The sequence below is a fragment of the Scyliorhinus torazame genome, chromosome 21 (genome assembly GCF_047496885.1).
Source record: "Scyliorhinus torazame isolate Kashiwa2021f chromosome 21, sScyTor2.1, whole genome shotgun sequence".
NCBI classification, from domain to species: Eukaryota; Metazoa; Chordata; class Chondrichthyes; order Carcharhiniformes; family Scyliorhinidae; genus Scyliorhinus; species Scyliorhinus torazame.
The window spans coordinates 131,090,394-131,161,425 of NC_092727.1; the positions used below are offsets into that span (position 1 = coordinate 131,090,394).

Below are 71,032 nucleotides of genomic sequence, written 5' to 3' on the forward strand. Positions count from 1 at the left end.
TCCTGCCATGCAACACCCAGAATTGAACACAGTTACTCCAGACGCAGCCCAGCTAGAGTTTTATATAACTGTTGCATAACATCCACTGCTTCCTACTCCAAGCCCCCTGCTGCAAAGAGCAAATTTCTGCAAATATTTTCAATCATTTTTGAACACCTGACCACACTCACTTTTTGTGATTTCTGTGTCTGAACCCCAGACGTTGCGGATCTGGATGAATTCCCAATTGTTCACCAAACATTAAACACTTGGATCAAGACTGAGAAATAGACCAATCAGGTAGAACCTGCTGTTTAAAGAACTTTGAACCCACCTGGTTTATGTGAGCGGCAGAGATTTCACCTGATGTTTTCATTCTTTCAGATTTTATTGATTTAATTGAGAGCTGAATTAATAAATGATGTGGAGGAAGAAGAACAGAAATTACTGGAAATAATCAGGAGGTTAGGCAGCATCTGTGGATTGAAATACAGAGGAGATGTGGGCAGCACGATAGCACAGTGGTTAGCACTGCTGCTTCACAGCGCCAGGGTCCCAGGTTCGATTCCCGGCTTGGGTCACTGTCTGTGCGGAGTCTGCACGTTCTCCCCGTGTCTGCGTGGGTTTCCTCCGGGTGCTCCGGTTTCCTCCCACAAGTCCTGAAAGACGTGCTGTTAGATGAATCGGACATTCTGAATTCTCCCTCAGTGTACCCGAACAGGCGCCGGAGTGTGGCGACTAGGGGCTTTTCACAGTAACTTCATTGCGGTGTTAATGTAAACCTACTTGTGACAATAAAGATTATTATATTATTATGTTAAATGTCATTGACCTTTCATCAGAACTGGAAAGGGTTTGAGATACAAAAGGCTTGAAACAAGGATGGGGCAGTGATGGGGAGGAAGGAATGAGGAAGGTCTGTGTGAGGATGGAAGGTGGGAGAGATTAAATAACAAAAGAGATGAGGAGATGGTAATGGAACAAGTAAAGAAAGAAAGATTTAGAGAAGATGTAATGAAATATCAGAATCATTACTGACAGTTCCTGTCTGTAATTATAGGGGCAGAGATTATTACACTGGATTACAAGGCGTACACAGTACAGAAACAGACCATTCAGCCCAACCAGTCCATGCTGGTGTTGACTCAATGCTCAAACCTCCTCCCACCTTACCTTATCTAAATCTGCCAGTTTAACCCTCTATTCCCTCTCCCTCATATGTTTGTCTAGTTTCCTCTTAAATAGGTCTAAACTATTCACCTCAATCACTCCCTGCGCTAGAGAATCCCACATTCTCACCACTCCCTGGGCAACACAGTAGCACAGTGGTTAGCACAGTTGTTTTACAGCTCCAGAGTCCCAGGTTCGATTCCCCGCTGGGTCACTGTCTATGCAGAGTCTGCACGTTCTCCCCATGTGTGCGTGGGTTTCCTCCGGGTGCTCCGGTTTCCTCCCACAGTCCAAAGGCGTGCAGGTTAGGTGGATTGGCCATGATAAATTGCCCTTAGTGTCCAAAAAGGTTGGGCGGGGGTTACTGTGTTATGGGGATAAGGAGGAGGTGCGGGCTTGGGTAGGGTGCTCTTTCCAAGGGCCGGTGCAGTCTCGATGGGCCGAATGGCCTCCTTCTGCACTGTAAATTCTATGATTCTATGACAGGAGTTTCTCCGGAATTCCCGGCTGGATTTCTGGGTGACTACCTGAAATTAACGACCTCTTCCCCGCATGAGGAAACATTCTCTCTGTATCCTGTCAAGACCTTCCATCATTTTAACAACCTCTAATAGGTCACCCACTCTGCCCTCCTTTTGAAGAGAAAGTGACCCAGCTTGCCAATCCTTTCCTGATATGTGAACCCACACATTTCTGCTTTCATACTTGGAAATTTTCTCTGCATCTCTCCAGTGTCTTTTTATAAAATGGTGACTAGAATTAAACACAAGAGTCTAGGTGTGATCCAACCAAGGTTTGATACAGGTTCAGCATAACCTCCCCATTTTTCAATTCTATCCCTCCGGATATAAAGGTGGCGGGTTTGTTTTTTAAGGTCTTGTTAAACTGTGACATAAGCTTTAGTGATTGGTGTATTTATGTCACAAGATGATCTTGTTTCTCTATCCCAGCCAGACTCAGACCTTCCCCAGTAATAGGTGACCTTCTTACTCTTCCGACCAAAATACACCACCTCGCGTTTACCTGTGTTTAAATTCATTTCTCAATTACTTGCCAATTCTGAAAGTTTATTAATGTCCTCCTCAGTATTGACTATCCCCATGTCGTGTTGGGTGTCCTGGTCTACAAACAGGTCAACACGGCTGGAGATGGTGTAACTCTATTTTATTATCAACTCAGCTGTAATAACATACTGTAAGCTTGGGTACGTGCATTACCAGCTTATCTGTGGACCCTGTCCTATCACTATCTAGGTGAGGCACTCAGCACATGGTGAATGTCTGTGTTGCAGGCTGTGAGCTCTGTGCTCTGAGCTGGCTGCTGCTAGAATGAGCGGGAACTCACCTGTCCCTTGTCTTTATAGTGCATGTGCTCTCACTGGTGATTGGCTGCGATGTTGTGTATGCTGGTTGGTCCTACTGTATGTCCATCAGTGTGTGTGTGATTGCACCAAGATATGCTGATGCATATCATGACACCCCAGCCCCTCTATCCCCCAGTTTTGTATCATCAGCAGATTTGGAAATGATGAAGATTATGATCAGATGTTGTTGACCTCAATGTTCAGTCTGGAAGTGTGTAAAATATCTGATCACAAGATGAGACTGTTCCTAAAGGTTGTATTGAACATTACACGAGAACGTGGACACAGATGTTGGGTGGCAGTAATTTGCAGAGTTAAAATGATGGACACAAGGAAATCCAGCATCATGCTTGTTGACTAAATGAGGGCAGCACGGTGGCACAGTGGGTTAATCCTGATGCCTCACAGCACCGAGGTCCCAGGTTCAATCCCGGCCCCGGGTCACTGTCCGTGTGGAGTTTGCACATTCAAAGAACAAGGAAGAACAAAGAAAAGTACAGCACAGGAATAGGCCCTTTGGCCCTCCAAGCCCGTGCCGGCAATGCAGCCCGTCTAAACTAAAATCTTCCTGGGTCCGTATCCCTCTATTCCCATCCTATTCATGTATTTGTCAAGATGCCCCTTAAATGTCACTATCGTCCCTGCTTCCACCACCTCCTCCGATAGCGAGTTCCAGGCACCCACTACCCTCTGTGTAAAAGACTTGCCTCGTACATCTCCTCTAAACCTTGCCCCTCGCACCTTAAACCTATGCCCCCTAGTAATTGACCCCTCTACCCCGGGGAAAAGCCTCTGACTATCCACTCTGTCTATGCCCCTCATAATTTTGTAGACCTCTATCAGGTCGCCCCTCAACCTCCTTCATTCCAGTGAGAACAAACCGAGTTTATTCAAACGCTCCTCATAGCTAATGCCCTCCATACCAGGCAACATCCTGGTAAATGTCTTCTGCACCCTCTCTAAAGCCTCCACATACTTCTGGTAGTGTTGCGGCCAGAATTGAACACTAATTCACCATTTTCCCCGTGTTTGCGTGGGTTTCACCCCCACAACCCAAAGCTGTGCAGGGTAGGTGGATTGGCCATGCTAAATTGCCCCTTAATTGGAAAAAATTAATTTGGTACTCTAAATTTAAAAAAAAAATGCTTGTTGACTCAATGGTGGTGTTCCACAAAATATGACCCAGATTTTCTCACATTGTGGTCTCATTGTAGAGGAGTTTGCATTGTGAGCAGAGATTACAGCTCACAGAACCAATAGTAGCTCGAGAGAATCACTGCATTGCCTGGGAGGAGTGTTTGGGCCCTGGATGTTAAAAGGGAAGGTGTTGCGTCCCCTGTGTTTACATGGGAAGGGGCTGTAGGAAAGGGCCATGGGTGTGATTGAAGAGTGGACCAGGCAATCATAGAGGGAACAGTTCCTTAAGAATCATGTTATACGAGGCAACATGGTGATCTTGGATGATTTGATTGTAAAGCCAGTGGAATCCATCCTGTGCTGTAAAACTCTATGATCTATGACTCTATGACTCAATGTGAGGCCAGTTTAATTCTCAAAGACCATTCCCAAGCTGTAGGTGTTAATTCATCGTGAAAAGTCACCCTGGGATTTCAGTGAAAGCAGCAGAATGATGGGAGGCGACATATTCCCAACCAGTGTGGTTGTAATAACACATCTGCCCTAACCTAGGTCAGAAACTGTAGTCAACCTACCGAAACTAGTCCAAGCCAACTCAGAAACCACACGGCCTGTGGAAGGAAATGTGCTAAATGAGATAACTCCAGGTTTGCATCCAGCCGCTGTGATACCTGCACTCTGGAGTCAGTCTACTGTGGGTTCCGATAGGGAGAAGCAAGGATGAGAATTTTAAAATCAAGGTGTTGATTGGTCAGCGAGCACAGGGGTGATGAGGGAATGAGACTTGGGGTTGGTTGACCTTCCCTGATCTGCAGATCATTGGACTAATTAACTGAGCTGGACTCGAACAGTTGAGGGATAGATATGAAGGCAGGACCTCACAATGGCATTTGCTTTTTGAGAATCTGTTCAGGAAACATTATTCATGGTTAAATTATCTTCTTTGAGGAAGTGCCAGTTTGGTTGTTGAGGTTTACAAATAGCTCTGTTGAGCAATTCACCATTGGCATTAAAATAGTGCAGGTCCCCGCCAGGAACACAGCCCTTGCTTTGCGACATTGTACAGGTCAGCCAGCTCAAGTCAAACCCTCAACCAACCCTCATCACAAACTGCAGCATTTCAACAATACCCATCACCACCTTCTCAAGGGCACTTACAGATAGGCACAAAGTGTTGCCCTTGCCAATAATGCCCACGTTATGGGAATGAATTACACAAGATGTGTAAAGTTTAGTGCAGTCACTGGAAGTCACTAACTGGGAGTCAGATGCATGTTTCTGTTTCGCCAAGACCTCTGTTCTTTGGCATAGAAGTATATATGGAGGGACCGGAACTGATGTCCTAGGGGGAGTATTTGCTGGAGTGGTTGGGGAGGGTATAAACTAAAATGTCAGGGGATGGGAACCTGTGCAAGGCGTCAGAGGAGGAAACAAGGATCTGGGCAGCACGGTAGCACAGTGGTTAGCACAGTTGCTTCACAGCTCCAGGGTCACAGGTTCGATTCCCAGCTTGGGTCACTGTCTGTGCGGAGTCTGCACGTTCTCCCCATGTCTGCATGGGTTTCCTCCGGGTGCTCCGGTTTCCTCCCACAGTCCAAAGATGTGCAGGTTAGGTGGATTGGCCATGATAAATTGCCCTTAGTGTCCAAAAAGGTTAGGTGGCGTTATTGGGTTACGGGGATAGGGTGGCGGTGTGGGCTTAAGTGGGGTGCTCTTTCAAGGGCCGGTGCAGACTCGATGGGCCGACTGGCCTCCTTCTGCACTGTAAATTCCATGATAAACAAAAGACAGAAAGGGGAATAAGAACAGTGAGAGGCAGAGAAACCAAGGGTCAGATCCAAACAGCGCCACAGTGAAAAATATTGGGAATGAGACAAGTAATGTTAAAAAGGCTTTATGCCTTAATGCACAGGGCATTCACAAAAAAGTGGATGAACTAATCGCACAAATAAACATGAACGGGTATGATATAATCTGGATTACGGAGACATGGCTGCAGGGTGACCAGGGAGGGGAAGTATGCATCTAGGGGTATTCAGTATTTTGCAAGGACAGACAAAAAGGAAAAGGCTGTGGAGTTGCATTGCTGATTAAAGAGGAAATTAACACAATAGTGAGGAAGGATATTAGCTCCGACAATGTGGAATCTGTATGGGTAGAGCTCAGAAACACCAAGGGACAAAAAACATTAGTGAAGTCGTATATAGACCCCCAAACTGCGTGGTGATGTTGGGAAAGGCATTAAGCAGGTAATTAGACACATGCGCTAAAGTAATTATGGGTGATTTTAATTTGCATATAGATTGGGCAAATCAAATTAGCCACATTACTGTAGAGGAGGTAATCATGGAGTGTTTACGGGATGGTTTTCTGGACCAATACATTGAGGAACCAACTAGAGAACAGGCCATTCTAAATTGGGTACTGTGTTATGAGACTGGAATCATTGGCAATCTAGTTGTGCGAGACCCCTTGGGGATGAGCGACCATAATATGATAGAATTTTTCATCAAGATAGAGAGTGAAGTAGTTGATTCTGAGACTAGGGTCCTGAATCTTAACAAAGGAAACTACAATGATATGAGATGTGACTTGCTTTGATAGATTGAGGAACGTTAGTTAAAGGGATGACGGTGGATAGGCAATGGCAAACATTCAAGGAACGCATGGAGGAACTGCAACAATTGTTTATTCCTGTCTGGCAAAAAAGTAAAATGGGAAAGATGGCCAATCCTTGGCTTACAAAGGAAGAAGCATACAAATTGGCCAAGAAAAACACCAAGTCTGAGGATTGGGAGCAGTTTAGGATTCAGAAAAGGAGGACCAATGATTGATTAAGAAGGGAAAATAGAGTACGAGAGTAAGCTTGCAGGGAACATAAAAACTGACTGTAAAAGTTTCTATCGGTATGTGAAGAGAAAAAGATGGTGAAGACATATGTAGGTCCCTTATACTCAGAAACAGGGGCATGTATAATAGGGGACAAAGAAATGGTTGAGCCACTAACCACATACTTTGGTTCTGTCTTCACAAATGAGGACACAAATCAGATACCAGAAATGTTGGGGAATGTAGGGTTTAGTGAGAGGGAGGAACTGAGGGAGATCAACATTAATAGAGAAATGCTGTTGGGGAAACTGACGGTATTGACGGCGGATAAATCCCCAGGGCCTGAAAATCTACATCCTGAGTGCTTAAGGAAGTGGCTCTAGAAATAGTGGACGCATTGGAGGTCATCTTCCAGAATTCTATAGACTGGAACAGTCCCTGCAGATTGGAGGGTAGCTAATGTAACTCCATTATTTAGAAAGGGAGGTAGAGAGAAAACAAGGAATTATAGACCAGTAAGCCTGACGTCAGTAGTGGGGAAAAATTCTAGAATCCACTATCAAAGATTTTATCGCGGGGCACTTAGAAAACAGTGGCAGGATCGGACAGTCAGCATGGATTTATGAAGGAGGAATCATGCTTGCCAAATCGACTGGAATTCTTCAAGAATGTAACTGGTAGAATTGATGAAGGGGAAGCCAGTGGATGTGGTTTATTTGGATTTTCAGAAGGCTTTTGACAAAGTCATGCATGAGAGTATAGTGTGTAAAATGAAAGCACATGGGATTGGGAATGTGTATTGAGATGGATAGAAAACTGATCGGCAGACAGGAAACAAAGAGTAGGAATTAATGGGTATTTTTCAAATTGGCAGGCAGTGACTAGTGGGGTACCGCAGGGATCGGTGCTGGGACCCCAGCTATTCACAATATATATTAATGATTTAGATGTGGGAACAAAATGTCACATCTCCAAATTTGCAGATGACACCAGGTTGGGTGGGAGGGTGAGCTGTGAGGAGGATGCAGCGATCCTTCAGTGTGATTTGGACAAGTTGAGTGAGTGGGCAAATGAATGGCAGATGCAGGATAATTTGGAGAAATGAAAGGTTATCCACTTTGGTAGCAGAATCGAGAAGGCAGATTATTGTCTGTGATGCGCAATCAATTACTCTCAAGACAAAGTGATTCATAACTGAAGGCTTTAGTCTGCTAGAACTCTTCCCCAGCAGCTTCGATACAGAAAGTGAAGGCTGCTGGGATGGCACCGGTTCTTATACTCCACCTGTCAGGGCGGAGCTATGTACAACAGCCAATGGTAGACTCCTGGGTCTAACCAATGGTCATCCACCTCTCAGGTACCGCAATACCTGGTATTACCACAATCTGAATGGCCAGAAATTAGGAGAGGGGAATGTGCAACGAGACCTTGGTGTCCTCGTACACCATTCGCTGAAGGTAAGCATGCAGGTGCAGCAGGCGGCTAGGAAGGCAAATGGTATGTCGGCCTTCATAGCGAGAGGATTCGAGTGCAGGAGCAGGGATGTGTTGCTGCAATTATACAGGAGCCTTGGTGAGGCCACACCTGGAATATTTTGTGCAGTTTTGGTCTTATCTGAGGAAAGATATTTTTGCTCTAGAGGGAATGCAGCGATAGTTTACCAGACTGTTTCCTGGGATGGCGGCACTGACGTACGAGGAGCGATTGAATCGGTTAGGATTGTATTGGCTGGAGTTCAGAAGAATGAGGGGGGGATTTCATAGAAACCTATAAAATTCTAACAGGGCTGGACAGGGTGGATGCAGGAAGGATGTTCCCGATGGTGGGTGTGTTCAGAACCAGGGGTCACAGTCTGAGGATATGGGGTAGACCATTTAGGACAGAGATGAGGAGAAATTCTTTCACCCAGAGAGTGGTGAACCTGTGGGATTCGTTACCACGGAAAGTAGTTGAGGCCAAAACATTGTGGGCGGGCTTCTCCCCGGGGGGGGGGGGGGGGGGGGGGGGGGAATCCTCCACTTCGCCAGCAGCTCACTCACGGCCGGGGATTTCCCAATGGCGTGGTCACAATGGGAGGCCCCATTGGCCAGCTGCCACGACGGAGGATCCCACTGCCGGTGGGGGGGGTGCCCCCACCAGGAAATGGGTCTGGCGGGACGGAGAATCCAGCCAGTGTGCTTTCAACAGTTAGGGATAACACTTCGGGAGAAGGGGAATCACAGGATATGGGGGGAAAGCGGAATTAGGCTATTGAGTTGAATGATCAGCCATGACCATAATGAATGGCAGAATGGGCTTGAAGGGCCGAATGGCCTCCTCCTGCTCCTATTTTCTAGGTTTCTATTTCTATAGCAGTCTACAGACATAGACTGGTCTGATTTGGAAATTGCAGACTCATTTTATACTCTCCAAAAGTTAAACCAATGTAAAACTCCCTCTCTGGTAAAGTTCTAACACTCATTAAATTCCTGGTGATGAAAAAGTCCCAGAAATTCTGTATGACCCAGGCTAGAGAAGTTTGGACTGTCCCTCATGTCCAATCGACCTCAGTGAACATCAGAAATCACGTTGCCTTTCTCATCGGCTAAGCGGGAAGTCCCTGAATATCCCACCTCCCTCACCAGCTCTGCCTCATTTTATTAACCTACAGCTTGTCAGAGGATGACGATATTCAACAGTTCACTCCTGTGGTGAAACAGCACGCTAGCAATCAGAGAGCGCCAACCCTGACAGAACAGCAGGAGCACAATTTCACAGCCCTCACAAAAAGTTACAGATTTGAAGAGTGAGAGGGAGAAAGTCAGGATTCTTAGGGTTGCCAGAGGTCCCAGGATCTCAGAACAGTCATTCCTCCGTGTGCCTAAAGACTTCACTGACACCCTGCAGCTTTTACTGAAAGAACGATGACTGCACCCAGTGGTAAGTACAATTGTTTTCTACTCCTGAATGTGAACAGATATCTGATACATCTCTGTCAGGAAACGTTACTCGAAAATAATTTAACATCCTCGAGCACTGAATCTAGATATCAGCAGGAGTGCGAGCAAAGTAGTCGGGGAGATTGAGACGTGATTTTGTAATTGTTACATTTGTGGGCGGGTGTGATTGCAGCATTACATGTTTACATGGGAAATCACATTGTAAATGTAGACATAGGAATTTATAAAAGGGAAATATTGACAGCAAATCTGTGCAGAGATTAATATCATTATATATTATGTAGGGGAATATTAAACTTGATATGCATCACTAAAATGGGAATGCTAAGTGAATTTCCTCACCTGGTCTTAACTCCCTACCCAGCCGAATGTTATAATTGTTCCGAATGCTCGGTGTTTAGCAACATCAGTGAATAATGGCAAACCTTCCTTCTTTGTAAGAGGGATGTGGGTGTCACTTGCTGGCCCAGTATTCATCGCCCATCCCTAATTGCCCTTGAGAAGGTGCTGGTGAGGTCCCTCCCTGAGCCGTTGCAGTCTGTGTGATGTAGGTACACCCACTGTGCTGTTAGAGAAGGACTTCCAGGATTGTCACGCAGCGACGGTGAAGGAACGGCTGGATACATTTACAAGCCAGGATAGTGAGTGACTTGGAGGTGAACTTCCAGGTGGCGAGGTTCCCAGGTATCTGCTGCGCCTCTCCTTCTTGTTGGTAAGACACGTGGGTTTGGTTGGTGCTGCCTAAGGAGCCTTGGTGAGTTGCTGCAGTGCGTCTCGTGTATGGTACACAGGGCTGCCATTGTGTACAAGTGGTGGAGGGTTTGAATGTTTGGGGAATGGGTGCCAATCAAGCAGGCTGCCTTGTCCTGGATGATGTCGAGCTTCTTGAGTGTTGCTGGAGCTGCGCCTGTCCAGGCAAGTGGAGAGTGTTCCATCACACTCCCGACTTGTCTTGTAGATGATGGACAGGCTTTGGAGAGTCAGGAGGTGAGTTACTCACTGCAGAAGCCGCAGGGCAGGACTTCAGTGGATTGTGGAAGATACTGCAGACAATAAAAACAACAAATGGGATCTGGATGCAGTAGTCCAGACCCCATTCCCAATAGATTCCATTTTTCCAACAAGTGGAAGAGGGTAGTAGACTGAAACCTAAACTTGACAGGGTCATGTTGGAAAAGACCGATGGTGGGTGGCTCAGCCACAGATTGCAGCACTTTGAAAATAAGCCATGCCTCGCCCGACGTGTCTCTAGTGAGCCGGACTCTGATTCGCCTGCCCCACCAGCAAATCAGATGAAGATCCAGGTGCCATGTTTGAAGGCTGTCCCAGTGACCAGTGCACAGGGGCAGAAAATCCTGGCCTTGAGTTTCAACAGACCGTAGTTTCACTGTTTCAATTGTCCTAACCTGTAGTGTTGGAGTCATGAATTGAAAGAGTAGGTGTAAATGTTTCTGAAGGATGGAGCTGAAGTTTTTTAAATCCCTGCTCTTTAAACCTTGAAAAAACAGGCTTGTTAGTAAGTGCTGAAAAAAAACCACTTGTTGGATTGCTTTGATTGACAGACCATCTGGTGTAGGTTAGAAAAACCATGACACACCTGTTCAACAGTTGCAATAGAAATCTATGTTGAGATTTCCCATGGGCTGTTATTATGTTGTTATAAATTCTTGGTCGAGTTTCAAAATATACAATTATCTCAGCAGGGGGTTCTGAGTTCACAGTTTCATTCACAGTTTAAAGAGGCTATTAAAGGATTATCTTTGTTGTAGCTACTGAAGAGAAGATTGATTGTTTTTATAACAGTTTAACCATGTGAAGAGATTTAAAAGATGTAAATGGGTCATGGATGGGAGGTTTTTAATATTAGTTCTCTGTGAATGAGATCCGTATTAATTTGTTACAAGAATAGATTTTTCATTTCCATATAGCCCCTGAAGTCTTCCCATAGTGGATCCTGGGTGAGTGTTTCTGGAGGTGCCCACTGGTTATAAGGCAGCATGGGCGTGGGCTGCGGAGGGTTGAGGGGGTGAGAGATTGAGTGCCTAACAGCTACTAAGACAACCGGAATGAAGTCCTTGAGAACCAAGGTGGTCTTTTACCGAGCCCACCTCAACTCCGGCCTGCCCCTGTGGCTGCCTACAATCAGCTTTCAGGTCAACAGGCCCAACTCTATCTCATCCTCACTGCCCTCCCCACCCCCAATGTGAAAACCCTTTAAAGCACGGTAAGATTCTCTCTTGTAGGAGATGGTCATTGCCTGGCACTTGTGTGGCGCGAACGTAACTTGTCACTTGTCAGCCCCGAGCCTGGATGTTGTCCAGGTCTTGCTGCATTTGGACAGGGACTGCTTCATTATCTGAGGTGTGGCGAATGGTGCTGAACATTGTGCTGTCACCCGCAAACATCCCCACTTCTGACCTTATGATGAAGCAGCTGAAGATGGTTGGACCGAGGACACTGCCCTGAGGTACTCCTGGAGCTGAGATGATTGACCTTCAACAACCACCGTCACCTATTTTGTGTTACAGCATCAAACTTGATTTGTTGTTAAATGAAAACTTTAGTTAATTCAGAGGTAAATTCAGCGATATTCAGGCCCCAGCCTTAGGGTGAGTTATTTTATCTCTTTATACCTTTTTCTTCAAGGTGTGATGTGAATGGTTGAGTGCGCAATTCAAATCACTTAGAGAAGTGGGATGGACAGAAAGTGTTCACTAGATATTCCAGTGATCATCCTAGATGGCTGAAAGTTAGCAGGAATGTTTTTAAAAATGTTTTATTACTTTATCAGAGTTACAAAGCCAGAGTGTGGGTCAGGGGCAAACCCCGAATCCAGCTCCTTGCCTGCTCCAAAAACCAATTCAAATTGAATCCAATTCATGGTCCCCACAAAGGAGACATACCAAATCCAGGCATTACTCCTGACCTCACGCTCACCTTAGCAAAAAAACAGAGAAGCGACAGCAGGAATGTTTAACTGACTGGGATAGACTAAAGTTTGCGTGAATTAACCAGCTATTTATTGTAACCCAGTGTCATTGTTCTTTTCAGAAGTGTCTGGCAGATAGCGAAATCACAGAAATGCCCACGCAATAGTAATGAGACTTTATTTATGCTTCCTCAGCATTGAGAATTTAATTGAAAGCAATATTCAGTTTGAAGCAGGTATTCACAGATTGACAAGATGTCCCAGCCCCAGTGAATAAGCCTGGATCTTCCACTAACTTTTCTTGGACACTGGGGAATTTGTGTGTGACATCTGCTCCCGGCCCCTGGTCCAGGAGCAATCACTCACTCCAATTCTCACACCGAGTGCACGCGATTAGGAAGCTACTGTCACCCCCTTTCTGTGCTTCCAGTTGGTGATGTTTCCAGGCCTCACTCCCCTTGTACCCCGTTCCCTGCACAGACTGAGCTGATTATGAAGTGTAGGTTGTGGTTAGACAGTTTGCATGTCTGTATACACAGCAGGAAGTAAGCAGCATGAATCACTAACGCCCGTGGTTACTCTCAGCATCTTACCTGATCTTCACTGACAAATGGTGTTGGCTGGTGAAAAGTGAGAGCACGGCGAGACTCTCAAAGTTCATGACATTTATCTGATAAATTCTTATAAATCTTCAACTGGGAGAGTCCCAGAAACACAACGGCAACTGTGAATAATAACAAGACTCTCTTTACACGAGCTTATAGCAACGGTCTCAACCTCCAGCCCCAATCCTCTAAACAAACCCCCAGGCCCCCCGCCCCCCCCCCCCCCCCAAGCCCCAGTTCCAGTTCTCCAGCCTCAATCTCAAACTTTAATCCCGATTCACTGTCCCAGCTACTGTTCAACCTCTAATCTGACCAATAAAGAGCTCTAGCTGTTAATTTTCAATTGTGTCTAGCTGAGCGTCTCCTTCTGTCAGCTCCCTCCAATGTCACTCCTCCAGTTTGAATTTGAAGAGAACAGTTCTCTGGGTCCCACAATTCAATGGCAGCCACAGCGACAGTTGTAATGGCTTCACTTCCATTACTGAACCATTACCGCTGTATAATTACTCATAAGGAAGCTGCCATTACCGAGGGCAGTGAGGTGAGGGAGTGTGAGGGACCGAGGTGAGGGAGTGTGAGGCAGTGAGGTGAGGGAGTGTGAGGCAGTGAGGTGAGGCAGTGAGGTGAGGGAGTGTGAGGCAGTGAGGTGAGGCAGTGAGGTGAGGGAGTGTAGGACAGCGAGGTGAGGCAGTGAGGTGAGGGAGTGTGAGGCATTGAGGTGAGAGAGTGTGAGGCAATGAGGTAAGGCAGTGAGGTGAGGGGGTGTGAGGGCAGTGAGGTGAGGAAGTGTGAGGCAATGAGGTGAGGCAGTGAGGTGAGGGAGTGTAGGACAGCGAGGTGAGGCAGTGAGGTGAGGGAGTGTGAGGCATTGAGGTGAGGGAGTGTGAGGCAATGAGGTAAGGCAGTGAGGTGATGGGGTGTGAGGGCAGTGAGGTGAGGCAGTGAGGTGAGGGATTGTGAGGCAGTGAGGTGAGGCAGTGAGGTGAGAGATTGTGAGGCAATGAGGTGAGGCAGTGAGGTGAGGGAGTGTAGGACAGCGAGGTGAGGCAGTGAGGTGAGGGAGTGTGAGGCATTGAGGTGAGGGAGTGTGAGGCAATGAGGTAAGGCAGTGAGGTGGTGGGGTGTGAGGGCAGTGAGGTGAGGCAGTGAGGTGAGGGATTGTGAGGCAGTGAGGTGAGGCAGTGAGGTGAGAGATTGTGAGGCAATGAGGTGAGGCAGTGAGGTGAGGGAGTGTAGGACAGCGAGGTGAGGCAGTGAGGTGAGGGAGTGTGAGGAGGTGAGGCAGTGAGGTGAGGGAGTGTGAGGCATTGAGGTGAGGGAGTGTAGGACAGCGAGGTGAGGCAGTGAGGTGAGGGAGTGTGAGGAGGTAAGGCAGTGAGGTGAGGGGGTGTGAGGGCAGTGAGGTGAGGCAGTGAGGTGAGGGAGTGTGGGATAGTGAGGTGAGGCATTGAGGGGAGGGAGTGTGAGGAAATGAGGTGAGGCAGTGAGGTGAGGGAGTGTAGGACAGCGAGGTGAGGCAGTGAGGTGAAGGAGTGTGAGGCAGCGAGGTGAGGCAGCGAGGTGAGGGAGTGTGAGGCAGCGAGGTGAGGCAGTGAGGTGAGGGAGTGTAGGACAGCGAGGTGAGGGAGTGTGAGGCAGCGAGGTGAGGCAGCGAGGTGAGGGAGTGTAGGACAGCGAGGTGAGGGAGTGTGAGGCAGCGAGGTGAGGCAGCGAGGTGAGGGAGTGTAGGACAGCGAGGGCAGCCTGTGAGGGTAAGGCAGTGAGGATTGAGTAGGTAATGTCTGACATTCATTCGCAGGCTGTGGAGGAACTGAAGCCATGTGTTTAGTTACAGTAACACTCTCCACTCCCTCACCACCAAAGCCATATCTCTCCTCAGCCACTGCCTGAGACAGGGCCACACCGTGTGTGGCCTTAACGTCCTCTTTGTTCTGAGTTCAGATTCAATCCCATATTTGTCAGGTGAATTGGACATTCTGAATTCTCCCTCAGTGTACCCGAACAGGCGCCGGAATGTGGCAACTAGGGGCTTTTCACATTCACAGAAACTTCATTGCAGTGTTAATGTAAGCCTACATGTGACAATAATAAAGATTATTATTATAATATCTACTTGCAAGATCCCCTCCTCCATGCCTGTAACGTTGCCTGTCCCTACTCCATGTTTGTAACGTTGCCTGTCCCTACGCCACATCTGTAACATTGCCTGTCTCTACTCCATGTTTGTAACGTTGCCTGTCTCTACTCCATGTTTGTAACGTTGCCTGTCCCTATGCCACATCTGTTACATTGCCTGTATCTACTCCATGTTTGTAACGTTGCCTGTCCCTATGCCACATCTGTTACATTGCCTGTATCTACCCCATGTCTGTAACATTGTCTGTCTCTACTCCATGTCTGTAACATTGTCTGTCTCTACTCCATGTTTGTAACGTTGCCTGTCCCTATGCCACATCTGTTACATTGCCTGTATCTACTCCATGTTTGTAACGTTGCCTGTCCCTATGCCACATCTGTTACATTGCCTGTATCTACTCCATGTTTGTAACATTGCCTGTCTCTACTCCATGTCTGTAACATTGCCTGTCCATACTCCACATCTGTAGCATTGCCTGTATCTACTCCATGTCCGTAACATTGCCTGTCTCTACTCCATGTTTGTAACGTTGCCTGTCCCTATGCCACATCTGTTACATTGCCTGTATCTACTCCATGTTTGTAACATTGCCTGTCTCTACTCCATGTCTGTAACATTGCCTGTCCATACTCCACATCTGTAGCATTGCCTGTATCTACTCCATGTCCGTAACATTGCCTGTCTCTTCTCCATGTCCGTAACGTTGCCTATATCTATGACAGTAATGTTGCCTGTCTCTACTCTATGTCAGTAACGTTGTCTGTCTCTACTCCATGTGTGTAATGTTGCATTTCTTTACTCCACATCTGTAATGTTGCCTTTCTCCACTCCATGGCTGTAACATTGTTTGTCTCTACTCCACACCTGTAACATTGCCTGTCTCTACTCCACACCTGTAATGTTGCCTGTCTCTACTCCACACCTGTAATGTTGCCTGACTCTACTCCACACCTGTAACGTTGCCTGTCTCTACTCCACGTCTGTAACATTGCCTGTCTCTACTCCACGTCTGTAACATTGCCTGTCTCTACTCCATGTCTGTAACATTGCTTGTCTCCATTCCACGTCTGTACTGTTGACTGTATCTACTCCACGTCTGTAACATTGCCTGTTCCTCCCCCTCATCTGCTGCTGAAACTCTCACCCAATCTTAATCTAAATGGTCTGCCAGGCAGGATCCATATTCCACTCCAGGCTCGTCTAAAACTCTACTGCCACTGTTTCTAAAACATCTAAAACTCTACTGCCACTGTCTCTCATTTTGTCTTCTTTAATTCAGACTTTCTCTCAACTCTTGTTTCTTTCTCAATGTCTCACTCAATCTTTATTTCTATCTGTGATTGATTCTCTCATTCTCTCTTCTCCCTGCTGCCCTCTATCTCAATGTCAGTTTGACACGCTCTCTCTCATCTGCTGCCGCTCCCACGCCCTCTTGTCTATCTCATTTTCCATTTTTCGATCATTCACATTTTCTATTTCAGCCTCAGTGTTTGATGTTTCATGATCTGTCTCTGATTCTCTCTTTGACTCATTCTCATTATGTCTCCATTTCTCATTTTTCATTTCTCTCATTATTCTTGCTCAATCTGTTTTTCTCTTTTCTTCTGTTTGAATCTTTCATTCCCTTTGCAGAATCACAAAACCACAGAATTATTATGGTGCAGAAGGGGGCCATTCGGCCCATCATGTGCACAGTGCCTCTCCCGAAGAGCAGCATGACTCAGTGGCGTTCCCCTGCCTTTTCCCCATACGCCTGCACATTGGTTCTATTCAAGTAATCAGCCAATGTCCTCTATATTGCCGTGATTCTTGCTGTCTCTCCATCACCCCCTCTCATTGTTTCTCTGCTATCTCCTTCATTCCCTCTCTCTCTTTGTTTTTCCTTCTCTCTATCACTTTCTCCCTCCTTTTCTTTGCCGTAGCACCCACCACATTTTGTTTAACCAGGAAGCTTTCTGGGTGAAAAGATGCCCAATCTGATTCAGACACAAGTTCCTGCCTTCCCTCTGGCACAGCAGTCTCCCAATCCTAATCCCTATCCCAATCTCTATCCCAATCCCTATCCCAATCCCAATCCCTATCCCTATCCCAATCCCAATCCCTATCCCTATCCCTATCCCTATCCCTATCCCAATCCCTATCCCAATCCATATCCCAATCCCAATCCCAATCCCAATCCCCATCCCAATCCCTATCCCAATCCCAATCCCTATTTTAATCCCTATTCCTATGGCTATCACAATCCCTATCCCAATCCCTATCCCTATCACAATCCCTATCCCAATCCCAATCCCAATCCCAATCCCTATCCCTATTTTGATCCCTATTCCTATCGCTATCCCAATCCCTATCCCAATCCCTATCCTAATCCCTATTCCTATCGCTATCCCTATCCCTATCCCAATCTCTCTATCACTCCCTCAGCAAAGTCAAAGGGTTCTGCCTGGCTAAACCGGGAATTTTGCCTGAATTTACACAAATCCCAAATAAAGGCCAAGGACATTCCGGAGTAAATGATTCAGAGTGTCATACGGATAAATATTGCAAAATCAGGAAGAAGGCAGTCACAGAATATGTGACGGGTGCTTAGAGTTTCAAAGCTTCCAGAATATAGAACATTACAGCGCAGTACAGGCCCTTCGGCCCTCGATGTTGCGCCGACCTGTGAAACCACTCTAAAGCCCATCTACACTATTCCCTTATCATCCATATGTCTATCCGGTGGCCATTTAAATGCCCTTAGTGTTGGCGAGTCCACTACTGTTGCAGGCAGGGCATTCCACACCCTTACTACTCTCTGAGTAAAGAACCTACCTCTAAAATCTGTCCTTTATCTATCTCCCCTCAATTTAAAGCTATGTCCCCTCGTGCTACCCATCACCATCCGAGGAAAAAGGATCTCACTGTCCAGCCTATCCAATCCTCTGATCATCTTGTATGCCTCAATTAAGTCACCTCTTAACCTTCTTATCTCTAATGAAAACAGCAAGATCTTCTCTCCATACCAGGCAACATCCTGGTAAGTCTCCTCTGCACCCTTTCCAATGCTTCCACATCCTTCCTATAATGCGGCGACCAGAACTGCACGCAATACTCCAAATGCGGCCGCACCAGACTTTTGTACAGCTGCAACAAGACCTCATGGCTCCGAAACTCAATCCCTCTACCAATAAAAGCTAACACACTGAACGCCTTCTTAACAACCCTATCAACCTGGGTGGCAACTTTCAGGGATCTATGTACATGGACACCGAGATCTCTCTGCTCATCCACACTACCAAGAATCTTACCATTAGCCCAGTACTCTGTCTTCCTGTTATTCCTTCCAAAATGAATCACCTCACATTTTTCTGCATTAAACTCCATTTGCCACCTCTCAGCCCAGCGCTGCAGCTTATCTATGTCCCTCTGTAACCTGCAACATCCTTCCGCACTGTCCACAACTCCACCGACTAAAATGTCATCTGCAAATTTACTCACCCATCCTTCTACGCCCTCCTCCAGGTCATTTATAAAAATGACAAACAGCAGTGGCCCCAAAACAGATCCTTGTGGTACACCACTAGTAACTGGACTCCAGTCTGAACATTTCCCATCAACCACCATCCTTTGTCTTCTTCCAGCTAGCCAATTTCTGATCCAAACTGCTAAATCACCCTGAATCCCATGCCTCCGTATTTTCTGCAGTAGCCTACCATGGGGAACCTTATCAAACGCTTTACTGAAACCCATATACACCACATCAACTGCTTTACCCTCGTCCACCTGTTTGGTCACCTTCTCCAAGAACTCAATAAGGTTTGTGAGGCACGACCTACCCTCCACAAAACCGTGTTGACTATTCCTAATCAAATTATTCCTTTCTAGATGATTATACATCCTATCTCTTATAAACCTTTCCAAGACTTTGCCCACAACAGAAGTAAGGCTCACTGGTCTATAGTTACCGGGGTTGTCTCTACTCCCCTTCTTGAACAAGGGGACATTTGCTATCCTTCTGTCTTCTGGCACTATTCCTGTAGACAATGACGACGTAAAGATCAAAGCCAAAGGCTCAGCAATCTCCTCCCTAGCTTCCCAGAGAATCCTAGGATATATCCCATCCGGCCCAGGGGACTTATCTATTTTCACACTTTCCAGAATTGCTAACACCTCCTCCTTATGAACCTCAAGCCCGTCTAGTCTAGTAGCCTGTATCTCAGTATTCTCCTCGACAACATTGTCTTTTTCCTGTGTGAATACTGATGAAAGATATTCATTTAGCACCTTTCCTATCTCCTCGGACTCCATGCACAACTTCCTACTACTGTCCTTGACTGGCCTTACTCTTACCCTAGTCATTCTTTTATTCCTGACATATCTATAGAAAGCTTTAGGGTTATCCTTGATCCTACCTGCCAAAGTCCCCTCCTGGCTCTTCTTAGCTCTCTTTAGGTCCTTCCTAGCTAACTTGTAACTCTCGAGCACCCTAACTGAACCTTCACGTCTCATCTTTACATAAGCCTCCTTCTTCCTGTTGACATGTGAGTCAACTACTTTAGTAAACCACGGTTCCCTCGCTCGACCACTTCCTCCCTGCCTGACAGGTACATACTTATCAAGGACACGCAGTAGCTGCTCCTTGAACAAGCTCCACATTTCCATTGTGCCTATCCCCTGCAGTTTACTTCCCCATCCTATGCATCCTAAGTCTTGCCTCATCGCTTCATAATTGCCTTTCCCCCAGATATAACTCTTGCCCTGCGGTATATACCTATCCCTTTCCATCGCTAAAGTAAATGTAACTGAATAGTGGTCACTATCACCAAAGTGCTCACCTACCTCCAAATCTAACACCTGGCCTGGTTCATTACCCAGTACCAAATCCAATATGGCCTCGCCTCTCGTTGGCCTATCTACATACTGTGTCAGGAAACCCTCCTGCACACATTGAACAAAAATGGACCCATCTAAAGTACTCAAACTATAGTGTTTCCAGTCAATATTTGGTAAGTTAAAGTCTTACTTTTGCATCTGTCCAGAATCATCTTTGCAATCCTTTCCTCTACACCTCTGGAACTTTTCGGAGGCCTATAGAAAACTCCCAACAGGGTGACCTCTCCTTACCTGTTTCTAACCTCAGCCCATACTACCTCAGTAGACGAGTCCTCATCAAACGTCCTTTCTGCCACCGTAATACTGTCCTTGACTAACAATGCCACCCCTTGCCCTCATTTTCCACCTTCCCTGAGCTTACTGAAATATCTAAACCCCGGCACCTGCAACAACCATTCCTGTCCCTGCTCTATCCATGTCTCCGAAATGGCCACAATATCAAAGTTCCAGGTACCAACCCATGCTGCAAGTTCACCCACCTTATTCCGGATGCTCCTGGCGTTGAAGTAGACACACTTTAAACCACCTTCCTGCCTGCCGGTACACTCCTGCAACCTTGAAACCTTACTCATGACCTCACTACTCTCAACCCCCTGTATACTGGAGCTACAATTCAGGTTCCCAAGCCCCTGCTGAATTAGTTTAAACCTTCCCGAAGAGCATTAGCAAATTTGCCCCCCCCCAGGATATTGGTACCCCTCTGGTCCTGGTGTAGACCATCCCGTTTGTAGAGGTCCCACCGACCCCAGAATGAGCACCAATTATTCAGGTAACTGAAACTCTCCCTTCTGCACCATCCCTGTAGCCACGTGTTCAACTCCTCTCTCTCCCTATTCCTCATCTCGCTCGCACGTGGCACGGGTAACAACCCAGTGATAATAACTCTGTTTGTTCTAGCTCTAAGTTTCCACCCTAGCTCCCTGAATTCCTGCCTTACATCCCTATCCCTTTTCCTACCTATGTCGTTGGTGCCTTTGTGTACCACGACTTGGGGCTGCTCCCCCTCCCCCTTAAGGATCCCGAAAACACGATCCGAGTTTGATAAAATCACCAGCATCCCAAAGTTTTCAGAGCTACCACGTGTCTGCTGAGTTGCACCAAAGGACTCTCAATATTGCCCTTGTTGCTAACCATGGAACCCCTACAGTACATCCCTTTTGGCCCATCAGGTCTGTACCAACGCTGTGAAAGAGCACCCCCCCCCCCCCCCCCCCCCCGACTGCCCTATCCCCACTTAACCTACACATCTTTGGACTGTGGGAGGACACTGAAGCACCCGGAGGAAACCCACGCAGACACGGGGAGAAAGTGCAAACTCCACACAGACAGTGACCCAATGCCGGGAATCGAACCCAGGTGAGGCAGCTGTATCATCCTGCCATGTCACCCAGGTTCGATTCCCGGCTTGGGTCACTGTCTGTGCGGAGTCTGCACGTCCTCCCCGTGTGTGCGTGGGTTTCCTCCGGGTACTCCGGTTTCCTCCCACAGTCCAAAGATGTGCAGGTTAGGTGGATTGGCTGTGATAAATTGCCCTTAGTGTCCAAAATTGCCCTTAGTGTTGGGTGGGGGTACTGGGTTATGGGGATGGGGTGGAGGTGTTGACCTTGGGTAAGGTGCTCTTTCCAAGAGCCGGTGCAGACTCGATGGGCCGAATGGCTTCCTTCTGCACTGTAAATTCTATAATAATCTATGATGTCAGTATGAGTTTTCTAAGCTTCTCAGTTTCAGCAGTGATCCAACTCCATCGGGGGGAAGGGCGATTAGCTCTGACCGGCCAACATTTTGCTCATTCTAAGGAGACCGGCTGTAATTCTCAAAACCATGGGCTGGATTCTCCGCAGTACCCGGCGCTGTAATCGGCCCGACCTGTGATTCTCTGGACTACCCCGTGGCCGGAGCCGATTGCCAGTGCCCTGCCCAGCAAACCTCCGCTCCCGACCAGCCGAGTTTCCGCCGGCGTGGAACTAACCAATTATTGCCGTCGGGATGCTTGGGCGCTCGGCTGATTGGGGGTTTATTTTTTTTGATTGGCGCTGTGGTCCGAGTCTGCCATGGAGCACGGCGCAGCCGCTAGAGGCCACCGGCTTGCACACGCGCGGATTCCGACCCGGATACGCGGGGCCCATATCTGCAGCAAAAACTGCGAGATTTACTCCGGGGCCCTGCTCACTCCCTGGGAATTGAATTCGTTCAACTTTTTGGAAGGAATTTCTGGAGGAAAACGCCACCGTTTTTACGCTGGCATGGGGACAGAGTCTCATTTTGGGAGAATCCAGCCCCATATGTTCTAATCTTCTGATGGTGCCAACCCCACTGTGCGGCCATGCATTGATCTTAATAGATGTTATTCATAGCTTTGCCCCTGCAATTGATCTCACAGTGACCTTGTGTCAAGCTGGTGAGAACACTGGGGTTACTGGACCCAATCACAATCCAGCAAAACATGCAGGGAAGTGGCAGGCAGCCTGTGCGGTTAGACTCAGCTGTGATGCTTCCACAGTTAAACATCCAGCTAATACTCACCACCTGCGCTCATGTATAAAGAGGGATTGCTGGGTTATGTGAGTCAGCTCTCTGTCAAAGAGGGAGAGCAGCTTATGGTTCTGGGGGGGGGGTGGCAGCTTTCCCCTGGGGGAGTGTGCTGGGGGTGCTGTCACAGGTACCCCCTGTGGGTGAACATTTAAACTGAGGCTCTCTGGGCTCTCGAATGTGTGTAAAAGGCCCAATGGCTTGACCTTGATGAGCAAGGCCATTCTTCCCGCTGTCTTGGGGCCAATATTTATCCCTCAACCATCATCGGTAAACAAATAACCTAGTCATTTATTTAATCGTTGTTTGTGGGAGTCCTGTTTCTAATCTTTCAACACATCAGAAACCCTTCATTGGCTGCCAGGCACCTACTTTAGGATGGGAAAGATGCTATATGAATGCAAAATCTTTTACTTCCTCTTTACTCTGTCTCTCATGGAAAGTTTCCTCAGGACATCTTGAACAAAAGTTATGACAGTCGATCAGAATAGGACCAGAGGGACCTTGGGTGCCATAGGGGAGGTAGATAAGATGGTTCAGAAGGCATATGGGATACTTGCCTTTATTAACTGAGGCATAGAATATAGGAGCGGGGAGGTTATGATGTAGAAAAGACTGGTTAGGCCCCAGCTGGAGTACTGTGTGCAGTTCTCGTCGCCACTCTATAGGAAGGATGTGATTGGACTGGAGAGGGTGCAGAGGAGATTCACCAGGATGTTGCCTGGTCTGGAGTGTCTCAGCTATGGGGAGAGGCTGGTTAGGCCGGGGTTCTCCTTGGAGCAGAGAAGGCTGAGGGGGGACCTGATTGAGGTGTACAGAAGTATGAGGGACATAGATAGGGTAGATAGAAGAACCTTTTTCGCTCAGGGGTCAATCACGAGGGGGCATAGATTGAAGGTAAGGGGGCAGGAGATTCAGAGGGGATTGGAGGTAAACCTTTTTCATCCAGAGGGTGTTGGGAATCTGTAACCCGCTGCCTGAGAGGGCGGGAGAGGCGGGAACCCTCACAACATTGAAGAAGTATTTAGATGAGCATTTGAAATGCCAGAGCAGACAAGGCCACACACCAATGACTGGAAAATGGGATTAGAATAGACAGGTGCTTGATGTTTGGCACAGACACCATGCCCTCTTTCTGTGCTGTAAATCTCTTTGACTCTATTCCTCGCGTTAGCCCCACTCGCTTCCTCTCTTTCTAACTTTCCTCTTTCTCTCTATTATTATTAATCTTATTTTCCCCCAGAGAAATAATTAATGCTTTGTTATCACTGCAACTATATTTTGAGTTATTTTGAGGCATTTTGTTTGAGCCTATTTACAGAAAAAGAGGGCTTTGGCCTTGCTGAACCTCCAGATTAAACCTTTGCTGTGACATATCGTGGAAAATGCTGAACTGAGTTGTTGTTTAACTCTTGTTGCCAATCACACAAACCAGTTATTCTGTTACAGCATCTGTGACTTGAGGTGTTTCCCCTCCACAGAGAATATCTGAATAACTGGGCCCAGTGGAACAGGAGATAATTTCTGGTAAAACCATGATCAGAGCAGTTAGACGATTCTCAATAACAAGAACATGACATGTTTGAGACTTTCTCTGGATGACTGTCAGAAAACGCCAAGTGTTTTGGTCTCAGTTTCTGGAATCTGTACTGACACGCACTGAAGAAGGCCGCCCTTGTGTTTGTGCTGACTTCGGTTAGTCCCACTCTCCTGCTCTTTCCTGAAAACCCCACAAATCTTTCCTTTTGAATATTTTCCCAATTCTCTTTTGAAAGTTGCTACTGAATTTGTTCCCAGGTCTTACATTTACAATTGTAACATCTCCCTACCTGATACACTGGGCAGAATGGCGGGAATGGAGATCTAGGCCTGCTGGGAGATGGGAAGTTTGGTAAAACGCTGGGGAAGATGTTAGAAGGAAAGCTCGGTGTCCTTCTGCCTCCTGGGGAAACTCACAGAAGCAGGAACAACCCACCGCCCACAGACAGATTGCCAATTTCTTTTAGCGAACTGGCTATTATACAATGAGGCCAGGATGTTAGTGCCATTGACACACGTTCCCAATGTGTGGATAAAGATAAACTGTGGTGGCCACTCAGTGCGTTCCCAGGGGAGGGGGGTCTCCTTTCCAGCTACTCCACCAAGCCCCCACCCTGCCCCAGCAGCAATGGCCACCAAACCCTGGAGACTCCGCAGCTAGAGGGGTCACCCTTCAGTCGCTAGCCACGACCTACCTGGACATGGCACCCTCTCTGCAGCCACAGAAAGTGCCCACCTTTGCGGGTGATGTTGTCAAAGGTGCTGCACAGTCGACCCTCTGATTGGGCGGGCAGTTTGGAGAGGCAGACCACCAATCAGATATCAACAGCGCCCAGGCCCTCATGGGATTGGGGCCCACTTTTGATGATGCCAACAGTGGAGTTTCCTGATCTAAGGTAAAATTCTTCAATATCACCTCTTGTTCTTTTCCCAATTGCCTTAAATCCGTGTCCTTTGGTTAATAACCTTCCTGCCCCCATTTGTCCATATCTATTCCATGGCCAGGATTCTGTGCCCCCCGCCACCTCCCACCCCCACCCTGCACCGTGCCTCTCCCCACCCTCATGCAGACGGTTATTTCAATCTCCATTCAGTTCAATGGGAGTGAAGAGAAAATGTTTACTGCCTTTGTCCCAAAGGCATTTCAAGGAAATAGTGCATTTGGACTCAAACAATAAAGTTTCTTAAAAAAAACTAAATGATCAGATCAATATCAGCACTACATTAATGGAGAGAAACTTATCCTGTCTTCACTGATAGGCATCTCCCCGTCAGTAACAATGTTAGATCAGTGCAGTGTGATTACTCGACACACTCTGGGACTTTGTTCCGCACCCCTGTCTGCACCGCTGATATCTGCTGTTGATCAGATAAGCAGCCAACAGGATGCAGCAGGAAGCATCTGATTCTGAACGCATCTCTGCACATACACCTGCACATTTCTCCTCACCTCGTCAATTCACTTGTGGAGCAGCCAAGGGAACATTTTAACTCTTTACATCAAGCGTACAAAATTATGAGGGGAAGAGATAGAGTGGACAGGATTGAAGATAAGAGGCAGAAGGTATAGAGGGGACACGAGGAAGAACTTTTTTACGCAGAGGGTACTGGGAGCTTGGAATTCGCTGCCCGAGTTGGTGGTGGAGGCAGAGACCCTAAACTCTTTTATAAAGTACCTGGATCTGCAGCTTAAATATTGGAAGCTACAGGGCTATGGAGCAGGTGCAGGAAGGTGGGATTAGAAAAGGCACCTCAGTGTCCTAGGGCTGGCAAGGACAAGCTGGGCCGAATGGCCTCCTTTCGTGCTGTAAAATTTCTATAGTTCTATGGTTCGAAGGACAGTGTGGATCAGGCACAAGTGAAATAGTCCCAGGGCAGTGTGTGGACAGATGATCTGCCTGATTTGTATCTTCGCTGCATCAACCCACCTTGGTTCCAGAATCTCTTTGCCCAACAAAAGTCCATCAATCTCAGTTCTACAGTTTTCAGGATGCCACCCTGTAGCGCAGGGAACAGACACGCTTAATAAATTGTAGCGCACAAAGACTCCGTGAGACGAATAGAGTGAAGTCGATGAGGCTTTATTAAGCGTGTCTGTTCCCCCGCAGCTCGATAGTAGAATGGCCTGCGGGGGAGGACTCCGGCTTCTTATACTCCACCTTCAGGGCGGAGCTAGAGGTCAACGGCCAACCAGGACCCGGGATCTGTCAGCCAATGACATTAGGTGCTTCCAGTCCCACATGACCCCTAATACATACTACCACACACCCTCAACAGCTTTTTGGGGATTTCCAATCCCCTTTGAGTGAGGAAATGCTTCCGAACATCACCCTGAACGACCTGGCTCCAATTTGAAGGTTCTGCCCCTTGTTCTGCACCCCCCTCTGTCCCCCGGCAGAAACAGTTTCTCTCGGCTGAACTCCTGAATCATCTTGAACGCACATCATGTCATCCTGGTCTACATTCAGGGGAACAGCGTCAATGCAACCACACCTCACCAAATAGAAGAGACACGAGTTAACTCTCGTTGGGTCCAAAGTGAACTCCATTTGAGATAATTTGGTCCACTTTTTAACACATTATTTATTTGCCTGCGTGCAGACTGAGGCAGAGAGCGATGAAATAAAACCCACAGGAATGGATACAGCACACCAGCTGGGAACTGAGTTAAGGCTGCACAGGGGAATCAACACAATATTTATTTCTGTGTATTTCAGACAAGGTAGAGAAGTCCTCGACCTTTTGTTCTCTCAAATACTAAAGGGAAGAGGGACTGCACTGCAGCCCAATAATCCCGGGACCTCAGGGCCAGGAACAATTTGATCAGATCAGTGAAAAAGATCAGGCTCACTCTTTCTCACTTGCTTTCTCTCTCGGCAGGTTCTGTTTTGCAAGTCTTCCTCAGTCTGGGCATAATGTCTCAGGTAAGTGACATATTTCTTCTGGTTATCAACAGTGACGGACATGAGATAGTGGCTAATCCTAGTTTGAGTATGCACTGTGATACAGGGAGCTTTACTCTGTATCTAACCCGTGCTGTACCTGTCCTGGGAGTGTTTGATGGGGACAGTGTAGAGGGAGCTTTACTCTGTATCTAACCCCGTGCTGCACCTGGCCTGGGAGTGTTTGTTGGGGACAGTGTAGAGGAAGCTTTACTCTGTATCTAACCCCGTGCTGTACCTGTCCTGGGAGTGTTTGATGGGGACAGTGTAGAGGGAGCATTACTCTGTATCTAACCCCGTGCTGTACATGTCCTGGGAGTGTTTGATGGGGACAGTGTAGAGGGAGTTTTACTCTGTATCTAACCCCGTGCTGTACCTGTCCTGGGAGTGTTTGATGGGGACAGTGTAGAGGGAGCTTTACTCTGTTTCAATCCCCATGCTGTACCTGTCCTGGGAGTGTTTGATGGGGACAGTGTAGAGTGAGCTTTACTCTGTATCTAACCCCGTGCTGTACCAGTCCTGGGAGTGTTTGATGGGGACAGTATGTAGGGAGCTTTACTCTGTATCTAACCCGTACTGTACCTGTCCTGGGAGTGTTTGATGGGGACAGTGTAGAGGGAGCTTTACTCTATATCTAACCCCGTTCTGTACCTGTCCTGGGAGTGTTTGATGGGACAGTGTAGAGGGAGCTTTACTCTGTATCTAACCCCATGCTCTACCTGTCCTGGGAGTGTTTGATGGGGACAGTGTAGAGGGAGCTTTGCTCTGTATCTAACCCCGCACTGTCCCTGTTCTGGGAGTGTTTGATGGGGGCAGTGTAGAGGGAGCTTTACTCTGTATCTAACCCCGTGCTGTACCTGTCCTGGGAGTGTTTGATGGGGACAGTGTAGAGGGAGCTTTACTCTGTATCTAACCCCGTGCTGTACCTGTCCTGGGAGTGTTTGATGGGGACAGTGTAGAGGGAGTTTACTCTGTATCTAACCCCGTGCTGTACCTGTCCCAGGAGTGTTTGATGGGGACAGTGTAGAGGGAGTTTACTCTGTGCTAGTAACTTTACACTAGAGCAATGAGGGTGATAATGAAGAATTGAAATTGTGTGTCCACATGAAGCACTGGGAAAGTCTGTTCCTGTTTGGGGAGTCGGAAAAAAGGTTGCATCATTTTAAACTTGTCAATAGGAGAGCAAAGGGAGAGTCTGGAGATTTATTTTTGAAAAGCAGTGGCAGGGGGCAGAGGCGCTGGCATCTTGCCTGCAGAATTTGGGTGAGGATTTGTGGCAGTGGAAGGTACAGGTTATGGGGAGGGAGGAGGGCAGCGGGATTGCGGAGTGAGCAGCAGCAAGGGGCAGAATGGTGACTCTGGTTGTGTGATGGTCATGGCCAATTAATCAAAAGATCTGAATCTTCCTGCTGAGGGCGCTGAGGATGGGAACGTCAGAGTAGCAAAGGGAAAGTATCAGCTCTTTGCAGTCAGTCATTCAGTGCAGTGCCTGGTTAGACTGTAATGTGAGGCAGGATGTGGTGGTGAGATTGTAGAACAAGAGGCACCTTCACAGATTGTGCCGCTGATATTAGGGAGCAGGGGGGAGGGGGGATTCGGAGCATCACAGAATACCTACAGTGCGGGAGGCCATTCAGCCCATCGAGTCTGCACCAACCCTCTGAAAGAGCTTCCTCTGCCCCATCCCTGTATCTACACCTAACCTGCACATCTTTGGACTGTGGGAGGAAACCGGGCACTCAGAGGGAACACACGCAGACAGGGGGAGAACGTGCAGACTCCACACAGAACATGCACTGACTCTCACTGGGATACAGTTCCACACACACTGACTCTCACTGGGATACAGTTCCACACACACTGACTCTCACTGGGGTACAGATCCACACACACTGACTCTCACTGGGATACAGTTCCACACACACTGACTCTCACTGGGATACAGTTCCACACACACTGACTCTCACTGGGATACAGTTCCACACACACTGACTCTCACTGGGATACAGTTCCACACACACTGACTCTGACTGGGATACAGTTCCACACACACTGACTCTCACTGGGATACAGTTCCACACACACTGACTCTCACTGGGATACAGTTCCACACACACTGACTCTCACTGGGATACAGTTCCACACACACTGACTCTCACTGGGATTCAGTTCCACACACACTGACTCTCACTGGGATACAGTTCCACACACACTGACTCTCACTGGGGTACAGTTCCACACACACTGACTCTCACTGGGGTACAGTTCCACACACACTGACTCTCACTGGGATACAGTTCCACACACACCGACTCTCACTGGGATACAGTTCCACACACACTGACTCTCACTGGGATACAGTTCCACACACACTGACTCTCACTGGGATACAGTTCCACACACACTGACTCTCACTGGGGTACAGTTCCACACGCACTGACTCTCACTGGGATACAGTTCCACACACACTGACTCTCACTGGGATACAGTTCCACACACACTGACTCTCACTGGGATACAGTTCCACACACACCGACTCTCACTGGGATACAGTTCCACACACACTGACTCTGACTGGGATACAGTTCCACACACACTGACTCTCACTGGGATACAGTTCCACACACACTGACTCTCACTGGGATACAGTTCCACACACACTGACTCTCACTGGGATACAGTTCCACACACACTGACTCTCACTGGGATTCAGTTCCACACACACTGACTCTCACTGGGATACAGTTCCACACACACTGACTCTCACTGGGGTACAGTTCCACACACACTGACTCTCACTGGGGTACAGTTCCACACACACTGACTCTCACTGGGATACAGTTCCACACACACCGACTCTCACTGGGATACAGTTCCACACACACTGACTCTCACTGGGATACAGTTCCACACACACTGACTCTCACTGGGATACAGTTCCACACACACTGACTCTCACTGGGGTACAGTTCCACACGCACTGACTCTCACTGGGATACAGTTCCACACACACTGACTCTCACTGGGATACAGTTCCACACACACTGACTCTCACTGGGATACAGTTCCACACACACCGACTCTCACTGGGATACAGTTCCACACACACTGACTCTCACTGGGATACAGTTCCCCACACACTGACTCTCACTGTACTTGAGATCTATGGGAATTTTGTAACTTGGTGAAGATCTTTACAATGTTCTGTTTTGGGTAATGTTAAGTGTTAATTTGCTGTTTTTGCTGGATTGTGCTGTTGAACTCTGTCTCTGCGACTTTCTCAGTGGGCGCGAGGATTGGATATTCCTATTGGATTGTGGTTAACTCCGGTGGTCCTGTTATTTGATCAGTTTGCTGTCTCTCTTCCAGCTCAGCGTCTGCACCGAGGAGCCAATGTTGGATTCAGCATTCGACGTGACCACTAGTTACGATTATGATTACCAATTCACTGAGCCGGATCATGTGGATTATGACCAGTTTGTTCAGCAGTGTGAAAAAGGTGATATTAGATCTTTCCGCCAATCCTTCCTTCCCGCCATCTATGCAGTGATCACCGTGCTGGGATTCTTCGGCAATGGCCTGGTTGTCATCACCTACATTTACTTCAAACGCTTGAGGACAATGACTGATGTTTACCTGCTGAATTTGGCCCTGGCGGATCTCCTCTTCCTCCTCACTCTGCCCTTTTGGGCAGTGAGTGTTGTGAAGCAGTGGATCTTTGGCCTGGTGATGTGTAAGGCTGTCTATGTGCTGTACCGGGTCAGTTTTTTCAGTGGCATGCTGCTGCTGATGTGTATCAGCATTGACAGGTATTTCTCCATTGTCCGAGCAGCCTCCGCCCACAGACTCCGCTCCAGGGCGGTGTACTGCAGCAAGGTGGTGTCTGTGTGTGTGTGGCTCTTCTCTCTGCTCCTGTCCCTGCCTGAACTCCTCTACACTGCCGAAAAGCAGAGTAACAGTGGCACACTGTGTAAAATGAACCTGGACAACAGCACAATCGTCTTCACTGCCGGCACCCAGTTAGCTGTGGGATTCTTCATTCCTCTTGTCGTCATGCTGTTCTGCTATTGTTTCATTATTAAAACCTTACTGTTGGCCAGGAACTTTGAAAAGAACAAAGCAATCAAGGTGATTATTGCAGTGGTCCTCGTTTTCCTCCTCTTCCAGCTGCCCTATAACAGTGTGATGCTGATAGACACCATCAATGATGTCAACGCGACGGTCACAAACTGTGACTTCAGCAAGCGGATGAATGTTGCCATCGATGTGTCCAAGAGCCTGGCCTATGCGAGGTGCTGCCTCAACCCTTTCCTTTATGCTTTTATTGGAGTGAAATTCCGCCGTGACCTGCTCAAACTGATGAAGGAGTTGGGCTGTATGAGCGGCGAGAAGCTGATGAGATCGACGCACCTGAGGTCCGCGTGGAGCAGCAAGCGGGGCTCCATCGCCACCGACACAGACAGCACGACCACCTTCTCACCCTGAACCCCAAACCCCCAGCACAGACTCGAACCATTTGCCGCTGCTTGGGCAGTAACGCAGAATCAGACAAGGACCGTCCAAAAGAAAGGGACGCATTTTCACAAAATGTTAATACATCAGCAACGTTCACCCTGGGAGCAGCCCCCAGTTTCACTCCCTCTGTCACTGAGATATTAATCGCATCAGTGCCGTTTCCATTCACCCTGCTGCACGCACTCGCCAGTCACTACAACTTCAAAATCACCCACAACATCCGCAAACATTCTTCAGATTCTCTGAGTTCAGATTTACCCTCACTGCCACTCTGTCCTGTTCACAAACTGGACAGCAATGTGCATTTGGCGAGTTGCTGAGGGAACACAATCTCCCTGATTCCTGTGACAGCGAACCTCACGTCACTGCCAGGGCACATTCAGGCTGTCAATCCAATCCAGGGCCCTGAACCAAAATGAGAATATTTTGCATCACAGAGAAGTTTGTGAAATACATTTTGTGTCTTCCTTGTGCAGACAGCTGTGGTATTTTGTGAGCAGTTATAAAAGATATCCCCTCCCTTCAAGCCCCAACGAGCTGTGAGTTTCAATGATTGTTGAATGTTCTGATCCACCATTTAGCAGAGCTACAGTGAGACCTGGAACATGCAGTTACTTTCCCATTACCAAGCCACAAGAGTTCATCGACATCAATGCTGACAGCTCCCTCTACACTGTCCCCATCAAACACTCCCAGGACAGGTACAGCACGGGTTAGATACAGAGGAAAGCTTCCTCTACACTGTCCCCATCAAACACTCCCAGGACAGGTACAGCACGGGGTTAGATACAGAGTAAAGCTCCCTCTACACTGTCCCCATCAAACACTCCCAGGACAGGTACAGCACGGGGTTAGATACAGAGTAAAGCTCCCTCTACACTGTCCCCATCAAACACTCCCAGGACAGGTACAGCACGGGGTTAGATACAGAGTAAGGCTTCCTCTACACTGTCCCCATCAAACACTCCCAGGACAGGTACAGCACGGGGTTAGATACAGAGTAAAGCTCCCTCTACACTGTCCCCATCAAACACTCCCAGGACAGGTACAGCACGGGGTTAGATACAGAGTAAAGCTCCCTCGACACTGTCCCCATCAAACACTCCCAGGACAGGTACAGCACGGGGCTAGATACAGAGTAAAGCCCCCTCTACGCTGTCCCCATCAAACACTCCCAGGAAGGTACAGCACGGGGCTAGATACAGAGTAAAGCTCTCTCTACACTGTCCCCATCAAACACTCCCAGGACTGGTACAGCACGGGGTTAGATACAGAGTAAAGCTCCCTCTACACTGTCCCCATCAAACACTCCCAGGATAGGTACAGCACGGGGTTAGATACAGAGTAAAGCTCCCTCTAAACTGTCCCCATCAAACACTCCCAGGACAGGTACAGCACGGGGTTAGATACAGAGTAAAGCTCCCTCTACACTGTCCCCATCAAACACTCCCAGGATAGGTACAGCACGGGGTTAGATACAGAGTAAAGCTCCCTCTAAACTGTCCCCAGCAAACACTCTCAGGACAGGTACAGCACGGGGTTAGATACAGAGTAAAGCTCCCTAAGTGTGAGTCAGTGTGTGTGGAACTGTATCCCAGTGAGAGTCAGTGTGTGTGGAACTGTATCCCAGTGAGAGTTAGTGTGTGTGGAACTGTACCCCAGTGAGTGTCAGTGTGTGTGGAACTGTATCCCAGTGAGAGTCAGTGTGTGTGGAACTGTATCCCAGTGAGAGTCAGTGTGTGTGGAACTGTACCCCAGTGAGAGTCAGTGTGTGTGGAACTGTATCCCAGTGAGAGTCAGTGTGTGTGGAACTGTATCCCAGTGAGAGTCAGTGTGTGTGGAACTGTATCCCAGTGAGAGTCAGTGTGTGTGGAACAGTACCCCAGTGAGAGTCAGTGTGTGTGGAACTGTATCCCAGTGAGAGTCAGTGAGTGTGGAACTGTATCCCAGTGAGAATCAGTGTGTGTGGAACTGTATCCCAGTGAGAGTCAGTGTGTGTGGATCTGTATCCCAGTGAGAGTCAGTGTGTGTGGAACTGTATCCCAGTGAGAGTCAGTGAGTGTGGAACTGTATCCCAGTGAGAGTCAGTGTGTGTGGAACTGTATCCCAGTGAGAGTCAGTGTGTGTGGATCTGTATCCCAGTGAGAGTCAGTGTGTGTGGAACTGTATCCCAGTGAGAGTCAGTGAGTGTGGAACTGTATCCCAGTGAGAGTCAGTGAGTGTGGAACTGTATCCCAGTGAGAGTCAGTGTGTGTGGATCTGTATCCCAGTGAGAGTCAGTGTGTGTGGAACTGTATCCCAGTGAGAGTCAGTGAGTGTGGAACTGTATCCCAGTGAGAGTCAGTGTGTGTGGAACTGTATCCCAGTGAGAGTCAGTGTGTGTGGATCTGTATCCCAGTGAGAGTCAGTGTGTGTGGAACTGTATCCCAGTGAGAGTCAGTGAGTGTGGAACTGTATCCCAGTGAGAGTCAGTGTGTGTGGAACTGTATCCCAGTGAGAGTCAGTGTGTGTGGAACTGTATCCCAGTGAGAGTCAGTGTGTGTGATGTATCCCAGTGAGAGTCAGTGTGTGTGGAACTGTATCCCAGTGAGCATCAGTGTGTGTGGAACTGTACCCCAGTGAGCGTCAGTGTGTGTGGTACTGTATCCCAGTGAGAGTCAGTGTGTGTGGAACTGTATCCCAGTGAGAGTCAGTGTGTGTGGAACTGTATCCCAGTGAGAGTCGGTGTGTGTGGAACTGTATCCCAGTGAGAGTCAGTGTGTGTGGAACTGTATCCCAGTGAGAGTCGGTGTGTGTGGAACTGTATCCCAGTGAGAGTCGGTGTGTGTGGAACTGTATCCCAGTGAGAGTCAGTGTGTGTGATGTATCCCAGTGAGAGTCAGTGTGTGTGGAACTGTATCCCAGTGAGAGTCAGTGTGTGTGGAACTGTATCCCAGTGAGAGTCAGTGTGTGTGGAACTGTATCCCAGTGAGAGTCGGTGTGTGTGGAACTGTATCCCAGTGAGAGTCAGTGTGTGTGGTACTGTATCCCAGTGAGAGTCAGTGTGTGTGGTACTGTATCCCAGTGAGAGTCAGTGTGTGTGGAACTGTATCCCAGTGAGAGTCAGTGTGTGTGGAACTGTATCCCAGTGAGAGTCGGTGTGTGTGGAACTGTATCCCAGTGAGAGTCAGTGTGTGTGGAACTGTATCCCAGTGAGAGTCAGTGTGTGTGGATCTGTATCCCAGTGAGAGTCGGTGTGTGTGGAACTGTATCCCAGTGAGAGTCAGTGTGTGTGGATCTGTACCCCAGTGAGAGTCAGTGTGTGTGGAACTGTATCCCAGTGAGAGTCAGTGTGTGTGATGTATCCCAGTGAGAGTCAGTGTGTGTGGAACTGTATCCCAGTGAGAGTCAGTGTGTGGAACTGTATCCCAGTGAGAGTCAGTGTGTGTGTGGAGCTGTATCCCAGTGAGAGTCAGTGTGTGTGGAACTGTATCCCAGTGAGAGTCAGTGTGTGTGGAACTGTATCCCAGTGAGAGTCAGTGTGTGTGGAACTGTATCCCAGTGAGAGTCAGTGTGTGTGGAACTGTATCCCAGTGAGAGTCAGTGTGTGTGGAATTCTAGCCCAGTGAGTCAGTGTGTGTGGAACTGTATCCCAGTGAGAGCCAGTGTGTGTGGAACTGTATCCCAGTGAGAGTCAGTGTGTGTGGAACTGTATCCCAGTGAGAGTCAGTGTGTGTGGAACTGTATCCCAGTGAGAGTCAGTGTGTGTGATGTATCCCAGTGAGAGTCAGTGTGTGTGGAACTGTATCCCAGTGAGAGTCAGTGTGTGTGGAACTGTATCCCAGTGAGAGTCAGTGTGTGTGGAACTGTATCCCAGTGAGAGTCAGTGTGTGTGATGTATCCCAGTGAGAGTCAGTGTGTGTGTAACTGTATCCCAGTGAGAGTCAGTGTGTGTGGAACTGTAACTCAGTGAGTGTCAGTGTGTGTGGAACTGTATCCCAGTGAGAGTCAGTGTGTGTGGAACTGTATCCCAGTGAGAGTCAGTGTGTGTGGAACTGTATCCCAGTGAGAGTCAGTGTGTGTGGAACTGTATCCCAGTGAGAGTCAGTGTGTGTGGAACTGTATCCCAGTGAGAGTCAGTGTGTGTGGAACTGTATCCCAGTGAGAGTCAATGTGTGTGTGATGTATCCCAGTGAGAGTCAGTGTGTGTGGAACTGTACCCCAGTGAGAGTCAGTGTGTGTGGAACTGTATCCCAGTGAGAGTCAGTGTGTGTGGAACTGTATCCCAGTGAGAGTCAGTGTGTGTGGAACTGTATCCCAGTGAGTGTCAGTGTGTGTGGAACTGTATCCCAGTGAGAGTCAGTGTGTGTGGAACTGTACCCCAGTGAGAGCCAGTGTGTGTGGAACTGTATCCCAGTGAGAGTCAGTGTGTGTGGAACTGTATCCCAGTGAGAGTCAGTATGTGTGGAACTGTACCCCAGTGAGAGTCAGTGTGTGTGGAACTGTATCCCAGTGAGAGTCAGTGTGTGTGGAACTGTACCCCAGTGAGAGCCAGTGTGTGTGGAACTGTATCCCAGTGAGAGTCAGTGTGTGTGGAACTGTACCCCAGTGAGAGTCAGTGTGTGTGGAACTGTACCCCAGTGAGAGCCAGTGTGTGTGGAACTGTATCCCAGTGAGAGTCAGTGTGTGTGGAACTGTATCCCAGTGAGAGTCAGTGTGTGTGGAACTGTATCCCAGTGAGAGTCAGTGTGTGTGGAACTGTATCCCAGTGAGAGTCAGTGTGTGTGGAACTGTATCCCAGTGAGAGTCAGTGTGTGTGGAACTGTATCCCAATGAGAGTCAGTGTGTGTGGAACTGTATCCCAGTGAGAGTCAGTGTGTGGGGAACTGTATCCCAGTGAGAGTCAGTGTGTGGGGAACTGTATCCCAGTGAGAGTCAGTGTGTGGGGAACTGTATCCCAGTGAGAGTCAGTGTGTGTGGAACTGTATCCCAGTGAGAGTCAGTGTGTGTGGAACTGTATCCCAGTGAGAGTCAGTGTGTGTGGAACTGTATCCCAGCGAGAGTCAGTGTGTGGGGAACTGTATCCCAGTGAGAGTCAGTGTGTGTGGAACTGTATCCCAGTGAGAGTCAGTGTGTGTGGAACTGTATCCCAGTGAGAGTCAGTGTGTGTGGAACTGTATCCCAGCGAGAGTCAGTGTGTGTGGAACTGTACCCCAGTGAGAGTCAGTGTGTGTGGAACTGTATCCCAGTGAGAGTCAGTGTGTGTGGAACTGTATCCCAGTGAGAGCCAGTGTGTGTGGAACTGTATCCCAGTGAGAGTCAGTGTGTGTGGAACTGTATCCCAGTGAGAGTCAGTGTGTGTGGAACTGTATCCCAGTGAGAGTCAGTGTGTGAGAATTCTCATCAAGATAGTGGCGAGGAAGTCGATTTGAATAAATGCCTCTTGGGGCTGGACGTAGGGCACGATTCTCCCAGCTCTGGGCCAGGCCGGCACGCGAGGGCGGAGAATCAGCGCCATTGGCGCCGGCCTGGTTGGCGCGGCGCCGGTCGCGGGCTGCTCTACCCGTCCCGCCGATTCTCAGCCCGGGATGTGCCAAGCGGCTGTCGTGGAATTGCTGAGACCTGCCGGCGCCGCCCACACCTGCTCTCAGCCAGCGGGAACTCAGCGTGGAAGGGACGGGTGGCAGCCTGTGGGGGGAAAGGGGGGTCCGACCCCGTGGGTTCCCCGATGCGGTCTGGCCCGCGATCGGGGCCCACCAATCGGCGGGCCGGCCTCTCTGGGTGGGGGACACATTTCCTACGCGCCGGCCCCTGTACTCCTGCGCCATGTTGCGTCGAGGCCGGCGCGTTGAAGGAAGCCACTGCGCGTGTCCACGGTGGACTGCGCAGATCCCGTGGCGCCCAGTTCACGCCGGGATCAGCAACTGGAGCGGAGTGAACCGTCCCAGCGCCGTGCTGGACCCCTTTAGGGGCCAGAATTAGTCTGGGAGCAGCCCGGCGTTTACGACGGCGTGGACACTGTGTCGCCAGACCAGACAATCCCACCCAGGACCTTTTCTCCAGAGAGTTTGATATTTTGATTAATTATTTTGATGAATGTGGGCTTCAGTCTGAAATGTAAATGTGGTGATTTCTCAGGAAACAAATGATTAAAATGTATTTGGAAACTGGAAACGTGGATGTGTTTTGATGGTTAATGTCCTCCCCAGGGTGTTGGAACCATTGTTCACCTTAACTTTAAATTTGAAAATTGTTTGTGTTGTAGTGTTTCATGGGAAGCTTGTTCCAGAATGATCTCTCATTGAGCGGTGACCGTGACTCTGCTTTCCCTGATCGAATGTTTCTTTGAAAGAGGAGTTTCCCACTGGTTTTCAATCACAATGGAATGTTACCTGGCAGCATGATACCCCCTGACGAGTCCAGATTCTCCCCACCGAGCTTTCGCTCTCTCTGGTGTCTTTGTGGCAGCATTTTACACAAACCTTGGCTCACTTCATCTTCTTCTTCTGTGAAGGAATTGATGTGTTTAGCTCAAAGCAATCGCCCTCAAAACTCCAATCAGCAACCCTAAAACCCCAGCTATACCCCGGCTCTCACTCCCCAAAGCCCAGCTCCAACGCTCCATTAAGAGTGTCTGAGATGTTGCCAGAACACCACAGGAGGGCATTCATCGTTAGAAACTATGCATTTCTAGAATGATCCACTTTAAAATGCAAATCCTTCTTTTCAAATCCTTCTGTGGTCTCACCCTCTCTACTCCTTTAACCTCCTCCAGTGCCACATCCGCCCATCATTTGGGCCCTCCTCTAGTTCCAGCTTCTTGACCTTCCCTGATTTCAATCGTTCCACCATTGGTGGCCGTGCCTTTAGCTAGCTGGGATCCGGAACTCTGGAATCACCATCCTGAATCCACCCCGCTCTCTCCTCCTTTGAGATACTTTCAAAACCCTCTCTGACCAAATGTTTGACCATCTGTTCAAATATCATCTGATGTGTCTTAGTGTCAAATATTACCTTATTAAGCTCCTGCACAGCACCTTGTGTAGATTTTTACTGTGTTATTATCTGATATAAATGCAAATTGTTCTTTAAATGTTGTAATTTGTAAAAATTGAAGTTATTATAGACTGTCAGTGGTAAAGACGCTTGTGATTGACTCTTTTCCCATGAATATATTCCAGTTCATTGCTAGACGATGTGCTGATAAAACACATTCTTTGGATATTTCAATAGAGTTGAGCAAATGTATTGTTAATTTTAATTTAGTTTTTGTATCAATACTATTTTGTCTGTATTGAGGAAATGTTTGGAGATAACAAATATTTTTTATAAAAATCATCCTCACTTTTATTGTAAAGAATTGTTTTTTTTAGAATAAAAGATTGTATTAATGTTTTCTGGTTTCGACTCTGACATTTTGTTCAATTTCTTATTCTTTTCATTCTTGAGATGTTTAGGGGCTGTTTAGCACAGGGCTAAATCGCTGGCTTTGAAAGCAGACCAAGCAGGCCAGCAGCACGGTTCAATTCCCGTACCAGCCTCCCCGAACAGGCGCCGGAATGTGGCGACTAGGGGCTTTTCACAGTAACTTCATTTGAAGCCTACTTGTGACAATAAGCGATTTTCATTTCATTTTCAGATGTAAGTAGCACAGCCGGTCGATTACTAACTACCCAATCATCCCTCCAACTCAGAATCTGACTCCAGCACCACCGAGGGCACCACATTGCTGTGGGCCTGGAGTCAGGCTGGGTCACATTCCTCTTCCCTAAAGGACAACAACCTGATAGGTTCAGGGTCCCGGTTTCTGCCAACTTTCAAAACAAATTGCCCAATTTCCAAGGTGCATTTTGAACTCAGATCCTGTGGATTATTAAAATCCAGTAACACAACCTGTTCACACCCCACAAAATACAATTCAATATGGTGTTCAAATCACACTCACTTATACTGTCACACTCTCACACATAAACAAATACATTCACACACAGACTCATTGGTACAATCACATACACACGCTGCCACTGTCACACACACTTGCACACTCTCTCTCTTTCACACACACTTACACACTCTCTCTCTTTCACACACACTTACACACTCTCTCTTTCACACACACTTACACACTCTCTCTTTCACACACACTTACACACTCTCACACTCACACAATGTGGTGAACCACTGTAATAGGAGATGTAAGGTAGGACCTGCATTACAGGTTCGCCGGTAGCTCCTGCCGGCTGGCTCCGCCCACGGAGAACGGTATAAATATGCATGACCTCCAGTGCCCTGCCATTTCGCCAGCTGCAGCAGGAGGCCTCGCATCTGACTGGAATAAAGCCACAGTTGTCCCCAACTTTAGTCTTTGTGCAATTGATCGTGCATCACACACTCTCTTTCACACACACTGACACTCTCCATTTCTCTCTCTCTCACTGGCACAGACACAAACTCTCTCACACACACCTCATCCCAGGCAACACCGGCTGCCCTGTGGCTGACTCTCCTGGTCCCGCGGGGGAGCAGGACGCCCTTCCTGGCCTCCACGGCATCTAGCAGCTGATGTGTTGGGTATGCCGGGTCTGCGAGGACTGCGTTTACTGCAGCAGTGAGAGAGACAGGCTTCCAACACTTGAAGAAATGCAACTTGATTTTATTGAACTCTTAACTATCATACATACTTTAACTGTGGGTTAACACTATGCTGAGTTGACTGGAGACCTGAGGCTAACCTGACCAGACTATCTTACTACCACATGGGGCGTCATTCTCTGACCCCCCGCCGGGTCGGAGAATCGCCGGGGGCTGGCGTGAATCCCGCCCCCGCTGGTTGCCGAAGTCTCCGGTACCGGATATTCGGCGGGGGCGGGAATCGGGCCGCGCCGGTTGGCGGGCCCCCCCGCTGGATTCTCCGGCCCGAATGGGCCGAAGTCCCGCCGGCGTGGATTAAACCACCTTTTGAACGGCGGGACAAGGAGGCGCGGGCGGGCTTCGGGGTCCTGGGGGGGCGGGCGCGGGGCGATCTGGCCCCGGGGGGTGCCCCCACGGTGGCCTGGCCCGCGATCGGGACCCACCGATCCGCGGGCGGGCCTGTGCCGTGGGGGCACTCTTTCCCTTCCGCCTTCGCCACGGTCTCCACCATGGCGGAGGTGGAAGAGACTCCCTCCACTGCGCATGCGTGGGAAACTGTCAGCGGCCGCTGACGCTCCCGCGCATGCGCCGCCCGGAGATGTCATTTCCGCACCAGCTGGCGGGGCAACAAAGGCCGTTTCCGCCAGCTGGCGGGGCGGAAATTCCTCCGGCGTCGGCCTAGCCCCTCAATGTTGGGGCTCGGCCCCCAAAGATGCGGAGCATTCCGCACCTTTGGGGAGGCGCGATGCCCGTCTGATTGGCACCGTTTTGGGCGCCAGTCGGCGGACATCGCGCCGTTTCGGGAGAATTTCGCCCCTAGGGTATGTTCTAGTTGCTGCTCACGGGCTCTGACTGTCTCAGAGGCTGCATCCCAAGAGAGCAGGAAAACTAGTGCCTTCTGGCTTTATAATGGTCGTGTCCTGTCTGGTGATTGGCTGCTGTGTTCTGTGTGTTCACTGGTCATCCTGTGTGTCAATCACTGCCTGTCTGTGCACCATCATATACCTGTGTGTATATTATGACAGCTGTGTCCCCAGGTCAGGGTCTCCTGGGCGCCATTGTTGCGAGCTGGCTGGGGTTGGCTGAACAATTGCAGCTTAAGTGCTCATCGGCCTTGTTAGTGGGACGGCTGGCGAGCGCGGCTCCGGTGAATTTGTTAGTGGGACGGCTGGCGAGCGCGGCTCCGGTGAATTTGTTAGTGGGACGGCTGGCGAGCGCGGCTCCGGTGAATTTGTTAGTGGGACGGCTGGCGAGCGCGGCTCCGGTGAATTTGTTAGTGGGACGGCTGGCGAGCGCGGCTCCGGTGAATTGGCTGGCGAGCTTTCATTCGGGGCAAGAAGCCTGTGGGGCCTCGTTAAGTGGACCAATTAACGTTGAAAAGCATTGCCGACCTCACTGAGCTGAGTGCAATTCCCGCCCGCTGCCACACTTAGAAGTTTTTCTGGAGGATCGCGTCCTAAGTGTTGACGCTGGGGCAGGATTCATGGAGTTCCACAACAGCAAAACTGGCGCTGCACCTGGACCGACTCAGCGACTGTGGAGGGACTCCCACAGGGGAGGTGCCGGAACACTGCAGCACCTCAGACTCCCCCCGCTCCTGTCCCTGGTGCACCTAGCGGGCAGAATAGGGTGGCACCACGCCACCCAGGGCACCCGAGCAGCAGCCAGGCCCATCCATACCTGGTTGCCACAGAATACACCCGCCAACAGGGACCCAGGTCGCAGGGTAGGAATCACAGCAGGTCGCCTCCCCTCCTGATGGGGATCAACCTGGACGTCGCGTTAGGGCCTGTAAGGCTAGAAAGTTAGATAACAGTTCAGTTGGCATGAGTGCAGGGCACAGTTTAGTTACAGGGGCTAGGGAACAGACTGTATACATTCATTCACAATAAACACCTGTTACCACCGTTACAGCTGTCTCGGTGCTCTGTCTGATGGGTGTGAGGGGTGGGCAGGCCTGGGCTGGCCAGAGAGGAGGTGCAGGAGGGAGAATGGACGGACGTTGTGGGTGGTCTGGGCTCCCCCTCCCCCTTCCCTGTCCCACCCAACCGTCCACACCACCGTCACCCCAGGGATCTGATGGCACCGTGTGATGGAATGGCCAGCTCGCATGCAGGGATCACCCAGGGGGAAGGTGCTACTGTGGGCAGCAGTCAGACATTGTCAAACGATGTGGAGCATCGGAGCTCATCGCAGAGCCGGTTGTCATTATCCTCCATCCCACGGACCAGACCCGTTGTTGCTGCCAACCCAGGATCCACATCCCGTAGTGCGGCCTGGAGGTGATTGGAGTGTTCCGTGCGCGTTGGCCCTGGTGCACGTGTCCTGCCCATCCTCTCCCTCCCCCGGATCCTCCAAATCGGACGAGGCCTGCCCTGCCTCCTCACCCACCTTCTCCAGCACATCACCCCTCTGCTGTGCGATGTTGTGGAGGACGCATCAGGCCGCTATGATGCGGGCGACCCTCTCAGTGTCATGCTGGAGGGTACCTCCAGAGCGGTCCAGGCACCTGAACCGCATCTTCAGGATACGAAGCTCTGCTCGGTCGCACCACTGGTCGCTGCGCGGGCTTCGTTGTAGCGGGTCTCCGCGTCGGCCTGTGGCCTGCAGATCGGTGTCACCAGCCACGATCGCAGTGGATAACCTCTGTCGCCCAGGAACCAAACCCCCAGCTAGGGGTGGGGAGGCATCTCGAACATGACCATATATCAGCTGCATGTTCATTGAGTGGAGCCCCTTTTGGTTGGGGTCCAGCGGCCTGTCATCTGCAGGTGCCCGTGGGGGACAAGCATTCCGTCGATCACCCCCTGCACCCCGGGCATCCCGACGATGGCAGCGAACCCGACTGCCCGGGCATCCCGGCGACCCCGCTGCCCGGGCATCCCGGCGATGGCAGCGAACCCCACTGCCCGGGCATCCCGGCGACCCCGCTGCCCGGGCATCCCGGCGACCCCGCTGCCCGGGCATCCCGGCGACCCCGCTGCCCGGGCAGTTCTGATGGAGTGCTGCACTGTCAGAGGGTCAGTGCTGAGGGAGTGCTGCACTGTCAGAGGGTCAGTGCTGAGGGAGTGCTGCACTGTCAGTGGGTCATTGCTGAGGGGGTGCTGCACTGTCAGAGGGTCAGTACTGAGGGAGTGCTGCACTGTCAGAGGGTCAGTACTGAGGGAGTGCCGCACTGTCAGAGGGTCAGTACTGAGGGACTGCTGCACTGTCAGAGGGTCAGTACTGAGGGAGTGCTGCACTGTCAGAGGGTCAGTGCTGAGGGAGTGCTGCACTGTGAGAGGGTCAGTACTGAGGGAGTGCTGCACTGTCAGAGGGTCAGTACTCAGGGAGTGCCGCAGTGTCAGAGGGTCATTACTGAGGGAGTGCCGCACTGTCAGAGGGTCAGTACTGAGGGAGTGCTGCACTGTCAGAGGGTCAGTGCTGAGGGAGTGCTGCACTGTCAGAGGGTCAGTGCTGAGGGAGTGCCGCACTGTCAGTGGGTCATTACTGAGGGAGTGCCGCACTGTCAGTGGGTCATTACTGAGGAAGTGCTGCACTGCCAGAGGTTCAGTACTGAGGGAGTGCTGCACTGTCAGAGGGTCAGTACGGAGGGAGTGCCGCAGTGTCAGAGGGTCATTACTGAGGGAGTGCCGCACTGTCAGAGGGTCAGTACTGAGGGAGTGCTGCACTGTCAGAGGGTCAGTGCTGAGGGAGTGCTGCACTGTCAGAGGGTCAGTGCTGAGGGAGTGCCGCACTGTCAGAGGGTCAGTACTGAGGGAGTGCTGCACTGTCAGAGGGTCAGTACTGAGGGAGTGCCGCACTGTCAGTGGGTCATTACTGAGGGAGTGCAGCACTGTCAGAGGTTCAGTACTGAGGGAGTGCCGCACTGTCAGAGGGTCAGTACTGAGGGAGTGCTGCACTGTCAGAGGGTCAGTGCGGATGGAGTGCCGCACTGTCAGAGGGTCATTACTGAGGGAATGCTGCACTGTCAGAGGGTCAGTACTGAGGGAGTGCTGCACTGTCAGAGGTTCAGTACTGAGGAAGTGCCGCACTGTCAGAGGGTCAGTACTGAGGGAGTGCTGCACTGTCAGAGGGTCAGTACGGAGGGAGTGCCGCACTGTCAGAGGGTCATTACTGAGGGAGTGCTGCACTGTCAGAGGGTCAGTACTGAGGGAGCGCCGCACTGTCAGTGGGTCATTGCTGAGGGAGTGCTGCACTGTCTGAGGGTCAGTACTGAGGGAGTGCCGCACTGTCAGAGGGTCATTACTGAGGGAGTGCTGCACTGTCAGAGGGTCAGTACTGAGGGAGCGCCGCACTGTCAGAGGGTCTGTGCTGAGCGAGTGCTGCACTGGCAGAGGGTCAGTACTGAGGGGGTGCCGCACTGTCAGAGGGTCAGTACTGAGGGAGTGCCGCACTGTCAGAGGGTCAGTACTGAGGGGGTGCCGCACTGTCAGAGGGTCATTACTGAGGGAGTGCCACACTGTCAGAGGGTCAGTACTGAGGGAGTGCCGCACTGTCAGAGGGTCAGTACTGAGGGAGTGCTGCACTGTCAGAGGGTCAGTACTGAGGGAGTGCCGCACTGTCAGAGGGTCAGTACTGAGGGAGTGCCGCACTGTCAGAGGGTCAGTACTGAGGGAGTGCCGCACTGTCAGAGGGTCAGTACTGAGGGACTGCTGCACTGTTAGAGGGTCAGTACTGAGGGAGTGCTGCACTGTCAGAGGGTCAGTACTGAGGGAGTGCTGCACTGTCAGAGGGTCAGTACTGAGGGAGTGCTGCACTGTCAGAGGGTCAGTACTGAGGGAGTACCGCACTGTCAGAGGGTCAGTACTGAGGGAGTGCCGCACTGTCAGAGGGTCAGTACTGAGGGACTGCTGCACTGTCAGAGGGTCAGTACTGAGGGAGTGCTGCACTGTCAGAGGGTCAGTGCTGAGGGAGTGCCGCACCGTCAGAGGGTCAGTACTGAGGGAGTGCCGCACTGTCAGTGGGTCATTACTGAGAAGTGCTGCACTGTCAGAGGGTCATTACTGAGGGAGTGTCGCACTGTCAGAGGGTCAGTACTGAGGGAGCTCCGCACTGTCAGAGGGTCGGTACTGAGGGAGTACCGCACTGTCAGAGAGTCAGTACTGAGGGAGTGCCGCACTGTCAGAGGGTCAGTACTGAGGGAGTGCTGCACTGTCAGAGGGTCAGTATTGAGGGAGTGCCGCACTGTCAGAGGGTCAGTACTGAGGGAGCGCTGCACTGTCAGAGGGTCAGCACTGAGGGAGTGCTGCACTGTCAGAGGGTCAGTACTGAGGGAGTGCACACTGTCAGAGGGTCAGTACTGAGAGAGTGCCGCACTGTCAGAGGGTCAGTACTGAGGGAGTGTCACACTGTCAGAGGGTCAGTACTGAGGGAGTGCTGCACTGTCAGAGGGTCAGTACTGAGGGAGTGCCGCACTGTCAGAGGGTCAGTACTGAGGGAGTGCTGCACTGTCAGAGGGTCAGTACTGAGGGAGTGCTGCACTGTCAGAGGGTCAGTACTGAGGGAGTGCACACTGTCAGAGGGTCATTACTGAGAGAGTGCCGCACTGTCAGAGGGTCAGTACTGAGGGAGTGCCACACTGTCAGAGGGTCAGTACTGAGGGAGTGCTGCACTGTCAGAGGGTCAGTACTGAGGGAGTGCCGCACTGTCAGAGGGTCAGTACTGAGGGAGTGCCGCACTGTCAGAGGGTCAGTATTGAGGGAGTGCTGCACTGTTAGTGGGTCAGTACTGAGGGAGTGCTGCACTGTCAGAGGGTCAGTACTGAGGGTGTGCTGCACTGAGAGAGTGTCAGTACTGAGGGAGCGCTGCACTGTCAGAGGGTCGTTACTGAGGGAGTGCTGCATTGTCAGAGGGTCTGTGCTGAGGGAGCGCTGCACTGTCAGAGGGTCATTACTGAGGGAGTGCTGCACTGTCAGAGGGTCAGTACTGAGGGAGTGTCGCACTGTCAGAGGGTCAGTACTGAGGGAGTGTCGCACTGTCAGAGAGTCAGTACTGAGGGAGCTCCGCACTGTCAGAAGGTCAGTACTGAGGGAGTACCGCACTGTCAGAGAGTCAGTACTGAGGGAGTGCCGCACTGTCAGAGGGTCAGTACTGAGGGAGTGCTGCACTGTCAGAGGGTCAGTACTGAGGGAGTGCCGCACTGTCAGAGGATCAGTACTGAGGGAGTGCTGCACTGTCAGAGGGTCAGTACTGAGGGAGTGCTGCACTGTCAGAGGGTCAGTACTGAGGGAGTGCCGCACTGTCAGAGGATCAGTACTGAGGGAGTGCTGCACTGTCAGAGGGTCAGTACTGAGGGAGTGCTGCACTGTCAGAGGGTCTTTGCTGAGGGAGTGCTGCACTGTCAGAGGGTCAGTGCTGAGGGAGCGCTGCACTGTCAGAGGGTCAGTGTGAGGGAGCGCTGCACTGTCAGAGGGTCAGTACTGAGGGAATGCTGCACTGTCAGAGGGTCAGTACTAAGGGAGTGCTGCACTGTCAGAGGGTCAGTACTGAGGGAGTGCCGCACTGTCAGAGGGTCAGTACTGAGGGAGTGCTGCACTGTCAGAGGGTCAGTACTGAGGGAGTGCTGCACTGTCAGAGGGTCAGTACTGAGGGAGTGCCGCACTGCCAGAGGGTCAGTACTGAGGGAGTGCCGCACTGTCAGAGGGTCAGTATTGAGGGAGTGCTGCACTGTCAGAGGGTCAGTACTGAGGGAGTGCTGCACTGTCAGAGGGTCAGTACTGAGGGAGTGCTGCACTGTCAGAGAGTCAGTACTGAGGGAGTGCTGCACTGTCAGAGGGTCAGTACTGAGGGAGTGCCGCACTGTCAGAGGGTCAGTACTGAGGGAGTGCCGCACTGTCAGAGGGTCAGTACTGAGGGAGTGCTGCACTGTCAGAGGGTCAGTACTGAGGGAGCGCCGCACTGTCAGAGGGTCAGTACTAAGGGAGTGCTGCACTGTCAGAGGGTCAGTACTGAGGGAGTGCTGCACTGTCAGAGGGTCAGTACTGAGGGAGTGCTGCACTGTCAGAGAGTCAGTACTGAGGGAGTGCTGCACTGTCAGAGGGTCAGTACTGAGGGAGTGCCGCACTGTCAGTGGGTCATTACTGAGGGAGTGCTGCACTGTCAGAGGGTCAGTACTGAGGGAGTGCCGCACTGTCAGAGGGTCAGTACTGAGGGAGTGCTGCACTGTCAGAGAATCAGTACTGAGGGAGTGCTGCACTGTCAGAGGGTCAGTGCTGAGGGAGTGCCGCACTGTCAGTGGGTCATTACTGAGGGAGTGCCGCACTGTCAGTGGGTCATTACTGAGGGAGTGCTGCACTGTCAGAGGGTCAGTACGGAGGGAGTGCCGCAGTGTCAGAGGGTCATTACTGAGGGAGTGCCGCACTGTCAGAGGGTCAGTACTGAGGGAGTGCTGCACTGTCAGAGGGTCAGTGCTGAGGGAGTGCTGCACTGTCAGAGGGTCAGTGCTGAGGGAGTGCCGCACTGTCAGTGGGTCATTACTGAGGGAGTGCTGCACTGTCAGTGGGTCATTACTGAGGGAGTGCTGCACTGTCAGAGGTTCAGTACTGAGGGAGTGCCGCACTGTCAGAGGGTCAGTACTGAGGGAGTGCTGCACTGTCAGAGGGTCAGTGCGGAGGGAGTGCCGCACTGTCAGAGGGTCATTACTGAGGGAGTGCTGCACTGTCAGAGGGTCAGTACTGAGGGAGTGCTGCACTGTCAGAGGGACAGTACGGAGGGAGTGCCGCACTGTCAGAGGGTCATTACTGAGGGAGTGCTGCACTGTCAGAGGGTCAGCACTGAGGGAGCGCCGCACTGTCAGTGGGTCATTGCTGAGGGAGTGCTGCACTGTCTGAGGGTCAGTACTGAGGGAGTGCCGCACTGTCAGAGGGTCATTACTGAGGGAGTGCTGCACTGTCAGAGGGTCAGTACTGAGGGAGCGCCGCACTGTCAGAGGGTCTGTGCTGAGCGAGTGCTGCACTGGCAGAGGGTCAGTACTGAGGGGGTGCCGCACTGTCAGAGGGTCAGTACTGAGGGAGTGCCGCACTGTCAGAGGGTCAGTACTGAGGGGGTGCCGCACTGTCAGAGGGTCATTACTGAGGGAGTGCCACACTGTCAGAGGGTCAGTACTGAGGGAGTGCCGCACTGTCAGAGGGTCAGTACTGAGGGAGTGCTGCATTGTCAGAGGGTCAGTACTGAGGGAGTGCTGCACTGTCAGAGGGTCAGGACTGAGGGAGTGCCGCACTGTCAGAGGGTCAGTACTGAGGGAGTGCCGCACTGTCAGAGGGTCAGTACTGAGGGACTGCTGCACTGTTAGAGGGTCAGTACTGAGGGAGGGCTGCACTGTCAGAGGGTCAGTGCTGAGGGAGCGCTGCACTGTCAGAGGGTCGTTACTGAGGGAGTGCTGCACTGTCAGAGGGTCATTACTGAGGGAGTGCTGCACTGTCAGAGGGTCAGTACTGAGGGAGTGTCGCACTGTCAGAGGGTCAGTACTGAAGGAGTGTCGCACTGTCAGAGAGTCAGTACTGAGGGAGCTCCGCACTGTCAGAAGGTCAGTACTGAGGGAGTACCGCACTGTCAGAGAGTCAGTACTGAGGGAGTGCCGCACTGTCAGAGGGTCAGTACTGAGGGAGTGCTGCACTGTCAGAGGGTCAGTACTGAGGGAGTGCCGCACTGTCAGAGGATCAGTACTGAGGGAGTGCTGCACTGTCAGAGGGTCAGTACTGAGGGAGTGCTGCACTGTCAGAGGGTCAGTACTGAGGGAGTGCCGCACTGTCAGAGGATCAGTACTGAGGGACTGCTGCACTGTCAGAGGGTCAGTACTGAGGGAGTGCTGCACTGTCAGAGGGTCTTTGCTGAGGGAGTGCTGCACTGTCAGAGGGTCAGTGCTGAGGGAGCGCTGCACTGTCAGAGGGTCAGTGTGAGGGAGCGCTGCACTGTCAGAGGGTCAGTACTGAGGGAATGCTGCACTGTCAGAGGGTCAGTACTGAGGGAGTGCTGCACTGTCAGAGGGTCAGTACTGAGGGAGTGCCGCACTGTCAGAGGGTCAGTACTGAGGGAGTGCTGCACTGTCAGAGGGTCAGTACTGAGGGAGTGCTGCACTGTCAGAGGGTCAGTACTGAGGGAGTGCCGCACTGCCAGAGGGTCAGTACTGAGGGAGTGCCGCACTGTCAGAGGGTCAGTACTGAGGGAGTGCTGCACTGTCAGAGGGTCAGTACTGAGGGAGTGCTGCACTGTCAGAGGGTCAGTACTGAGGGAGTGCTGCACTGTCAGAGAGTCAGTACTGAGGGAGTGCTGCACTGTCAGAGGGTCAGTACTGAGGGAGTGCCGCACTGTCAGAGGGTCAGTACTGAGGGAGTACCGCACTGTCAGAGGGTCAGTACTGAGGGAGTGCCGCACTGTCAGAGGGTCTGTACTGAGGGAGTGCTGCACTGTCAGAGGGTCAGTACTGAGGGAGCGCCGCACTGTCAGAGGATCAGTACTAAGGGAGTGCTGCACTGTCAGAGGGTCAGTACTGAGGGAGTGCCGCACTGTCAGAGGGTCAGTACTGAGGGAGTGCTGCACTGTCAGAGGGTCAGTACTGAGGGAGTGCTGCACTGTCAGAGGGTCAGTACTGAGGGAGTGCCGCACTGTCAGAGGATCAGTACTGAGGGAGTGCTGCACTGTCAGAGGGTCAGTACTGAGGGAGTGCTGCACTGTCAGAGGGTCTTTGCTGAGGAAGAGCTGCACTGTCAGAGGGTCAGTGCTGAGGGAGTGCTGCACTGTCAGAGGGTCAGTGTGAGGGAGCGCTGCACTGTCAGAGGGTCAGTACTGAGGGAATGCTGCACTGTCAGAGGGTCAGTACTAAGGGAGTGCTGCACTGTCAGAGGGTCAGTACTGAGGGAGTGCCGCACTGTCAGAGGGTCAGTACTGAGGGAGTGCTGCACTGTCAGAGGGTCAGTACTGAGGGAGTGCTGCACTGTCAGAGGGTCAGTACTGAGGGAGTGCCGCACTGCCAGAGGGTCAGTACTGAGGGAGTGCCGCACTGTCAGAGGGTCAGTATTGAGGGAGTGCTGCACTGTCAGAGGGTCAGTACTGAGGGAGTGCTGCACTGTCAGAGGGTCAGTACTGAGGGAGTGCTGCACTGTCAGAGAGTCAGTACTGAGGGAGTGCTGCACTGTCAGAGGGTCAGTACTGAGGGAGTGCCGCACTGTCAGAGGGTCAGTGCTGAGGGAGTGCCGCACTGTCAGAGGGTCAGTACTGAGGGAGTGCTGCACTGTCAGAGGGTCAGTACTGAGGGAGCGCCGCACTGTCAGAGGGTCAGTACTAAGGGAGTGCTGCACTGTCAGAGGGTCAGTACTGAGGGAGTGCTGCACTGTCAGAGGGTCAGTACTGAGGGAGTGCTGCACTGTCAGAGGGTCAGTACTGAGGGAGTGCTGCACTGTCAGAGAGTCAGTACTGAGGGAGTGCTGCACTGTCAGAGGGTCAGTACTGAGGGAGTGCCGCACTGTCAGAGGGTCAGTACTGAGGGAGTGCCGCACTGTCAGAGGGTCAGTACTGAGGGAGTGCCGCACTGTCAGAGGGTCAGTACTGAGGGAGTGCTGCACTGTCAGAGGGTCAGTACTGAGGGAGCGCCGCACTGTCAGAGGGTCAGTACTAAGGGAGTGCTGCACTGTCAGAGGGTCAGTACTGAGGGAGTGCCGCACTGTCAGAGGGTCATTACTGAGGGAGTGCTGCACTGTCAGAGGGTCAGTACTGAGGGAGTGCCGCACTGTCAGAGGGTCAGTACTGAGGGAGTGCCGCACTGTCAGAGTGTCTGTACTGAGGGAGTGCTGCACTGTCAGAGGGTCAGTACTGAGGGAGTGCTGCACTGTCAGAGAGTCAGTACTGAGGGAGTGCTGCACTGTCAGAGGGTCAGTGCTGAGGGAGTGCCGCACTGTCAGTGGGTCATTACTGAGGGAGTGCCGCACTGTCAGTGGGTCATTACTGAGGGAGTGCTGCACTGTCAGAGGGTCAGTACGGAGGGAGTGCCGCAGTGTCAGAGGGTCATTACTGAGGGAGTGCCGCACTGTCAGAGGGTCAGTACTGAGGGAGTGCTGCACTGTCAGAGGGTCAGTGCTGAGGGAGTGCTGCACTGTCAGAGGGTCAGTGCTGAGGGAGTGCCGCACTGTCAGTGGGTCATTACTGAGGGAGTGCTGCACTGTCAGTGGGTCATTACTGAGGGAGTGCTGCACTGTCAGAGGTTCAGTACTGAGGGAGTGCCGCACTGTCAGAGGGTCAGTACTGAGGGAGTGCTGCACTGTCAGAGGGTCAGTGCGGAGGGAGTGCCGCACTGTCAGAGGGTCATTACTGAGGGAGTGCTGCACTGTCAGAGGGTCAGTACTGAGGGAGTGCTGCACTGTCAGAGGATCAGTACTGAGGGAGTGCTGCACTGTCAGAGGGTCAGTACTGAGGGAGTGCTGCACTGTCAGAGGGTCAGTACTGAGGGAGTGCCGCACTGTCAGAGGATCAGTACTGAGGGAGTGCTGCACTGTCAGAGGGTCAGTACTGAGGGAGTGCTGCACTGTCAGAGGGTCTTTGCTGAGGGAGTGCTGCACTGTCAGAGGGTCAGTGCTGAGGGAGCGCTGCACTGTCAGAGGGTCAGTGTGAGGGAGCGCTGCACTGTCAGAGGGTCAGTACTGAGGGAATGCTGCACTGTCAGAGGGTCAGTACTGAGGGAGTGCTGCACTGTCAGAGGGTCAGTACTGAGGGAGTGCCGCACTGTCAGAGGGTCAGTACTGAGGGAGTGCTGCACTGTCAGAGGGTCAGTACTGAGGGAGTGCTGCACTGTCAGAGGGTCAGTACTGAGGGAGTGCCGAACTGCCAGAGGGTCAGTACTGAGGGAGTGCCGCACTGTCAGAGGGTCAGTACTGAGGGAGTGCTGCACTGTCAGAGGGTCAGTACTGAGGGAGTGCTGCACTGTCAGAGGGTCAGTACTGAGGGAGTGCTGCACTGTCAGAGAGTCAGTACTGAGGGAGTGCTGCACTGTCAGAGGGTCAGTACTGAGGGAGTGCCGCACTGTCAGAGGGTCAGTACTGAGGGAGTGCCGCACTGTCAGAGGGTCAGTACTGAGGGAGTGCCGCACTGTCAGAGGGTCTGTACTGAGGGAGTGCTGCACTGTCAGAGGGTCAGTACTGAGGGAGCGCCGCACTGTCAGAGGATCAGTACTAAGGGAGTGCTGCACTGTCAGAGGGTCAGTACTGAGGGAGTGCCGCACTGTCAGAGGGTCAGTACTGAGGGAGTGCTGCACTGTCAGAGGGTCAGTACTGAGGGAGTGCTGCACTGTCAGAGGGTCAGTACTGAGGGAGTGCCGCACTGTCAGAGGATCAGTACTGAGGGAGTGCTGCACTGTCAGAGGGTCAGTACTGAGGGAGTGCTGCACTGTCAGAGGGTCTTTGCTGAGGGAGTGCTGCACTGTCAGAGGGTCAGTGCTGAGGGAGTGCTGCACTGTCAGAGGGTCAGTGTGAGGGAGCGCTGCACTGTCAGAGGGTCAGTACTGAGGGAATGCTGCACTGTCAGAGGGTCAGTACTAAGGGAGTGCTGCACTGTCAGAGGGTCAGTACTGAGGGAGTGCCGCACTGTCAGAGGGTCAGTACTGAGGGAGTGCTGCACTGTCAGAGGGTCAGTACTGAGGGAGTGCTGCACTGTCAGAGGGTCAGTACTGAGGGAGTGCCGCACTGCCAGAGGGTCAGTACTGAGGGAGTGCCGCACTGTCAGAGGGTCAGTATTGAGGGAGTGCTGCACTGTCAGAGGGTCAGTACTGAGGGAGTGCTGCACTGTCAGAGGGTCAGTACTGAGGGAGTGCTGCACTGTCAGAGAGTCAGTACTGAGGGAGTGCTGCACTGTCAGAGGGTCAGTACTGAGGGAGTGCCGCACTGTCAGAGGGTCAGTACTGAGGGAGTGCCGCACTGTCAGAGGGTCAGTACTGAGGGAGTGCTGCACTGTCAGAGGGTCAGTACTGAGGGAGCGCCGCACTGTCAGAGGGTCAGTACTAAGGGAGTGCTGCACTGTCAGAGGGTCAGTACTGAGGGAGTGCTGCACTGTCAGAGGGTCAGTACTGAGGGAGTGCTGCACTGTCAGAGGGTCAGTACTGAGGGAGTGCTGCACTGTCAGAGAGTCAGTACTGAGGGAGTGCTGCACTGTCAGAGGGTCAGTACTGAGGGAGTGCCGCACTGTCAGAGGGTCAGTACTGAGGGAGTGCCGCACTGTCAGAGGGTCAGTACTGAGGGAGTGCTGCACTGTCAGAGGGTCAGTACTGAGGGAGTGCTGCACTGTCAGAGGGTCAGTACTGAGGGAGCGCCGCACTGTCAGAGGGTCAGTACTAAGGGAGTGCTGCACTGTCAGAGGGTCAGTACTGAGGGAGTGCTGCACTGTCAGAGGGTCATTACTGAGGGAGTGCTGCACTGTCAGAGGGTCAGTACTGAGGGAGTGCCGCACTGTCAGAGGGTCAGTACTGAGGGAGTGCCGCACTGTCAGAGGGTCTGTACTGAGGGAGTGCTGCACTGTCAGAGGGTCAGTACTGAGGGAGTGCTGCACTGTCAGAGAGTCAGTACTGAGGGAGTGCCGCACTGTCAGAGGGTCAGTACTGAGGGAGTGCTGCACTGTCAGAGGGTCAGTGCTGAGGGAGTGCTGCACTGTCAGAGGGTCAGTGCTGAGGGAGTGCCGCACTGTCAGTGGGTCATTACTGAGGGAGTGCTGCACTGTCAGTGGGTCATTACTGAGGGAGTGCTGCACTGTCAGAGGTTCAGTACTGAGGGAGTGCCGCACTGTCAGAGGGTCAGTACTGAGGGAGTGCTGCACTGTCAGAGGGTCAGTGCGGAGGGAGTGCCGCACTGTCAGAGGGTCATTACTGAGGGAGTGCTGCACTGTCAGAGGGTCAGTACTGAGGGAGTGCTGCACTGTCAGAGGTTCAGTACTGAGGGAGTGCCGCACTGTCAGAGGGTCAGTACTGAGGGAGTGCTGCACTGTCAGAGGGTCAGTACGGAGGGAGTGCCGCACTGTCAGAGGGTCATTACTGAGGGAGTGCTGCACTGTCAGAGGGTCAGCACTGAGGGAGCGCCGCACTGTCAGTGGGTCATTGCTGAGGGAGTGCTGCACTGTCTGAGGGTCAGTACTGAGGGAGTGCCGCACTGTCAGAGGGTCATTACTGAGGGAGTGCTGCACTGTCAGAGGGTCAGTACTGAGGGAGCGCCGCACTGTCAGAGGGTCTGTGCTGAGCGAGTGCTGCACTGGCAGAGGGTCAGTACTGAGGGGGTGCCGCACTGTCAGAGGGTCAGTACTGAGGGAGTGCCGCACTGTCAGAGGGTCAGTACTGAGGGGGTGCCGCACTGTCAGAGGGTCATTACTGAGGGAGTGCCACACTGTCAGAGGGTCAGGACTGAGGGAGTGCCGCACTGTCAGAGGGTCAGTACTGAGGGAGTGCTGCACTGTCAGAGGGTCAGTACTGAGGGAGTGCTGCACTGTCAGAGGGTCAGTACTGAGGGAGTGCCGCACTGTCAGAGGGTCAGTACTGAGGGAGTGCCGCACTGTCAGAGGGTCAGTACTGAGGGACTGCTGCACTGTTAGAGGGTCAGTACTGAGGGAGTGCTGCACTGTCAGAGGGTCAGTACTGAGGGAGCGCTGCACTGTCAGAGGGTCTGTGCTGAGGGAGCGCTGCACTGTCAGAGGGTCATTACTGAGGGAGTGCTGCACTGTCAGAGGGTCAGTGCTGAGGGAGTGTCGCACTGTCAGAGGGTCAGTACTGAGGGAGTGTCGCACTGTCAGAGAGTCAGTACTGAGGGAGCTCCGCACTGTCAGAAGGTCAGTACTGAGGGAGTACCGCACTGTCAGAGAGTCAGTACTGAGGGAGTGCCGCACTGTCAGAGGGTCAGTACTGAGGGAGTGCTGCACTGTCAGAGGGTCAGTACTGAGGGAGTGCCGCACTGTCAGAGGATCAGTACTGAGGGAGTGCTGCACTGTCAGAGGGTCAGTACTGAGGGAGTGCTGCACTGTCAGAGGGTCAGTACTGAGGGAGTGCCGCACTGTCAGAGGATCAGTACTGAGGGAGTGCTGCACTGTCAGAGGGTCAGTACTGAGGGAGTGCTGCACTGTCAGAGGGTCTTTGCTGAGGGAGTGCTGCACTGTCAGAGGGTCAGTGCTGAGGGAGCGCTGCACTGTCAGAGGGTCAGTGTGAGGGAGCGCTGCACTGTCAGAGGGTCAGTACTGAGGGAATGCTGCACTGTCAGAGGGTCAGTACTGAGGGAGTGCTGCACTGTCAGAGGGTCAGTACTGAGGGAGTGCCGCACTGTCAGAGGGTCAGTACTGAGGGAGTGCTGCACTGTCAGAGGGTCAGTACTGAGGGAGTGCTGCACTGTCAGAGGGTCAGTACTGAGGGAGTGCCGCACTGCCAGAGGGTCAGTACTGAGGGAGTGCCGCACTGTCAGAGGGTCAGTACTGAGGGAGTGCTGCACTGTCAGAGGGTCAGTACTGAGGGAGTGCTGCACTGTCAGAGGGACAGTACTGAGGGAGTGCTGCACTGTCAGAGAGTCAGTACTGAGGGAGTGCTGCACTGTCAGAGGGTCAGTACTGAGGGAGTGCCGCACTGTCAGAGGGTCAGTACTGAGGGAGTGCCGCACTGTCAGAGGGTCAGTACTGAGGGAGTGCCGCACTGTCAGAGGGTCTGTACTGAGGGAGTGCTGCACTGTCAGAGGGTCAGTACTGAGGGAGCGCCGCACTGTCAGAGGATCAGTACTAAGGGAGTGCTGCACTGTCAGAGGGTCAGTACTGAGGGAGTGCCGCACTGTCAGAGGGTCAGTACTGAGGGAGTGCTGCACTGTCAGAGAGTCAGTACTGAGGGAGTGCTGCACTGTCAGAGGGTCAGTACTGAGGGAGTGCCGCACTGTCAGAGGGTCAGTACTGAGGAAGTGCTGCACTGTCAGAGGGTCAGTACGGAGGGAGTGCCGCAGTGTCAGAGGGTCATTACTGAGGGAGTGCCGCACTGTCAGAGGGTCAGTACTGAGGGAGTGCTGCACTATCAGAGGGTCAGTGCTGAGGGAGTGCTGCACTGTCAGAGGGTCAGTGCTGAGGGAGTGCCGCACTGTCAGTGGGTCATTACTGAGGGAGTGCTGCACTGTCAGAGGGTCAGTACTGAGGGAGTGCCGCACTGTCAGAGGGTCAGTACTGAGGGAGTGCTGCACTGTCAGAGAGTCAGTACTGAGGGAGTGCTGCACTGTCAGAGGGTCAGTGCTGAGGGAGTGCCGCACTGTCAGTGGGTCATTACTGAGGGAGTGCCGCACTGTCAGTGGGTCATTACTGAGGGAGTGCTGCACTGTCAGAGGGTCAGTACGGAGGGAGTGCCGCAGTGTCAGAGGGTCATTACTGAGGGAGTGCCGCACTGTCAGAGGGTCAGTACTGAGGGAGTGCTGCACTGTCAGAGGGTCAGTGCTGAGGGAGTGCTGCACTGTCAGAGGGTCAGTGCTGAGGGAGTGCCGCACTGTCAGTGGGTCATTACTGAGGGAGTGCTGCACTGTCAGTGGGTCATTACTGAGGGAGTGCTGCACTGTCAGAGGTTCAGTACTGAGGGAGTGCCGCACTGTCAGAGGGTCAGTACTGAGGGAGTGCTGCACTGTCAGAGGGTCAGTGCGGAGGGAGTGCCGCACTGTCAGAGGGTCATTACTGAGGGAGTGCTGCACTGTCAGAGGGTCAGTACTGAGGGAGTGCTGCACTGTCAGAGGTTCAGTACTGAGGGAGTGCCGCACTGTCAGAGGGTCAGTACTGAGGGAGTGCTGCACTGTCAGAGGGTCAGTACGGAGGGAGTGCCGCACTGTCAGAGGGTCATTACTGAGGGAGTGCTGCACTGTCAGAGGGTCAGCACTGAGGGAGCGCCGCACTGTCAGTGGGTCATTGCTGAGGGAGTGCTGCACTGTCTGAGGGTCAGTACTGAGGGAGTGCCGCACTGTCAGAGGGTCATTACTGAGGGAGTGCTGCATTGTCAGAGGGTCAGTACTGAGGGAGCGCCGCACTGTCAGAGGGTCTGTGCTGAGCGAGTGCTGCACTGGCAGAGGGTCAGTACTGAGGGGGTGCCGCACTGTCAGAGGGTCAGTACTGAGGGAGTGCCGCACTTTCAGAGGGTCAGTACTGAGGGGGTGCCGCACTGTCAGAGGGTCATTACTGAGGGAGTGCCACACTGTCAGAGGGTCAGTACTGAGGGAGTGCCGCACTGTCAGAGGGTCAGTACTGAGGGAGTGCTGCACTGTCAGAGGGTCAGTACTGAGGGAGTGCTGCACTGTCAGAGGGTCAGTACTGAGGGAGTGCCGCACTGTCAGAGGGTCAGTACTGAGGGAGTGCCGCACTGTCAGAGGGTCAGTACTGAGGGACTGCTGCACTGTTAGAGGGTCAGTACTGAGGGAGTGCTGCACTGTCAGAGGGTCAGTACTGAGGGAGCGCTGCACTATCGGAGGGTCGTTACTGAGGGAGTGCTGCATTGTCAGAGGGTCTGTGCTGAGGGAGCGCTGCACTGTCAGAGGGTCATTACTGAGGGAGTGCTGCACTGTCAGAGGGTCAGTACTGAGGGAGTGTCGCACTGTCAGAGGGTCAGTACTGAGGGAGTGTCGCACTGTCAGAGAGTCAGTACTGAGGGAGCTCCGCACTGTCAGAAGGTCAGTACTGAGGGAGTACCGCACTGTCAGAGAGTCAGTACTGAGGGAGTGCCGCACTGTCAGAGGGTCAGTACTGAGGGAGTGCTGCACTGTCAGAGGGTCAGTACTGAGGGAGTGCCGCACTGTCAGAGGATCAGTACTGAGGGAGTGCTGCACTGTCAGAGGGTCAGTACTGAGGGAGTGCTGCACTGTCAGAGGGTCAGTACTGAGGGAGTGCCGCACTGTCAGAGGATCAGTACTGAGGGAGTGCTGCACTGTCAGAGGGTCAGTACTGAGGGAGTGCTGCACTGTCAGAGGGTCTTTGCTGAGGGAGTGCTGCACTGTCAGAGGGTCAGTGCTGAGGGAGCGCTGCACTGTCAGAGGGTCAGTGTGAGGGAGCGCTGCACTGTCAGAGGGTCAGTACTGAGGGAATGCTGCACTGTCAGAGGGTCAGTACTGAGGGAGTGCCGCACTGTCAGAGGGTCAGCACTGAGGGAGTGCTGCACTGTCAGAGGGTCAGTACTGAGGGAGTGCTGCACTGTCAGAGGGTCAGTACTGAGGGAGTGCTGCACTGTCAGAGAGTCAGTACTGAGGGAGTGCTGCACTGTCAGAGGGTCAGTACTGAGGGAGTGCCGCACTGTCAGAGGGTCAGTACTGAGGGAGTGCCGCACTGTCAGAGGGTCAGTACTGAGGGAGTGCTGCACTGTCAGAGGGTCAGTACTGAGGGAGCGCCGCACTGTCAGAGGGTCAGTACTAAGGGAGTGCTGCACTGTCAGAGGGTCAGTACTGAGGGAGTGCTGCACTGTCAGAGGGTCAGTACTGAGGGAGTGCTGCACTGTCAGAGGGTCAGTACTGAGGGAGTGCTGCACTGTCAGAGGGTCAGTACTGAGGGAGCGCCGCACTGTCAGAGGGTCAGTACTAAGGGAGTGCTGCACTGTCAGAGGGTCAGTACTGAGGGAGTGCTGCACTGTCAGAGGGTCATTACTGAGGGAGTGCTGCACTGTCAGAGGGTCAGTACTGAGGGAGTGCCGCACTGTCAGAGGGTCAGTACTGAGGGAGTGCCGCACTGTCAGAGGGTCTGTACTGAGGGAGTGCTGCACTGTCAGAGGGTCAGTACTGAGGGAGCGCCCCACTGTCAGAGGATCAGTACTAAGGGAGTGCTGCACTGTCAGAGGGTCAGTACTGAGGGAGTGCCGCACTGTCAGAGGGTCAGTACTGAGGGAGTGTTGCACTGTCAGAGGGTCAGTACTGAGGGAGTGCTGCACTGTCAGAGGGTCGGCACTGAGGGAGTGCTGCACTGTCAGAGGGTCGGCACTGAGGGAGCGCTGCACTGTCAGAGGGTCAGTACTGAGGGAGTGCTGCACTGTCAGAGGGTCGGCACTGAGGGAGTGCCGCACTGTCAGAACGTCAGTAATGAGGGAGTGCCGCACTGCCTGAAGTGACATCTTTCAGATGAAATGTGGAAGTGAGGCACGATCTGCCCAAATTCATTCCAGCGAATCACTGACTGAACACTCTTTATGTGTGTTCGATCAGCGATGGGCAGCATTTTAGTGCTGGGATGCAGTCAGAGAATGCGCAATGCGTTATTTTTCAAATAACGTTTTACAGCAGCAGCAACGAACCCTGGTGATCGCTCCGGAAATAATGACTGACGGCTTGGGAAGGCTGGAAAGCGAATAAGATACAGATTAGAGAAAAGGGAGTGTTCTGTGAGAGCTTGTAATCATCAGAGTGGGGGTTGGGGGGTGGCGGGGTGGGGCGGGAGGGGGTGGGGTGGTAACCGGGAGTGGGGAAGGAGGGGGCGGGGAAGTACGGGGTCGGGGGTGGTATGAGACAGGTTGGAACAGGCACAGGTATTGCGATGTGATTAACAACATTTCCTGAATGAGTGCTGTCGTGTTGGGTGCTCTGCTACACAGACAAACTAACACGGTTGCGGAAGGTACAACTCAGTTTTATTACTAACAGTATTAACATTTGTAAACTTGTTACTGTGGTTCGTTCTTTACCCTTTAACCTGTGGACCCAGCCCTGACACTATCTTGGAGACGCACTCAGCACATGGTGAATGTCTGAGTGGCTTGCTGTGAGCTCTTGTGGCCTGAGCTGTGTCCTGCTGGAATGAATTGGAAGTGTTGTGTTCCCCGTTTTATTGTGTGTATGCTCTTGCGTGTGATTGGCTGTGATGTTGCGTGAGTGTTGATTGGTCCATTGATCTGTCCATCAGTGTGTATGTGTGTTTGCACCATGATGTTTATCTGAATATCATGACATCCCCCCTTTTTACAATAATATGTGCCTATGTGGTAATAAATATTGGTGTGTACGGAGTGCAGCTGAATGTGTGTGTGCAATATCTACAACATGTACATGAGGCTAAACTATATACATAGGAAGGTGTCAGGTGCAACATAGCAACGAGGTTGTACCATCAACAAAACAAGTGTGAGCATCAGGCATCAAAACAAACTCCTGTAACGACAGAAGAGAAATTTATTAACATTGTGGCATAAAACCTTTAGTAAGTCCAATGTTCAAACGGGCTGATAAGTCCAGCCTAGTGGGTGGGCGACGAACTCAGGTTGACCGTCTCAAGGGTGGGTCAGGAACCATCGGCTGAGGAATGGGCCTGGCCACAGGCGACAGAGGAATGGGCATGGTGGCAGGAAGCTCCACAAATTCGACATCAGGAACAACAGGAGGGCGTGGCACCGGCGTATGATCACGTAGCGAGCGCGGAAGCAGGCGAAGAGCCCGGCAATTGCGCCGGCAAATGGAGCCATCAGGCATGCGAACCAGGAACGAGCGGGGAGCCACGCGTCGGAGAACTTCGGCAGTTGGCGACCATCCACCCTCCGTCAGGTGGATGCGGACGTTGTCTCCAGGCGCCAAGGCAGGAAGATCAGTTGGAAGTTGTACCTCCGGAGCTTAAGTAGGATGCGCTGGAGGCGAGGGGTCATCTCGTTCAGGTCTTTATGTATGATGCTGACCAGGGGACGATGGTCGGTTTCCACGGTAAACTGGGGGAGATCATACACGTAATCGTGGAACTTATCTATTCCGGTCAACAAGCCTAGGCACTCCTTCTCGATCTGCGCATAGTGCTGTTCTGTGGGGGTCATGGCCCACGAGGCATAGGCGACCTGGGCCCATGATGCAGTGTCGTCCCGTTGCAGGAGTACCGCCCCAATGCCGGACTGGCTGGCATCAGTCGAGATCTTCGTATCCCGAGAGGTGTTGAAGAACGCCAATACCGGGGCTGTGGTGAGCTTAATTTTGAACTCCTCCCATTCCTTCTGGTGTGTGGGCAGCCACTGGAACTCCGTGGACTTCTTGACGAGGTGGCGAAGAGCCGTTGTGTGGGAGGCAAGGTTGGGAATGAACTTCCCCAGGAAGTTGACCATGCCTAGGAAGCGTAGCACTGCTTTCTTGTCTGCCGGCTGCGGCATGGCTGTGATGGCGCTCACCTTGTCTGCATCCGGACGCACTCCTGACCGGGATATGTGGTCCTCCAGAAACTTTAGCTCAGTTTGGCCAAAAGAACACTTGGCTCAGTTGAGGCGCAGGCCGTGATCTCGTATCCGAGCAAAGACACGCTGGAGACGACTGATGTGCTCCTGTGGTGTGGTGGACCAGATGATGGCGTCGTCAACATAGACGCGCACCCCTTCGATGCCCTCCATCATCTGTTCCATGATCCTGTGAAAGACCTCGGATGCCGAGATGATGCCAAACGGCATTCTGTTATAGCAGAACCTGCCGAAAGGAGCGTTGAAGGTGCACAGCTTCCTGCTGGACTGATCCAGTTGAATCTGCCAAAATCCCTTCGAGGCATCAAGCTTGGTGAAAATTTTAGCCCGGGCCATTTCGCTCGTGATCTCCTCCCATTTGGGTTTGGGGTAGTGTTCCCTCATGATGTTGTTGTTCAGGTCTTTCGGGTCGATGCAGATCTGGAGTTTGCCAGAGGGCTTTTTAACGCACACCATGGAGCTGACCCATGGCGTGGGCTCCGTGACCCGGGATAGCACCCCTTGGTCCTGGAGATCCTGCAGCTGCTGCTTGAGGCGGTCTTTGAGTGGTGCTGGGACTCTACGAGGTGCGTGAATGACCGGAGTGGCATCCGGTTTGAGCCTTATTCTGTAAGTGTAGGGCAGCGTGCCCATGCCCTCGAATGCCTCCTGGTTGTGGGCGAGGAGCGAGTGGAGCTGTGCCCTACATTCAACATCCAGGAAGTCTGATGTGCCTTCTGGAGACAGAGCGTGTACCCGCTGAACGAGGTGGAGAACCTTGCACGCCTGTGCGCCCAGCAGGGAGTCCTTTGATGAACCAACAATCTCGAAGGACAGTGTGGCCTTATACGCATTGTGCGTCACCTGGAGCGAGCAGGATCCCATGGCCGAGATAACGTTTCCGTTATAGTCAACCATCTTACAATGGGATGGCCGAATTGGTGGTCTGACCTTCAAGGTGTAGAAGGCTGACCATGCTATCAGGCTGGCGGAGGCACCAGTGTCCAAACGGAATGTGATTGGTGATCGGTTGAACGTTAGGGTGGCACACCATTCATCACCCGGATTGACGCTGTGCACTGGCATCGGCTGGTGGGTCCTGCTTGGAGACATCCGGTTCCTGTCAATGACCACAACATGGAAGGCTTCCCGGTCGTCTGTATCGCCAGTCTGTATATCGTCCGGGTATGACTCGGTGTACGGAGGCTGAATGGTCCGCACGTCCCTGCGAGGCTGGCGGAATTGGGGAGCGTTGGCAGGTTGAGCTGCTCGACAGCAGGCAGCGTAGTGGCCCATCTTGCCACAGCGGAGGCATTGTCGGTTCTTTGCTGGACATTGCCGCTTTAAATGTGCGGATCCACAGTTGCCGCACGTCGTGATGTCATGGCGTTTGTTGCGCCATCGCTCATGTGCAGTTCGGTCCTGCGTAGAGCGCGCCTGCGCGTCGCGCCCCTCTGCGTCGACGTCACTTTTGGCGCGTATAAGCGCGGGAGGCCGCGGAAAGCGCGCGGAATGGCCGCCCTCGTCCGGGCTGCGGGCCGGGAGGAACTCGATGGACTGGACCCGCTCGGCCTCATAGGACCCCTGCCCTGCCAATTCGGCCGCGTAAGATCCCTGCCGTGCTGATTCGGGCGCTTGGAATTGGGAGTAGCGGCTGGTCGCGTTTTCATGGAGGACGCAGGCTTCGATGGTGGTGGCTAGGGTGAGACTTTTTATCTTGAGGAGCTGCTGGCGTAGGGTGCCTGAGGTGACCCCAGAAACTATCTGGTCCCAAATCATAGAATTGGCGGTGGCCTCGTAACCGCAGGACTGTGCGAGGATACGGAGGTGTGTTAGGAAAGATTGAAAAGGCTCATCCTTACCCTGCAGGCGCTGCTGGAAGAGGTACCTCTCGAAACTCTCGTTCACCTCGACGCTGAAGTGTTGGTCGAGTTTGAGAAGGACCGTCTTGTACTTCGTCTTGTCCTCACCTTCCGCGAACACCAGGAGTTGTAGATGTGGATGGCGTGTTGCCCTGCCGTGGAGAGGAGGAGGACGATTTTCCTGGTGTCCGAAGCATTCTCCCTTTCTGTGGCTTCTAGGAAGAGCTGGAAGTGCTGTTTGAACAACTTCCAGTTAACGCCGAGGTTTCCAGCGATTTGGAGCGACTGCAGCGGGCTGATGGTGTCCATGGCGCAGGATGGCGGATTCTTGAGGATGCGTAGGTAGGTCTCAGTTACCGGGTTCCAATCCTGGTACTATGTCGTGTTGGGTGCTCTGCTACACAGACAAACCAACACGGTTGCGGAAGGTACAACTCCGTTTTATTACTAACAGTATTAACATTTGTAAACTGGTTACTGTGGTTCGTTCATCCCCCTTTAACCTGTGGACCCAGCCCTGACACTATCTTGGAGAGGCACTCAGCACATGGTGAATGTCTGAGTGGCTTGCTGTGAGCTCTTGTGGCCTGAGCTGTGTCCTGCTGGAATGAATCGGAAGTGTCGTGTTCCCCGTTTTATAGTGCGTGTGCTCTTGCTTGTGATTGGCTGTGATGTTGCGTGTGTGTTGATTGGTCCGTTGATCTGTCCATCAGTGTGTATGTGTGTTTGCACCATGATGTTTATCTGAATATCATGACAAGTGCCAGCCCTTCGTGCAAAGCAGACTCTATTTTCCCGGCTGATCTTCAGAAGTGTGCCGTGAACATTGTGTCTCAGGTATTAATTACCACATCTCTCACATCATTCAGATTAAACCACAATAGAGGCCACAGCTCCTGCCTTCCTGTAAACTATCTCTCTGCTGGCAATGGACAAAACCGTCTCTCCGCTAGTGAAAGCCTAATTTCTGATAACCTTTACTTTGTGCAAAGCTTGTGGTGTGAGGCCGCTATGCAAAACCACCAGCACTGAAAGCTCATGTCGACAGGAAAACCGGTCCAGAGCCCGAGAGAAGGTCACAGCAGCCCCTAGAGATACAAAAAGAAATCGCATGGAAGGCGTTAAATCATTTGATTCTGTCTGTGTTTTTATTAATTTATACATTCCCGGGATGTGAATCTGGTTAATGAGACCAGCATTTCCTCCCCTTCTATAATTTCCTTTGAGAAGATGTTGAGGAGCTTCCTCCCTGAACAGCTGCAGGATACACCCAGACATACAGCTGCAGGATACACCCAGACATACAGCTGCAGGATACACCCAGACATACAGCTGCAGGATACACCCAGACATGCAGCTGCAGGATACACCCAGACATGCAGCTGCAGGATACACCCAGAAATGCAGCTGCAGGATACACCCAGACATGCAGCTGCAGGCTACACCCAGACATGCAGCTGCAGGATAAGCCCAGGCATACAGCTGCAGGATACGCCCAGGCATGCAGCTGTAGGATACGCCCAGACATGCAGCTGCAGGATACACCCAGAAATGCAGCTGCAGGATACGCCCAGACATGCAGCTGCAGGATACACCCAGACATGCAGCTGCAGGATACACCCAGGCGTGCAGCTGTAGGATACACCCAGACATGCAGCTGCAGGATACACCCAGACATGCAGCTGCAGGATAAGCCCAGACATGCAGCTGTGGGATACACCCAGACATGCAGCTGCATGATACGCCCCGACATGCAGCTGCAGGACACACCCAGACATGCAGCTGCAGGATGCACCCAGACATGCAGCTGCAGGATACACCCAGACATGCAGCTGCAGGATATGCCCAGACATGCAGCTGCAGGATACACCCAGACATGCAGCTGCAGGATACACCCAGACATGCAGCTGCAGGATAAGCCCAGGCATACAGCTGCAGGATACACCCAGACATGCAGCTGTAGGATACACCCAGACATGCAGCTGCAGGATGCACCCAGACATACAGCTGCAGGATACACCCAGACATGCAGCTGCGGGATACACACAGACATGCAGCTGCAGGATAAGCCCAGACATACAGCTGCAGGATACACCCAGACATGCAGCTGCAGTATACACCCAGACATACAGCTGCAGGATACACCCAGAAATGCAGCTGCAGGATACACCCAGGCATGCAGCTGCAGGATACACCCAGACATGCAGCTGCAGGATAAGCCCAGGCATACAGCTGCAGGATACGCCCAGACATGCAGCTGTAGTATACGCCCAGACATGCAGCTGCAGGATACACCCAGACATGCAGCTGTGGGATACACCCAGACATACAGCTGCAGGATACGCCCAGACATGCAGCAGAGGAGAAAGCTGATTGTGTCTCAGGTACTGACGCTGAGACAGATAACGGCTGTACATCTGATTACATCTCTACTCCAGCTCTGCACCCCTAGCTCACCCACACACCCACCTTCCCAAACCGCTTGTCCTCCTTCACATCCTCCTTCGCTTCTGTCCCTCCTGCCACACTCTTCTGCACAAACATGCTGCATGCGGGGCAGTGAGGCAGGAGCTGTGCCAAATCCAGTGGTTTAACCAGGGTTCTGTTCACGAGACCCTGAAACCCCTCAGCATCGGCCAACTTTCCACAGGGAGAGAGGGAGGAGATGGAGAGAGGGCAGCATCTCCTTCAGGAGAGGGAGGTGCTAAATCAGGCCAGCGGTTTGTCTGAATGAGTGTGCAAACAATGACCCCACAGGGTGAGCACTGCATCTTGCTGTTTGTTCACCTTGTAACCAAGAGCGTGAGAGTGATCCTGAGCCCCTTTCAACTTCGACCCAGCACCACCTGAGAGCGAGTAGGGGGGCAAAGGATGGAGATGGAGAAGGAGGGGAGGAGAGAGTGAAGGACTGGGATTGGGGTTGGAAGGGGAGAGGTTGCAGAGGACATTCAACTATACAAGGCCTCGCAGAATACCTGTTTCGACCCCACACCCAGCATTATTGACAGTGCCAGTGTCAGGGACAGGGTCAGTGTTAGGGACAGGGTCAGTGTTAGGGACAGGGTCAGTGTTAGGGACAGGGTCAGCATTAGGGACAGGGTCAGTGTTAGGGACAGGGTCAGCGTTAGGGACAGGGTCAGCGTTAGGGACAGGGTCAGCATTAGGGACAGGGTCAGTGTTAGGGACAGGGTCAGCGTTAGGGACAGGGTCAGCATTAGGGACAGGGTCAGTGTTAGGGACAGGGTCAGTGTTAGGGACAGGGTCAGCGTTAGGGACAGGGTCAGCATTAGGGACAGGGTCAGTGTTAGGGACAGGGTCAGCATTAGGGACAGGGTCAGTGTTAGGGACAGGGTCAGCATTAGGGACAGGGTCAGTGTTAGGGACAGGGTCAGTGTTAGGGACAAGGTCAGTGTTAGGGACAGGGTCAGTGTTAGGGACAGGGTCAGCGTTAGGGACAGGGTCAGCGTTAGGGACAGGGTCAGGGTTAGGGACAGGGTCAGCGTTAGGGACAGGGTCAGGGTTAGGGACAGGGTCAGCGTTAGGGACAGGGTCAGTGTTAGGGACAGGGTCAGCATTAGGGACAGGGTCAGCGTTAGGGACAGGGTCAGTGTTAGGGACAGGGTCAGTGTTAGGGACAGGGTCAGCGTTAGGGACAGGGTCAGGGTTAGGGACAGGGTCAGTGTTAGGGACAGGGTCAGCGTTAGGGACAGGGTCAGTGTTAGGGACAGGGTCAGCATTAGGGACAGGGTCAGCGTTAGGGACAGGGTCAGCGTTAGGGACAGGGTCAGTGTTAGGGACAGGGTCAGTGTTAGGGACAGGGTCAGCGTTAGGGACAGGGTCAGCGTTAGGGACAGGGTCAATGTTAGGGACAGGGTCAGTGTTAGGGACAGGGTCAGGGTTAGGGACAGGGTCAGCGTTAGGGACAGGGTCAGTGTTAGGGACAGGGTCAGTGTTAGGGACAGGGTCAGTGTTAGGGACAGGGTCAGCGTTAGGGACAGGGTCAGTGTTAGGGACAGGGTCAGCGTTAGGGACAGGGTCAGTGTTAGGGACAGGGTCAGTGTTAGGGACAGGGTCAGCGTTAGGGACAGGGTCAGTGTTAGGGACAGGGTCAGTGTTAGGGACAGGGTCAGGGTTAGGGACAGGGTCAGTGTTAGGGACAGGGTCAGTGTAAGGGACAGGGTCAGCATTAGGGACAGGGTCAGTGTTAGGGACAGGGTCAGTGTTAGGGACAGGGTCAGTGTTAGGGACAGGGTCAGAGTTAGGGACAGGGTCAGTGTTAGGGACAGGGTCAGTGTTAGGGACAGGGTCAGCATTAGGGACAGGGTCAGTGTTAGGGACAGGGTCAGTGTTAGGGACAGGGTCAGTGTTAGGGACAGGGTCAGTGTTAGGGACAGGGTCAGGGTTAGGGACAGGGTCAGTGTTAGGGACAGGGTCAGGGTTAGGGACAGGGTCAGGGTTAGGGACAGGGTCAGTGTTAGGGACAGGGTCAGGGTTAGGGACAGGGTCAGCGTTAGGGACAGGGTCAGGGTTAGGGACAGGGTCAGGGTTAGGGACAGGGTCAGTGTTAGGGACAGGGTCAGTGTTAGGGACAGGGTCAGGGTTAGGGACAGGGTCAGCGTTAGGGACAGGGTCAGCGTTAGGGACAGGGTCAGCGTTAGGGACAGGGTCAGTGTTAGGGACAGGGTCAGCGTTAGGGACAGGGTCAGCGTTAGGGACAGGGTCAGTGTTAGGGACAGGGTCAGTGTTAGGGACAGGGTCAGTGTTAGGGACAGGGTCAGCATTAGGGACAGGGTCAGGGTTAGGGACAGGGTCAGTGTTAGGGACAGGGTCAGTGTTAGGGACAGGGTCAGTGTTAGGGACAGGGTCAGCGTTAGGGACAGGGTCAGTGTTAGGGACAGGGTCAGTGTTAGGGACAGGGTCAGTGTTAGGGACAGGGTCAGGGTTAGGGACAGGGTCAGGGTTAGGGACAGGGTCAGCGTTAGGGACAGGGTCAGTGTTAGGGACAGGGTCAGTGTTAGGGACAGGGTCAGGGTTAGGGACAGGGTCAGCATTAGGGACAGGGTCAGTGTTAGGGACAGGGTCAGGGTTAGGGACAGGGTCAGTGTTAGGGACAGGGTCAGGGTTAGGGACAGGGTCAGGGTTAGGGACAGGGTCAGGTTTAGGGACAGGGTCAGCGTTAGGGACAGGGTCAGGGTTAGGGACAGGGTCAGTGTTAGGGACAGGGTCAGCGTTAGGGACAGGGTCAGTGTTAGGGACAGGGTCAGGGTTAGGGACAGGGTCAGTGATAGGGACAGGGTCAGCGTTAGGGACAGGGTCAGTGTTAGGGACAGGGTCAGCATTAGGGACAGGGTCAGTGTTAGGGACAGGGTCAGCGTTAGGGACAGGGTCAATGTTAGGGACAGGGTCAGCGTTAGGGACAGGGTCAATGTTAGGGACAGGGTCAGCATTAGGGACAGGGTCAGTGTTAGGGACAGGGTCAGCGTTAGGGACAGGGTCAGTGTTAGGGACAGGGTCAGTGTTAGGGACAGGGTCAGGGTTAGGGACAGGGTCAGTGTTAGGGACAGGGTCAGTGTTAGGGACAGGGTCAGGGTTAGGGACAGGGTCAGTGTTAGGGACAGGGTCAGCGTTAGGGTCAGGGTCAGTGTTAGGGACAGGGTCAGGGTTAGGGACAGGGTCAGCGTTAGGGACAGGGTCAGGGTTAGGGACAGGGTCAGCGTTAGGGACAGGGTCAGTGTTAGGGACAGGGTCAGGGTTAGGGACAGGGTCAATGTTAGGGACAGGGTCAGCTTTAGGGACAGGGTCAGTGTTAGGGACAGGGTCAGTGTTAGGGACAGGGTCAGGGTTAGGGACAGGGTCAATGTTAGGGACAGGGTCAGCGTTAGGGACAGGGTCAGTGTTAGGGACAGGGTCAGGGTTAGGGACAGGGTCAGGGTTAGGGACAGGGTCAGTGTTAGGGACAGGGTCAGTGTTAGGGACAGGGTCAGGGTTAGGGACAGGGTCAGCGTTAGGGACAGGGTCAGGGTTAGGGACAGGGTCAGTGTTAGGGACAGGGTCAGGGTTAGGGACAGGGTCAGCGTTAGGGACAGGGTCAGGGTTAGGGACAGGGTCAGCGTTAGGGACAGGGTCAGTGTTAGGGACAGGGTCAGGGTTAGGGACAGGGTCAATGTTAGGGACAGGGTCAGGGTTAGGGACAGGGTCAATGTTAGGGACAGGGTCAGTGTTAGGGACAGGGTCAGGGTTAGGGACAGGGTCAATGTTAGGGACAGGGTCAGCGTTAGGGACAGGGTCAATGTTAGGGACAGGGTCAGCATTAGGGACAGGGTCAGCGTTAGGGACAGGGTCAGCGTTAGGGACAGGGTCAATGTTAGGGACAGGGTCAGCGTTAGGGACAGGGTCAGCGTTAGGGACAGGGTCAGTGTTAGGGACAGGGTCAGCGTTAGGGACAGGGTCAGCGTTAGGGACAGGGTCAGCGTTAGGGACAGGGTCAGTGTTAGGGACAGGGTCAGGGTTAGGGACAGGGTCAGCGTTAGGGACAGGGTCAGTGTTAGGGACAGGGTCAGTGTTAGGGACAGGGTCAGTGTTAGGGACAGGGTCAGCGTTAGGGACAGGGTCAGTGTTAGGGACAGGGTCAGCGTTAGGGACAGGGTCAGTGTTAGGGACAGGGTCAGTGTTAGGGACAGGGTCAGCGTTAGGGACAGGGTCAGCGTTAGGGACAGGGTCAGTGTTAGGGACAGGGTCAGTGTTAGGGACAGGGTCAGGGTTAGGGACAGGGTCAGTGTTAGGGACAGGGTCAGCGTTAGGGACAGGGTCAGTGTTAGGGACAGGGTCAGGGTTAGGGACAGGGTCAATGTTAGGGACAGGGTCAGCTTTAGGGACAGGGTCAGTGTTAGGGACAGGGTCAGTGTTAGGGACAGGGTCAGGGTTAGGGACAGGGTCAATGTTAGGGACAGGGTCAGCGTTAGGGACAGGGTCAGTGTTAGGGACAGGGTCAGGGTTAGGGACAGGGTCAGGGTTAGGGACAGGGTCAGTGTTAGGGACAGGGTCAGTGTTAGGGACAGGGTCAGGGTTAGGGACAGGGTCAGCGTTAGGGACAGGGTCAGGGTTAGGGACAGGGTCAGTGTTAGGGACAGGGTCAGGGTTAGGGACAGGGTCAGCGTTAGGGACAGGGTCAGGGTTAGGGACAGGGTCAGCGTTAGGGACAGGGTCAGTGTTAGGGACAGGGTCAGGGTTAGGGACAGGGTCAATGTTAGGGACAGGGTCAGGGTTAGGGACAGGGTCAATGTTAGGGACAGGGTCAGTGTTAGGGACAGGGTCAGGGTTAGGGACAGGGTCAATGTTAGGGACAGGGTCAGCGTTAGGGACAGGGTCAATGTTAGGGACAGGGTCAGCATTAGGGACAGGGTCAGCGTTAGGGACAGGGTCAGCGTTAGGGACAGGGTCAATGTTAGGGACAGGGTCAGCGTTAGGGACAGGGTCAGCGTTAGGGACAGGGTCAGTGTTAGGGACAGGGTCAGCGTTAGGGACAGGGTCAGCGTTAGGGACAGGGTCAGCGTTAGGGACAGGGTCAGTGTTAGGGACAGGGTCAGGGTTAGGGACAGGGTCAGCGTTAGGGACAGGGTCAGTGTTAGGGACAGGGTCAGTGTTAGGGACAGGGTCAGTGTTAGGGACAGGGTCAGCGTTAGGGACAGGGTCAGTGTTAGGGACAGGGTCAGCGTTAGGGACAGGGTCAGTGTTAGGGACAGGGTCAGTGTTAGGGACAGGGTCAGCGTTAGGGACAGGGTCAGCGTTAGGGACAGGGTCAGTGTTAGGGACAGGGTCAGTGTTAGGGACAGGGTCAGGGTTAGGGACAGGGTCAGTGTTAGGGACAGGGTCAGCGTTAGGGACAGGGTCAGCGTTAGGGACAGGGTCAGCGTTAGGGACAGGGTCAGTGTTAGGGACAGGGCCAGCGTTA

At 52.3% G+C, this 71,032-nt stretch overlaps 1 protein-coding gene across 1 annotated transcript; it reads left to right on the forward strand.

Moving 5' to 3' along the window:
- The first annotated feature begins 9,135 nt into the window (after nt 1-9,135).
- On the forward strand, nt 9,136-34,501 carry ccr7 (chemokine (C-C motif) receptor 7). The gene is made up of 3 exons (XM_072487672.1): nt 9,136-9,397; nt 26,912-26,955; nt 30,343-34,501. Exons 1-3 carry the CDS (start codon nt 9,382-9,384, stop codon nt 31,456-31,458), a joined length of 1,176 nt encoding a protein of 391 aa, XP_072343773.1. The 5' UTR covers nt 9,136-9,381; the 3' UTR covers nt 31,459-34,501.
- Nucleotides 34,502-71,032: the final 36,531 nt, after the last annotated feature.

Bases quoted from the DNA above. Each gene is read 5' to 3' on its own strand.
- ccr7 (XM_072487672.1), top strand. The intron at 26,956-30,342 runs GTAAGTGACATA...TCTCTCTTCCAG, and splicing joins GTCTGGGCATAATGTCTCAG to CTCAGCGTCTGCACCGAGGA.